General features: G+C 39.7%; 2 protein-coding genes across 3 annotated transcripts in view; both read right to left on the bottom strand.

Annotated features, from left to right (window-relative positions):
• Window positions 1-3477, bottom strand: part of LOC149775756 (complement component 1 Q subcomponent-binding protein, mitochondrial-like) — a 20217-nt gene extending 16740 nt beyond the window's left edge. The window contains exons 1-2 of one of the 2 annotated variants that reach the window (XM_089944302.1): window positions 3149-3477; window positions 547-576 (exon numbers count right to left, since the gene is read on the bottom strand). The gene's annotated coding sequence lies outside the window, so the exon portion shown is untranslated. The remainder of the gene's footprint in view (window positions 1-546; window positions 577-3148) is intronic. The other variant, XM_089944300.1, reaches the window with a different exon arrangement.
• Window positions 3478-39525: 36048 nt separating this feature from the next.
• LOC149775755 (uncharacterized) lies at window positions 39526-71026 on the bottom strand. Its single transcript, XM_089943373.1, has 9 exons — window positions 70872-71026; window positions 66102-66174; window positions 59862-60068; window positions 54266-54460; window positions 53451-53600; window positions 47458-47840; window positions 45920-46016; window positions 43476-43561; window positions 39526-39777 (listed from the first exon to the last, which is right to left on the bottom strand). The coding sequence occupies exons 1-9, from the start codon at window positions 70962-70964 to the stop codon at window positions 39712-39714; spliced, it is 1350 nt and encodes a 449-aa protein (XP_089799499.1). The 5' UTR covers window positions 70965-71026; the 3' UTR covers window positions 39526-39711.
• Window positions 71027-72089: the final 1063 nt, after the last annotated feature.

Below are 72089 nucleotides of genomic sequence, written 5' to 3'. Positions count from 1 at the left end.
TGAAAAATTTTCATTTAAATTACTGGCCCAAAATATGGCTAGTTACTATCAGCAGGGGTTAGGAAGTTCAAAGGGTCTCTCATCAGAACTATTTACATGCATATTTGAGTTACAGAATGCTCATTGTTAATTACCACAAGATAAATATACAGATGGAGTGCTGAATTTCTGCAAGTAAACTGCATTGTGATTAAATTGCAGACATCATATATTTGTTTTAGGACATTATCTCCTTATCAAAAAGTTTCTCAAATTGGTTTTAGCTTCCAGTATAACCTAATCATCAGAGATATGGTAGACCAAACTAATATTTTCTCATGGTATTAGTTACAATGTTGCATTAAGATTCGGTGAGCCTGGGGCATGTCCACATATGCCTCAAATCTAGGTGTCACAAACAATTTTAAAAGGTCAGTTGTTTGTTATTAGAAATTATGATCAAAAAGGGGTTAACAGTGATCAAGACTTGGGGAACATGTGGCCAAAATATTGTGGAAAACCACAAAACCGGGCTCAAGGTGCAACACTGCAGTTATAGAACCTAACCTTTATATGCACATTTCTCCTTGTAGTGATCTGCAAACAAAACAAAAAAAAAAATGGAAGGTAATTGGCTAAGATGTGAAAATCTTGTGGGTTAATACATGTTTAAGTTCCTTTCATAATTAAATAAATAATTGTATTTTCCCAAGATGAACTGATGATTTCACATCACTAAGAAGTGTGACAAAGGGGGTGGGATTGGCAGGCTATAAACTCACTCAGCATTGTCAATCACACAATTTATATATACATAACAAAGTAAATAACAAAATGGAAACAAGAGGCTGAATTGGGCCCAAGATAATTCTTCTAGTTAACGTCTACCAAATGCATTATCAGAGTCAGGGCTTGAAATTGATGCCATTTACAATTATGCAAGCTTAAAAATGAATGAACAAGGAGTTTCTTGGTTTACATGCATCTGGATGCAGAAAATCATGTACGTGCAAGTCCTTCACATGCACTCAATCACAGGTCAAGCTAGACTTGAATTCTAGGGAGAAGTGGAAGAAAAACAAGATACACTATATATATATATATATATATATATATGCATGTATTTTCATTCTCTTATTTTAATTATGCCCTCTATCTGTATGACTATCTGTAATTAACATTGGTTTTAAGCAACATTTTATTTTCAAGCAGAAAGTTGTATGTACATTATAAACACATTTTGTAGGTGTATAAAATTTTCATATTCATGTGCAGTGTATACTGGCCATATGACTTTAAAAGCACTGTAAAAACTAATAAACTGTATTAACTTTTCCCGGAATTGAAGCGGCTGCTGCTGGAGGTCACAAGGCAGCATGTGTGCCATCTCAAAACTCAAAGAAACACTCGAAGATATAGTGGAAGAACATCCAAATCTTGGGCAAAAACTATATTGACCCAGTAAAGCCTGAATCCACCAGTGAATCAGAAGTTAAATGGGTTGCATGTCATGTCAGACAAAGTCAATATTTTCTGCAGATCATTAAGTGTGATGATTTCGGCTGATGTCGCCCACAACACACTTCATGGAAAAATCACTTTCCTGAACGTTTCCTGTCTGGACCTGTGATAGTGACACATTCTGCAGCTGGTCTAATCATTCCTGATCCAGAATCTGTAATGGATCTGATGCACGCATATTTCAGTTCACTTACCATATATACTCGCGCATAAGCTGAATAATTTAGGAAAACAAAGGACAGAAAGAAAAGGAGGGGGGTCAGCTTATCTGCGGGCCAATGTGTTAACTTGAATTGTTTTGGGGTGGGGTAGGCATTGAGCTTCTTTTAATATTGAGGTTTTGGCTTAAGTTTTATTGTGTTTTTTACCTTAAGGCTGTGAATTTGACATGCTTTAAAGTTCTCCCTGGTAAACTCAACTGGCCCGCAAATTATGAAGTCTGTATTTACCTTTATTTAACTTCGTGTTGGAGAAATAAGAAAATATGCACATGCAAAATAATAACAAAATGAATTATAGTACTTTATAACAGTTTAATAATTGTTGGGTTACCGTTAATAATTTTTTACATGCCTATGTCTTAGGACACGGAGAAAATTATTTTTTCGTGTCTTAAGATTCACAGCCATTACAGTAGTCAACAAAAAGACCTAAGAACTGTCAAGCGTACACATTGGCCCGTGGACAAGCTGAACCCCCCCTTTTTCCAGGCCTTTATTTTTTCCTAAATAATTTGGCTTATACACAAGTATATACGGTAAACCCCTTTGGACCATCATCACCATCCCGGATACCATTTACAGGGACTCCGTTGCAAGTATTTTTCTTTTTCATGCCATGATGCAGGGACTTAAATATTGCACTGGCCCTATTTTTTAATGTTTTTAATCTATATAAAATATATATATTTTAATTTACTTTATAAAATATTGTCGCCAGCAATTTGTGTCAGTCAGTAACAAACAGACCACTTTCAAAATTCTTTTACATTTGTTGCCAAATGTGCAACCTAGCAAAAGCTCTGCATTTATCTATAGTAAACCACTGTTTAACTCAATTTTTGCTTTGAACCACAGGAAACTACTGGCAAACTTTCAGGCATTCCACAATGGCTGAGCTAAGACTCAAACCCATACAGACAGATGGGAGTGATTTGTAAAGGCAAGTGCTTTTACCATTCGGTCACCTTGGGTCCCGCTAAAGTTGTTATACTTTAAAAAAAAAAAAGGTCAAGTTTTTATTAATTTAATTTTCAAATACTTATGAGTGTTTTTAAATATTATATTTACTGATTAATTTTTAATTTTAATAACACTATCACCATTCACTGGGTTTCTAAATTGTCGCGGAAACGGCGTTCTCTTTTGGGCGCATGTTGTTAGAGGTCACATTAGAATACCCAATAAATGACACCGTGATAAATTCCCAGTGATGAAGTATGATACAAATAAAAATGTACGTATACTGACACCTTTTCTGGTAAGTTCTCGAAATATAATGCGTAACAGACTGTACCGTCCTTACATTGTTATATAGTCTCTGCCGGTATGAAAAGCACACCACCACCCTTTTCAAAAGGAGTCATTAAAGAAAAATGGAAAGAAAAAAAAGAGCAAAACAAAACAACAACCCTGTGTAAAGTATATACCATCTGTATGAAGCGCACAACACCCGCTGCGATTTGTGATCCTGGTAGCACTGACAATCATTGGCTCCGTAATCTTGCACGTAGATGCTAGGCACCAGTAATTCCGAGCAAGACCTCGTGTTGCTGATGACACTGGCGTGCTAACCTTCCAAACTGGGATGACAGTCGGTTTCACTGAAGTCTGCACAAATTTTCTCATAACACAAAAAAACTGATTTCTTAGCACGTTTGCCATTGTTACTTTTGATAAACGATCTGAATGAAGAAAAGTTCGCACAACCTCTCCTTGAAAATCTCCAGCAACCGGAAAGCGTGTGTAGAAACAGAGTGCGCATGCTGAGTAATAATTTTGAATTTTGAACAAAGTAAAGAGACCGACCCGGACCGGATTACTTTAAAAAATAAAATAAAATAGATGATAAGTTTGGATTTCGACGACTCATCAACACACACACACACACACACACACACACAGATATATATATATATATATATATATATATATATATATATATATATATATATATATATATATATATATATATATATATATATGTTGCTCAAATGAATATGTATATGATTTTACAGCAATTGCTCAAATGCATTTATATAATTCTGAAAATCTCAACTGGATCTGAATATATGCTTGTTTATACAACAGTTTATTGGGTGAATAACATATACAGGTCATCGAGAAGTAGTTAATTCAGAACATTAAGATGGTTTTTCAGCTATAAGTCAACTGGACAGACAGGAAAGTAGTGAAGGGGGATACATTACGTACAATGGAAATTAGCATTACAGACCCCCTTGGGAACATATACGTACAATGGAAATTTAACATGGCGAAAAATCGTGGGAACATATACGTACAAGGGGAATTAACATGAGAATAAATCGTGGGATACTATACGTACAAGGGGAATTAACATGGGAATAAATCGTGGGATACTATACGTACAAGGGGAATTTAACATGGGAATAAATCGTGGGTCACTTTACGTACAAGGGGAATTTAACATGGGATTTTTTTTAAAATTTTTAAAAAAGGGGTAGGCAATTCAAAGGCTATCTCTTTTCGAGAAATATGGGGGCCCTGAAAAGGGCCTTTTGGTTTTTTCTTCTTCTTCTTTTAACTTCTTAACTTCTTCCACCATCCTCTTATTTTGTCCATCATTCCTTTCTTCTTTTTCTTTTCTGTTTCCGGCAACCAGTCCGGGTGGCCCATGGCCCGGAACTTCTCTTGGATTTTTCATCCAGTTTGTGTTCAGTTTTTCTAATTCATCCCTTTTTTTTCTATTTTCTTCTTCTTTTCTTTCCTTTGACCACTTTTCTTTGATCTTCTTGACCTCTTCGGTCAGCACATTCCTCATTAGTTCTTCAGCTTTCTTAAGTTTTTCTAACCCCCACTTCGCGAAACACCAATCTGTCCATTCTACAATGTCTTCTAGAAAGCACCTTGCACTCGTCACATGATCTATCGCTTCTTTTAACTTACCCACTTTGACATACGGTGGGTTAATTAAACCTCTGATTCTCTTCTCCTCATCCTCTATCATTTCTTTTACAATATTTACGGATAAGTGGAGGCTGGTTACTTGTCTTGAGACGAAGTCTTTTGTCACTGCATACCTCCATTCCTGTTCAACCCTTTCTACTACACTCAATCCATCTACCATCCAATACCAACTTCCCATAAGATCGTTGTATAAAGCTGAAGCTGCTGGCATCTTCTTGTTTGCTTATTCCGTAGAATGGGTTCCAATGGCCAACACTGTTAGTTTTATACTCAAAGCGCGAACGTGAAGGAAAACATCCCCTAAAAACATAAAATTGATCTTACCTAGATCATGACCCAACAACGCGCGGACGTGAAGGAAAACATCCCCTACTTTCTCATTTCATATAATAAAACCCTAACTATACTCTTCACATACGCTAAGAAACCCATAATCTACTATTCACACAAACATACCTGAGCTCTTACAAACACAAACACACAAACACACAAACGCATACCCTCACACTATCTTAAAAAAGAGTTAGTGTTTATATACACACTACTCTACCTACACACATTGGCAAATTGATCGTTATTTCTTTTCTAGAGTATTGGGTAGCCCTGAAAAGGGCTGTTTTTTGAACTCCTGATGCACCTATCTAATGGTTGCACCGTCCTGGCCTGGCGCCACACACGCATCTTCTTCCCCAGTCTTCTTTCACCTTTCTTCTGGGGAGCGCAGAGGGAGGATGATTCGCTTCAACACCCCAATCCTCTGTTTCGGGAATATTGAACGACATCCTCTCTTCTCTTTTCTTTTCCTCTTCTTCCCTCTCTCTTCTCTCCTCCTCTTCCTTCTTTACTCTTGCTTCTTCTACTATAGCCTCCGCTGATAGTTCGTTTACTATGCGCCTGGCATATTCCAGGTGCATCTGGAGTTCTAACAGTTTCACTATTCTGCTATTCATTCTTGTGTTGATCAATCAACAAGGGTAGCTTGACTGTCCAGCGAGTTTCAATTTATACTGAAAGCGCGGACGTGATGGAAAACATCCCCTAAAAACATAAAATTCATCTTACCTAGATCATGACCAAAAAAAAACAACAACAACGCGCGGACCTAAAAGAAACACTCACTCACTTTTTTATGCTACCCATCACTATTATAAATTTTTTTATAAATCACTTCAATAGACTATCCACATACTCAAAGCAATCCAATCTAACCCCAAATATACACCTCAAACACTAATAAAAGATATCATTTTAATCTACTATCCATACCAACTTACTTAACCACTTACTAACACAAACACACAAATACATACACTTCCACTATTACTAAAGAGTTAGTGTTTATTTTCACACTACTCTACCTACACACATTGGCAAATTGATCTTTATTTCTTTTCTAGAGTATTGGGTAGCCCTGAAAAGGGCTGTTTTTTTGTTTGCTATGGCATTCTTTTTTAGTTTCTAAGAATGCGATGTCCTCTGAGGATAGACTTTCTGCCGATAGGTCTGCTTCTTCGGAAAGAGAAGAAGAACTCTTTGGTGTCGATACGGCAATCGACAAAGCCTCTGTCAGGTTCAGGTTGCTGCTGCTGCTGCTGTTGCTGTTGTTGCTGCTGTCTCTGAAGTCTGTACTTCTCTGTCCATTCTTCTTTCTCCCTGTTCATTTCTTCTCTGAAGAGCTCTTCTACCAGGTCTTCAGTGACTTTTAACATTCTCACATTCTCTATTTCTTCTGGCTTCGGTATCAGACTGTGTCTGACCCTATGCAAATTCACGTAGGCTTCGTTGAGCTTAGCTAGTTTGGAGCACATCTTCGTAGGAGGATGAGTCGACAATGGATGGTTAGACTGGAAACAACCCCAGTTCTTAAAGTCAAAGCGCGGACGTGAAGGAAAACATCCCCCACACGGTTTTCGAGCCGCAACGTTTAGTGAGTGTCATGAGAGGGATAGTAAGAAATCAAAGAGCATCAATCCAACATTCTTCTAGCTAAACAAAAGACAAAGACATTTTTTCAAAACACAACATTTTTTATTCAAAAATCACTTAACACTAAACAACAACATTTCTAACATTTTTTAACAATAATCCAACACTATAACATCAAACAATTTTTTTTCAAAACACAAACATTTTTTTCTCAATAGACAATCTACTTTGAACAGGGCTGACAACGTTGTGAATGAAATTGTGATTTCCACTGTTGGAAATCATTAGGCCATTGATGGACACTACGTTTCCTAGCTTGAGACAAAAGATAAGCATAATGGTCACAAAACCATCGATCTACTTTCACATCGTTTCTAGCAGAAGGACGAGGATCAAAATGAGTCACTAAATGTTCTAAGGAATAGCCCAGGCTGCGATGATGCAGAAAATACACACAGTACTGTCCACACACCAAGGAATCTGTTCCTTGTAATTTCACGTTATTGGATCGGGTGGTTTGAGCATTTCTTCTCATAAAGTCGATGATATCGTCTTCCAAAGGGGGCAATCCGTACGAATCGAAATATTCCACACATCCTTCTTGAGGAAAGTAGACGGCTACCCAGTGGGTTCCTGGGAGATGACTGTCGTCCGTGTTGATCACGTAAGCTTGATGGTCTTTAGGTTTGCGATGAGGGAGTTCATCTTTAGCACAGACGACAGGATTCCAAGAAGCTGTATAAGAACTGTGGTTCAAAAGGTAATAAAGTTCCCAGGTATCCATTGATTTGTGTGTGTTTTTTTCTTCTTCTTCACAGGTAATAATAAGTCGTCAATTCGATCCTGACTTTTTGCTTGAAAATGTCTGACGAATAAACGGTTATTCGTTTTGTTTCCTCACTCTGATTCAGGAGAGCTTCGATACGATGGATCTCTTGAGTGGTTAATGGTGGACAAGAATGTTCACGCAAGTCTTTATACCACTGGTGCAACACGTCTTTGTTCGAAATGAGACTCCAAGCTTCATCCAGATACTCGTCCAATTTTTCTTCTTGACTCAACATCAGGCATTTATCGTGTTGAATTTGACTGGGATGATCGTTTTGACATCCATAGCAATTTTTCTTGATCAATTCCGTCATTTTGTCGACCAAGTGTTTGGCAAAACAGGAGACTAAATGGGCTTCTTGTTCTGGCCATCTTGACTTCATCATGATCACTTCTTCTTTTTCCACGGTCTCCTTACATTCCATGTCTAAAGTTTCTCCACTAGGTAAAGAGGGATAACAGTCTTCCATGACTTCTAATAGTCTAGAATGACTTCTCTCAAACTGTTGATTTCTATCGTATTATCAAATTCTGCATACAGGATGACGTTCAACGTTACATCATCATCACCGATTCTGTTTCCAAACTGAATTTCCACACGAATCTGGCCGGATTTTATAGGGTGGAAATGTCCCTCGTCGCTGCCTTGGTCTGGAGTGAAATCGAAAGCCCACAAAGCATAGCCTCCGTCATAATCTTCGTACGTAATGCCGTGACTGGTGTTGGTTCCTAACTGTCCCGTGGCTTCGTACAGGGACAAGTACGATCTCAAGTAATTCTTCTTCTCAAAGTCGGGTTCGAAAGGTCGGGTACACAAGGTCTTGCCATCGCGACTGACTTCGATTTTCTTCACGTTGAAGTGATGAAAGTTGAAAGGATTTTTAGCGATAGCTCCGTTGAAGGCTTCATTCGAGACCATGCCAACGATCAAACGTTTGGGTAGCTGTCCTTGGAACAGATGATCTTCGATCATGGATTGCTGTCCCTTGGGAATGGTGAACGTTTTCACTTCCACGCGTCGTATGGGATACTTGGCGGTCGTTCTGCTTAACGTCTGACTGATGTCGTTACCTACTTTAGGTAACACTTCGACACGGCGTACGTAGAGTCTGGCTTCTTCGATTTTGGTTTTGTAACCGTCACTGTCAGCTATTAAATGGAAAGCGGTACTGCTCCGATTCAGTCTCAGGCGGACATCCACCCCGTTCAGCAAATATTTTTCTTGCAACCACATGTCCAAATGCAAACGATCCATCAGTTCTAAACTTTGGTTGACACCCATGATTCTCTTTCTTCGTTCTACAAATCCCTCATTGGTGGTTGTTTTTGATTTGGGGTCAGCTTCAAGAGTTGTTTTATCAAATTCGCCCGCTTCGTCAGGTTCCCATAGCACGCAAGCATTGAGATAAGTATCTTTGGCATCTATTATGTACGTCAAGAGATTTTCCAGGTACGCTCGGTAAGGGTAAGTATCCATGCTGCTGCTGACCAGTTTGTTATTCAAGTACAAGTCCACTGAGCTGAACAAAGAATGCATGAAATTGTTGACGGGAGCTACTGGCTCAGTGTCTATATCATTTCCACCCTTATCTTGAACTTTGACTTTCAAGTACAAGTAACTGCTGTTCAAATCGATGTAATCTTCGGGCTGTCCTTTGATTTCAAACTCGATGGGAGCGGAATCGGCCAATGAGGAGACGGGATGAAATTCCACCCAATGGGATTCTTGCATCGTCATCATGGTGAGTGGCATGGCAAACAGATCCAGTTCCGTCTTGGAACAGGCGCAAGACTCTCGGTGCATCATTTTGTTTTTGTTGCTGTGTCTCAATAATCGAAAACGTCTAAGTCTCGAACGGTTCTTCTTTTCTTGGCCTTTCTAGCTTGAAGTCTGGTGAAAGCGTGTTTTCTTCTTCGTCGTCTCTTTCTGCCTTGTCCTTGCTGAATGCCTGATTCGGTAGCGTGCAGGGCATTTATAGGTGTGTCTCGTCGGCCTAAAATGTCTTTGCCCGTTTGCAGCAAGACATTTTTGCCTGCCCTCATGAAGGCTTCTTTAGGGTTTTGTTTGTCGATGATGACATTTTGGAGAAATTCTTTGCCTTGCGTCAGTGCCGCATCTTTCAAGGCGTGCAATCCGCGTGTCACCATCGGTTTCAACACCGGGGCCACCGAACGAAAGGCCGATTTTAACATATCTCCTAAACCGTGTCCTCGCTGTCGAACAACCCCTCGGTACACTGGATACATGACTTACTTACGAGTCGTGAGAAAACCGTTTTCGAAAATGGAGTTTCACCGTGACTTTTCCTTTGGTGAATGGAATATTTTGTCCCAAATCTCCTTTTATAGCAATGTTGACCGTGTCCAAATACGACTTGCTGACCGGTAAATAGCGAGGATGGACAAATTCGCGGTGAACGTGGTAAGTGTTTCCACCTTCCTGGTCACTGGTTGTGGTACTATCCACTTTGAAAGGAATGACACGCAGTAACGGTACGGAGGTGTGTCCCACCACGTTATACTCCACCACATCGGAGTACACGAACATCAAATTCAGTCCTTGGTTCAGTTCTACCGGTTTTCCAAAAGCTTTGTAAAAATCCATATTATTGTTGATCTTGGGGCTCATATTGTTTGCGACCAATGTTGAATGTCCACCAAAAATTTCAAACAAACTACCATTGAACCTGAAGGACACCAGTTGAGTATCCTGAAATTTCATCAGTAAGCGACGAGCCACTTTATGGCACTCCAGGGTGACACTTTTTTTTATTCTGTTCAGGGCTTTGGCAAAGGCGAACTCGAACCTGTCCGCAATAGTGTCCACCAAATGTTGGCCACTAAAATAAAACCCTGCCGGAATTTTGAAGGTGTAGATTTTGAAGGGTGGATTGCTGGCTTGTTTTGTGTCCCCTGAAAACCCGATGTCAGTCATGGCTTCTTGTAATTGTTGGTTCAGGATTTCGACCTCAAAAGTGTTTTGCTTTTCGGTGATGTTTTGGATTTGTGTAGGGTGAATCATTTCTACTAAAGCCACTTCCCAATGGGCTTCGTGATCTAAGGGGATGGCCTGAGGTAATTTAGCCGTGTAACAGCACAACGTGTTATTGGGAAACACCTCCATGGAACTGTCACTGGGTAAGGTTAAGTAAAATTGGTTTTGGTGACTCATAATTCCAGAGTTCTGTGGTTGTCCGAGGGGATATTACTGGACGTCAGAGGCGTGTCTCCGCCCAAAATGGGGTTCTGGTTGTGGTTGTTGGAGTGGTGACTGGCACTGGCACTGGACACAACGTTTCCATTCGAGGAGAATTTCAGGGAGGGATTAGGAAGCAGGTAACCGATGCAACTGCTCAATAAAATGGTCCACAATTGTTTGTCTCCTTGTTGCAAACTCAAATTGGCAATGGCTGCCCCGATGACACAATACACCACGAAGATTTGGCAGAAAAAGACGATTTGCGTTTTAGGCACACGTTCTCCACACCACACCCACAAGGGTTGTTTTTGTAAATCTTGCACAGAAGAACTAGGGGAAGAAGGAGTGGTCGACGTAGCTGCGTCTGCTGAGTGAAAGGGCATGATGGTCACTTCTTCTTTTTATAGTCGATGACTTGCGAAGCGTCGATCCAAGAATCGAAACTGGGTGGATATCCTTTCCAACGTACTTTGACTTCTTTGACACGTCGTTTGCCCACTTTACGGGTTCTGCGTTCGAGAATGCTTTCGATGTCGTACACGTCGTCTTCTTTTTTGGTGACACGTTGTAACTCGGGCAAATAAAACGTTCCTTTGAGCACTTCTCCGTTCATGTCTTCCAATTTATAGACGGCAGGATGACGGCCATGCACTCGTCCAGTGACGCGAAACAGTTCGGTCGTCCAGTTAGGTAAGTAACCTTTGTCGAAAGTGCGTTTGGTTTTGCCAATGCGTACCCAATCTCCTACGGTCAACTCTCCACTTTTCTTGGGGACAGCCCTCGTCGGGGACGTACCGAACAGGCGCTCGAACACCAGCACTTCGTTGTCGGGAGTCACGTCTTGCGGGGCACGTCCGATGCTTCGATGGTAAGATTGGTTGTACGCTTGCACCAGGTGCGGTAAGATGTCGATGTACTTCAGAGGGTGGTGATGCGTAAAATATTTCCACATGCGTTCTTTCAAAGTGCGTTGAAAACGTTCCGCGATGCTGGCTTTGGTTTCGGGATTCTCGGTGGTAAAAAAATGAATGTCACGTTTTTTTAATTCTTTTTGGAAAGCTTGGTTCAGAAATTCGATGCCTTTGTCCGTTTGCCATCGAAGAGGGTGACGACCGCTTTGTTTCATTACCCGTTGCAGGGCTCGCACTAACTCGCTGCTCGATTTGGAAGTCAAGGGTACGACCCAAGCAAATTTGGAAAAGACGTCGATGACACAAAACAAATATTTGTAACCACGATTATAGCTGGCCAAATGAGAGACATCGGCTAAATCGGCTTGCCATTGATGATCGATGCCTTCCACTCGGGTGCGACTTCTGGCAAACTTGCGTCGAATGGGTTTGTGTAAAGTGTAGGTAGCTTGTTCTTGTAACCATCGTTGCACTTGAGGTAAACGGAGACTTTTCAGTTGCGTTTTGGCAGCACGATACAATTTTTGAACTCCTGCGTAACCTGCAGGATGGGAGGGATCGTAGTAAATGCTGGCTAAGACTTTTTCCATTTTTTTATTTTGTGTTGGCGTGTTAATAAGACACCCACTCTTGGAGGATGCTACTCTTTTTCTCTTGGGGTACTTTCTTGGATTGCAATGCTTTGCGTGTGCGGCCGGCAATAGGTGTCGAAGAGGAGAAGGATGTCTGAGCGGGGGATATCGGTTCTTGTTTCACTTCTGTCTTCACTTCTGTCTTCACTTTCTTTTTCTCTTGTGAGGAAGAAGGGGTGGCCATCATCTTTTTAATCCATCCAATTCTGGAGGTAGGTGGTGTTGTTAACTTGCGTACTTTTTCTGGTGGAGTTTGAAACCCTTCCTCTTCTTCTCCTTTTTCTGTCTTGGTCACGGGTACTGGTGGTACTGGTGCTGGTACTGGTGATGGTGCTGGACTTTTCATCAAGGTCTTAAAATCTTTCAGAGTGGGTAAAGCTGTTTCGTCTAAAGCTTTCTGGTGAAAGAGTTGCAGTCGTTGCAAGAGTTGACCGTACTTTTGCGATTTTTCTGTTTCGGACAAATCTTGGCGATCCATCAAGGACTGCAATTCGTGTTGTAACTGGGACATCTCGCTCAAATTGGGATTGGGAGGTAAATGCGGGGTGCGTTGTTCTTGCCACCGATGGTATTCCATCCATCGTTTGTAAGGCACTAAAGCTAGTTTTCGTCCTTCCATGGGGTTGTCAGGGGTCGATTCTGAGATCTTGGGACTTTCGAAGGCCTTTTTATCTTGCTCCCATCAGTCCTCCCAACATGGTTCCCAAGACTCCTTTCAGTATGGGGCCTAACAAGAGAGGCAAAATGCCTCCACGTTGGACCAACATCTTCTTTTTTTGACGAATGGGAATTTTCTTTTGAACCATTTGGCGAAGAACGTGACGATGTTTGCCTAAGCATTGTTTCTGGTGTTTGGACAAAGGGATCGTGCCTTTCAAAACGTTCAAACAACATTCGCACACGGTATCGATGACCTCTTTGGAGGCCGTTTGAATGAGTTTTTTTCGTAGGGGTGGAGAAGCTTTGGACAGGACAGATAACAGGTCCCCATGTTTGGCTAAACGTGGTGGCAGTCCTTTCCTTTTCTTTCCTTGGGGTTTTCTGGAGGGTGACATCTTTGAGTCTTTAGGAGCACCAAAAGAACACTGATACCCTACTTGGTCACATGCCTTTTTTATACTGGAACGCGTCGCCACTGATTGTCTTTACGGCGTATCAACTTCATGACAGGCATGGCACGTCGTGCAGGGGTACGTAACGGACTAAATCGAGTCAGTTCTTGCTTGGACAAATCCAGTAAACTTTGTAACATGCCCGATCTTTTATGGACTTTGATTTTGGGAGAAGGTAATTTGTGAGCAGCAGCCACTGCCGCTAAATTGGAAGGTCCTGCCACTGGGGAAGTTCTTTTGGGGGTCATCAACGGAGAAGTTCTTGGTGTGATCAACGTCTCCAAGTACTCTTCAGTTCCTGGTGACATCAACGGAGAAGTGGATAAACGTGAGGCTGTCGGAGACACAGTCACCGCTGTGGCAGGTCGTGGTTTGCGAGTGTAAGGTTGCGTCCTGGCCGCAGTGCCTCTCTTGCGACTAGTTTTCTTCTGTGGACTTTTCTTTTTCTGGGGACTTTTTCTCTGTTTCTTTTTCTGGGGGCTTCTTTTCTTTTTCCGGGGTGGTGTCTGGTAAGAGGAGGGTCCCGCCACTGGAGAAGTTCTTCTCTTTGGGGACCTGGTCTTTTTCTTTTTCTTCTTGGGGCTTCGTTGGACTTTTGTCTTGGGGATAACTTTGGGGGCATTAGGATCCCATCTTAAGAGTGAGCGAATGATGACCCCTCCTAGAGTACCGCTCCCTCCAGGTTTCAAAATGATTTGTTTTTTGGTTTGAGTGTCGATGCGGGGATCGGCCAGTTGGACCAAAGCGACTTTGTTTCGATCGAAAAAGCGTTTGGTTTGATGAGGAATCTGAATGATTCCTTGGAGTAATTGACGTGCCGTCACCGTGAACCATCGTAAGACTTCTTTGAGACTAGCTTCTAAGACACGAGCTCGTGTTTGTGGATCTTTTTCTCGACTGATGCCATACAAGGCACGAATCAATTTGACGGGAAGATGCGACTGAAGGGACGTCATGTTCACACTGTGTGAGACAGACGAAAAAGGGTCTGAGGTTTTTATAGATTTTTTTATGGGGAGTGAAATGAAGTCGAGGACGGAGACGTGTACAGGACAGGCCCTCCGTCTTGGCACCAGTGGTGAAACAAGTGGGTACGAAATCGCAAATCCTCGGGAGTGGTAGGTTTCAAATCGACGAGTAAATAGGCGTGTGGCGTTTGAGTGGCATCGTCGTACGCCTGAGTCAGCCAAGGCGTTCCTAACTGTTTGGCTAAGACTTGCACTTGCGATTTATCTCGAGGGCTTTTAAACAAGACCACGTAATGTGCATTGAGACTGATGGTGCGATGGGCTTTACTTTGTTGAAACAAATTTTGGGTGATGTAAATGACACTGGCATTACGGTGATGCCCTTTGCGCGTGAACCACAATTTAATTTCTTCTTCGTCTTCTCCTAACATGTCGTCGAAAATGACCAAATGGGTTTGACGGGAGTCAGAGACGATGCCGTCGTCTTCTTTAGGAATGCCTTCCACAAACACGATGGAATCGCCTTGACTTTCTCGCAAGAGGCTGTACGCCGATTGCCACTCTTTGTAACACCACACGATCCGTTGAGGGGGTCGATCGATCAAATGATGTTTATGTTCGATCAAACGTTTGACGAATTCGGTTTTGCCTGAACCGCTAGGTCCAGCAATGAGCATGTTAAAGGGATGGCGAAGATACAAAGCCTCCCAACTGGCACGATCTAAGTGTTCGTCGATGACTTTGACAGTAGAGGAAGAGGGAGCAGAGACAGCAGAGGTAGTCATGGTGTGAGAAATGTCACTTGTGACACGAAAAACAAACAAGACAAGAGTTTATATACTTTTTCAGAACACGTTTATTGAATGTTTTTTTTTCAAACATGAATACGAAAGACAAAAATACATAAAAGCCAAAGGCTTAAGTACAAGGATAAAAGGCACATGATAACTATGAACGTGGAATAAACACAAGTGTCTGTACAACAACATGTTTTGGGTAATGTTCTAACCAGTTCTATAGTAGGGGGTAAGGTCACACAAGTGTCCTCCCGAAAGGGTCTTTCAGGCCTGTCCACGACAGTCCTGTCCTGGGTGACGGGTTCTTCTGGCACCGTCACTAACACGGGTTGAAAAGTAACTTTTTTCCTTGAACAACTCTCGTGCATACTGGGCCACTTCTTGGGTCCAAGCCTCAAAACCCCATTCTTTCCAGGCACGGACATCTGTCCAATGGGGATGTAAGTCACAAGCTACACACACATCGTCATACACGTCTTGGGTAGCTAAAAGTTGACGAATCTTTTTTTCCTGTTGAGGTCGAGAAGTATCCAGATGAAACCGCAAGGCTTTGAGCAAAAGGAGTTTTTCGTGACCATTTAAGGCCATGGAGGTGGTAAGTACTGATCGTAAAGAGTCCACAAAGAATCGGCTGGTAAACGAAATCCTAGAAAACAAGTCACTAAGACACACACCACTTGTCGTCCCAAATTGAATGGATACAGTTCTTGTAATAATCGATGGTAATGATCCACGGTTTGAATATGGTCATTGAGTTCCTTCCACGGAATCTGTTGGATGACATGTGACATAAGTCGTGGCATGGCAGCCTGTTTTTATAGTCTCTTTGTTTCGGAAACAATACACGTACTTTCTAGCCAGAGATCTTCGTTCTCCAGTAGGGAATCTAAATCTTGCATACTGTAACCGAAACTTCAGAGTTCGTTTAGAAGTCTCCTCTTCCTCTAAGTAGATTCCACGTAAAATATGTTGATAATCCTTTACCTCGTCTTCCTCAATGTATTGCTGTAGGTGAATCTCGAAGTAACCAAAATCATGAACATTTCGATCATTCACTAACTCAAAGTGTTGAACAAGGTCTGACCACTGAAATAATTTCTGACGAATCAGTTCTCTTATACCCTTCAGGTACCAGTGGTTAAAGATCTGGTGACGTAACGGATGCAATTGTTCTTTACGTTTCACTTGTATTTTGACCAGCTCTCGGTAAATCCTTTCTCTCAACTCCACAGGCAAAGCACGAATGTTCTCTAGCAAAGTATCCATGAATAGGTCATACTAAATCCTCTTTGGTCTGACACAAGAAATGTACTGTTTGCACAAACATGGTTTTAATTCATTGTCGAATCTAAATCGTTTCACCACTAATCTACACATTACAATTCGTTCAGAAGTTTCCTCTTTTACCAAGTTGACATTGCGTGAAAGATGTTGGTAATTCGTTAACTCTTCCTCTGGAATTCGATGCAGTACGTTTACAATGTAGTAGATAGAATCGTCAATACCAAACCATTCCTTTTTATAACCAGGAGGTCGTTGATCAATGTCTGTCCAATGGAACAGTTTCAACTCAATCAGTCCTTGTATAGCATTCAGGTACCAGTGGTTCAAACACCGGTGACGTAACGGATGCAATTGTTCTTTACGTTTCACTTGTATTTTAACTAGTTCTCGGTAAATGCGTTCTCTCAACTCCACAGGCAAAGCACAAATGTTCTCTTGTAAAGTATCCATGAACAGATTATTATGGTAAGAAGTTACTTCAATGTCTCGGTCCCACTAAGGGTAAGTAATGACAATTCGGTGACCATCGAGCATGTTCTACGTAGGCCGAATCTTGCGGTTCCCAGTGGTGAAGTGACACACCGCAACTGAAGCACTTGACTTTATCTCCTTCACCCAAGTAGAAAAATCCGGCTCTGGCTAATTCTTCGGGGGTCGGTCCTCCCAGATACTTTGGCCATTTTCCTTTGAACGATTGAAGACGATTTTCAAAGTCGCAGTATTCCGACAAACGCACAGGGAACGAATATTCGTCTTTCACAGGTTCGTTTCGATGAGGGTTAAGTGACATAGGTAGGAGTTTGCTCAGGGCTGGATGACATCCGTAAGGGGGTAGACGTGAAGGTGGACATTCCCCTTTAAAACGAAACCCAGTAAAATGTCCAAGAGGACGAGCGGCATCACTTTCGCATCCCACAGGTTTGACACGCACAGCATCGCTTTCCATGATAGGGGTAGGGACACTAAAGTTCCCATGATGCTTTACGGCATCGCTCAGGTCACAACGTACAGCATCGTACACATCGCAAGGCTCACAATCGCACTCGTCTGCAAACTCCGTTACGCAATTACAATGGTAACCACATGGACAATCGCTGTTTCCTTCCGGACATTTTCCGTCGCAATGCCTGGGTCTTATCCATTCAGTATTAGTCACACTAGAGGAAGATACAACTTTTTTACAATCCCCAAACTGGAACGATGTCTCTTTCAAAGTATTCATCTTGTTCGCTCGGTCTTGGTAGTCCCAATGAACTATCGATCTTGCCTAGGGTTCCTTTTTATATACAGACCAATACCAACGTGACCGTACGGTAAGGTGAAATGATTGGGAAGTCGCACTCGCTTCTGGTACACGATTTGATAGACTTTTTCCAAGGGTCGACTGACGATGTGGTGAGTGGGTAAACGTACAATCTTGTTCGGTTGATAGGTGGTCACTTTAAAGTTTCCATCCTCTCCCGATTGCAAGGCTTCTTTCAATACCCCAAAGTTGACCACTCGACTGGTACGATAATTCAGAGTCAGTCCTTTCACTTTGCACGTCGTGTGCACTTCTCCTTGTGGGTCCCGGTATTCGTAGCCGTAATTTTTGGGACCACCACTGACGAAACTTAGAATCTTGTCGTCGGGATGCTCGTCTGTCCAGGCTCCTAAACGGTCTCCTTCGATGTTAGGGTGATGTTGAATCGGGTGATGGATGTAAATGCAACTGTCCGTGTCAAAGTACAGGACGCGTTCTTCTAACAGTTCTAAAGCTTCGTACAATTTTAAGCGAGCATGGGCTGTCACGTAAGCCGCAATGATGACATTTCCAAAAGGGTCGTCTTGTACAAAGTCCAGATCTTCTTCGTAATTGACCAAGATCAAATTCTCTCGAACGACGTCCACGTGTTTCATGTATTTGGTTTTGTCGTGAATCATCTGGAAGTAGCGGGAAGGTTCTGTCAAATATTCCGTCTTGGGTAAACACGGTCGTTGTGCCATTTTACCCCACAAGCAATTTAACATCACTTTGGCAAACGATCGCCTGCCTTCGTTTTTTTCGATGTGGTCTAAAGTGATGCCTTCTTGTTCGTAGTATTTCTCTTTGAATTTTATTTGGTCTTCGGGAGTGTGACACCAGGAAGGATAGCCGCTGGCTTCTTGCTTCAGTTTCAAAAAGGCATCCACGTAGTCTGCGAAAATGCCTTTCTGAGTAGGGTCACCCTTGTGGTATTGTTGTGTCTTGGGAAAGTGGCAAATTTCGTACACTTCTAACAGTTGGTATCCCATGTCCAGAGCTTTGAACAATTCTACGCTGACCCAGGTTCCCGTCAAGGCCCGTTCTTCCTGGGTGTGCTGACAAGGTTGGTCTTGGTTGCACGTTTCGGCACAAGTACGGCACAAGGGAAACATCAGTTTGCCTTGACAATGGTGAGGTAAGACGGGATGGTATAGGTTCGTGGGAGGCAAAACTTTACACTTGATCAAGCCTTCGTATTGTCGAATGTTTTTCAGGTCGATGTGTTCCGTGAACAATTGCGGGTGCCCTACAGGAAAGCGACAATATTTGCACACGTAGGGATACAGCGAACACACGTCCAAGTATTTGATTTCTTCTCCTTTCTCTTCGTCGGCTTGGTACAGCAAACAGGTGGCATTGGTCCTTCCTCCGTACAAACTATCCCTCGGGTTCAGCGGGTCCATGAACTGGTAACTTTCCACGAGGCGTTTAAACTCGGGATCGGTTTTCATACGGTGATCGTACTCGTGTTCCCACATTTCCACCACTTGGTATCCTTCCTGTTCTAACTTTAGGCGCCGCTGACAAGTGTCCTGGTACAAGTCTTCCATGGTTCGTTGCAAAAACTGATTTTTAGTGCCACGGTCAGGGTAACAGACGGGACATCCGTGAAATAAGCAACCGTTAAACTCGTACACGATCTTGGGGTTTTCCAAGTCCCAGCCATCGACCGAATACGTTCCGATGGTCTTTTCGCCCCCTCCGTTGCGGGCATGTTGAATCCACTTGTCTTCCTTGTCGCACAAGTAATGTAACCAACGTAGGGCTTTGACCGAGTATTGACGTTTGACAAAGTGGGTCGTTTGAGGACTGATGACAGCCACGGTGTTTTCAGGCATGAATCGTTGTCGATACACTAAGGAACACGCTTTGGCAATGGTGCAAGCTTCTTTCAAAGGATCGACCCCTCCGTGTTCCATGAACAGTTCTCGAAATTTTCCACAGCAACGCCGTAAAATGTCCACGTCGGAACGACAATACTTTAGCATTTCTTCCTGAAAGTCGAAAGGGTCCGAGGCGTGAATCTGGCACCAAGCGTAGAAAGCTTCTCGTTGTTCGGTACGCATGTTGTCGGGGTCGTAATAGTGAGCCTCAGGCAAATGAGGTAGAACGGCATGTTGATTGGCTTCCGTATTGAAAAAGTGTGGAAAGTACCCTTTAGCCATTTCTGTCATTCCAAACGTTTTAGGCATTCGACTCAAAGGCATGGCCAAGTAACTCATCGAATCTTTAAACTGTACTTGTCCCACTTGCATGAAAATGATTTTGGCTCCGTTCAAAGTCACTTTAGGACGCTCGGTGCTTTGTTCCGTATAGTACCTCAAAAGAAACTGTCCATCGTATCCGGAAAAATTGTGAGCCATCACCGTGGCATGACGATGACAATCTCCGTAACGTTCGATGTCCTCTTGGCTCCACGTCTTGTCGACGGGGTCTAAGACCCATTGGGCAAAATCGGCTAACGTGTTTGGTCCCCGAAAGATTTTTTCACGTCCTCCAGGAATCTTGCTGCAGTGAGGGCAATGACTGAAGATAGGTTCTTGAATGCACTTCTCGCACGCTCGATGAGCCACGCAGAAATTAGGAATGTGAATGCCAGTCTCTTGCATGCATTCGAAATCGAAAAAGATGAAATTGCCTTTCTTCTTGTGACCGTCCTCTTTCTCTGTTTGGGGTTGGTATTTTTGCACGTAGCATTGGTGTTCCAAGTCCACGATGTGGTGACAAATGTGACATTTTTTCTTTCCTGAACATACGTGTGCCTTGGTATTATTGGTACGTATGACTTGTTGACACGTAGAGCACAATCTCAGGAGTTGACAAGCGCATTTTTTCTGTGAACCTTGCGTCTTCAAATGTTGTTGGTAACAGGTAGGGCTGACAAACGTGCGCAGACAAGTTGAACAAGGCACTGGTTCTTCGCTCAGACAGGGTGAAGAGGCCAAACATCCTGTGCATTTCGATCCACAATGCTTGTGTTGCTCTCGATTGTTATAACCATGGTCACATTTCTCACAGTAATAACCGTATCCCAGGAATCCGGGGATACTGGTAATGGTATCAAAATGGTCATCGTGATGATAAACATGAATGTATTTTCCGTCCTTAAAATCTTGGCCTCGAAACAATAGAGGCCCGCGCATTTCTTGAGGGTGCACTTTCAAGGTGTATCGTGGAGCTAGGACATCTTGCAATTTTTGCATCTCAGGAATGCCACAGGGTGTGTCTTTGGACAGTCCGGCTTGTTGTAACAGGAGTTCTGCTTCGTTTCGTTGTTTGGCTCGGTCGGAACGTTGAATAGTGTTCCAGGTTCTTTTCCATTCTACCGTGTCGTTCTTGTTGGCATAGGTTCGTCCCACCACGATGGCACGGGCTAAACACATCTGGTCATGAGGGTTGTTAATTCGGACGAGACTCTTTTTGGTGTTGCGAAGGTCGTCCACCAATAACATCTTTTTGCGTCCAGTCCCTTGAGGAGGAGAGACGTGGGTCATGTCCAGTGTGGCTTTACCATCGGTGATGTCAAACTGATCATTAGATTGTTGTACGTGTTGAATCTTGTCCATGACTTTGGAAGCAGTCAATTCTGCAGGGGTGCTAAACTCGAAACAAACAGGGGATTTCAAACCGTCGTGTTGTATGGAAAGTCTCAAGCGATCGTCTTCTTTGGGTTGACATTGTCGCTTGAGTGCAGTGAGCAGAGAATCCCACACCTCAGTGATGAACACTTCTGCTTTCTCTAACGGCACTTCAGCCTTGAAATCTTTAAACTTCACTGTGTATTTGTAAGCCGTGGTTCTAAATTTTCTAGAGGAGCGCTTTTCCGTCTCTCGAATGGAATAGTACTTTTCAGGGTTGACTAAGGGTGGTGAACTTGGTTTAGAGGGTTCGGATTCTGGTTCACTCATGTCCTCTTCAAAATCACTGGCATGAATTTGTGCCAAGATTTCAGCCCTGGTACGAGGCGATAGATCACGTTTCTGCCTCTTACTTTCTTCTTCTTCTTTCTTCTCGAATGAATGGGATCGTTTCATCTTGAAAGCAAAAAGTCAAATGACTCAAGTTCAAACACCATGAGCTACTTTATAGTCATAGCAGACCAGCGTATATAAAAGGGTGTGTGTCTTGTCCTTTCACTATTCATTTCACTCTCAAGCCGAGCACAACGATGGAAGAGACTAACCAGATGGAACGTTTCGTCAGAGCTTTGCGAGGGGTCATTAGAAAATTCTCTTCAGACCAGCCTACGGACTACTCTCCTTCCTTTAGAGATAAAAGTCAAGATACTTGCTATATCTGTCAGAAGAAAGGGCATTGGTCTTCAGAGTGTCCAGACCGTCAAAAAAGAAAAAAACAGGGGATAAAAAAGACAAAAGTCAAGATACCTGTTATTATTGTAAAGAAAAAGGACATTGGTCTCCAGATTGCCCAAAAAAGAAACAAGAGGAGTCAGAAGAAAAGAGGAATTCTTCAGAAGAAGAGAGGGATTCTTCAGAGGAAGAGAGGGATTCTTCTGAGGAAGAAAGAAGACAGGTGAAGAAAAAGAAACAGGAGAAAAAAAGAAGAAGGGAAGAAAGCGAGGAGGAAGAAGAGGAAAAGAGTGTGACGGTGAAGAAATTCAAAAAACAGAGAGACTAAACAAGGAGAAAAGAAGAAATCAATGAACTTTTCATTAAAGTGTTATGTTGTGAATTGTGAATTGGATTGTAACAATGGATAAAAGAATAAATTAATGATAAAAGGTAAGTGTCTTTGAGCTTTGATTTTAAAATAAGAACGTACACTCACGCACTCATACACAGACACGTACTATAAGGGTAAAATGGGTGGGGTTTTTATTGAGTTATTGGCAAATTGAAATTGCATTTCTTTTCGAGAAATGTGGGTGGCCCTGAAAAGGGCCTTTTTCTTCATGGTGAAGGGGTGAGTTTAAGCAATCAACTTTAACTGCCTTATGCCTTTGCCACGGCCAAGGCCTACTTCTGGACTGCGTAATGTTGATGATGATAATGATTGGGTTGAAATCACTAAGGGTGGTACGGTAGGCTTAGTCACAGGGTTGACGTGTTTAGCTCGGGAAGGTCGTATTCTCTTCGGTCGTGATAAAGAAGTCTGATACATTTGTTTCAGACTTCTTAACTCCGCTAAAATGTCTAACAGTACCGTGACCGTTTGATTCTCACCCTCTATTTTCTTTGCTGTAACTTCTTCTTGCTGTTGCTGCTGTTGTTTTTTTCTTACCTCTTCTTCTTGTTGCTGTTGCTGTAGGAGAAAAGCCTGTTCTGCTTCCTTTTGTCGTTGTATAAATTTCTCCAATTCTTCTTTCTGTCTCTGTCTAAAATTCTCCACTTGCGGTAATGAAGAAGGTAACGAAGGTTCCGGAACAAATTCTTGCGAGGAGAGAAAATCCACAAAATCCCAATTCACCTCTTCTGAAAGTAAGTCCGGGTTCCCTTGGGCAGTCTCCCCTGTTGGTGCAGCCCAATGGATCGTTTTCTGAGTTTCCGTCATGTTGAGTCACTGTCGCATAGATTGACTGCACACAAGCGCTAGCGAATCTATATTGACTACGTGACGTCACAGACTGCTCTCTTCGGATTGGATGCGGGCTGACTGAATTCTGTAACGCGTGTTCGGATTGGTGAATGAACTCAATCCGTTTCAATCCTTTCTGTCCCTATAAATAAGCGCAGTTCACTGCATTGATTCACCTATTCTCGGAGCCTCAACATGTGGACAGACGTTGAATCTTCAACCCTTGTGTCAACAATGATGTTCAGGACGGACATGCTCATGTATGTCCGATCCAAGTGGACCGTTGTCCACAGGACCAACAGCAGCCTGTGGATAAGAAGAGTCTATATAGAGAGACAAGGTTGCCTCAAGCGGACTCTGATGTATGGCCCTGCTGTAAGACGAAGTTTGAGGACAAGAAGATGTCGCAAATGCCCTTTATGTTAAGGGCATATTAACATAAACCAAAGGCCCTTTTCAGGGCCAGCCATATATCTCGAAAAGAGATAGCCTTTGAATTGCCTACCCCTTTTTTTAAAATTTAAAAAAAAAATCCCATGTTAAATTCCCCTTGTACGTAAAGTGACCCACGATTTATTCCCATGTTAAATTCCCCTTGTACGTATAGTATCCCACGATTTATTCCCATGTTAATTCCCCTTGTACGTATAGTATCCCACGATTTATTCCCATGTTAATTCCCCTTGTACGTATATGTTCCCACGATTTTTCGCCATGTTAAATTTCCATTGTACGTATATGTTCCCAAGGGGGTCTGTAATGCTAATTTCCATTGTACGTAATGTATCCCCCTTCACTACTCAGGAAAATTAGATTTTAGAGGATGTCATATAATATTTTGTATTGTTTTATATATCTCAAAATGTATTAATAAGCGACGCCAACTGAGGTAATACATTGTGAAAATTATAGTGAAGTTATGTAAATATCATGACAATATTTCATTTCTTACAAAAGTTATTTGTCCAACATAACCACTGGCTCTTAATTCTAACAAGAATTGCAAATTAATAATATCAGTTATCAGTTCCAAGAATAAACCATATTCCTTCACCTTTTGCTTTAGAACGAATTAATACCCTTTATCTTCCCAAGATATGTACTTAATTTTTTTCATTGTCTCTTTATTACTAATTTGATATTGATCAATGATAAATAAAAATGTTATAACTTTTTAGTTTCTTATATGAGAGAGAGAGAGAGAGAGAGAGAGAGAGAGAGAGAGAGAGAGAGAAAGAGAGGGTGGGAGTATATTAGATTATTACAAATGTCGTTGTTCCACTGTGTACTCCACGCAACCCTCATCCCATTATTATTTCTACGTCATTACTGTCACTTACCCGATTAGAAGTAATCGAAACACTTTGGTCTCAAATACTTTGAAGATAATTCTTGCTTTGATGTATAGAAGTAAAATTAGCCTATTATTTCAATTTGTATTAGTTACAAAAATGTTTGAGGTAAAAGAAAGAATATACAGGCTCGAAGGACACTCCTCACCCATCCCCCAAACAAGTAATGAAATATAAAATTAAGCCTTGAATCCAATTACGCTAATTGTTTATTTTCAATTTTAATGATGAAGCAAGAAAATAAGGAAACTTTAACTTCTGATAAATGTCAAGAAATGCTTGTCCTGTACAATTATTGGGAATCCAAACTCAAGCACGCACCCTTAGACTTGACATCTCTCTCTCTCTCTCGGATACTCTTCACTTACTCAAATATCGATGGAAATACGGGTATGATACACCAAATTTGTGTATAGCTACGGCTCTCTGATGTTGTATAGAGAGACATACATGATAATACAATCCCTTCATAACAGATGCAGCAGATACGGCATTATGACGCAAAGGAGAGATTCTTGGAAATAAATCAATTTCTTCGTGATCACCATCTCTTCATTTAATGTTATGATAGCCACATAAAAGAGGAAATTGCGTCACCATGTGAAAGAAACAGAAACAAAAAATCTCAACGAGAACTTCTGGATAAACAATCATTTCGAATCATTGAACAACATGGTACAAAACGACATTGACTGGAAACCACGGCATACTTGTAAGCTGGTTCAGCTATTATTCCAAGCAGTAGACCTCCGGTTCGTATATTTCAGATGTGTGTACTGCATGGTGAAGGCAATTACCGTTTGCACCGAAATTATACCGCATATTGCGTCAAAAGCTTAACAAAACGTTGCAAAACTGAGAAGAAACGCAAAGAAGTTTCCATAAATTCCTGAAGAATTAAAAAAAAAGAAAAACATGACAGAAATAGCTTCAACAAACGAAAAATTCTGTTTCAAATGGTGCTAAGAACATTGCTTGAGAGCCAAACCAGCTGGAAAGACCGAGAAGTGAATAATAATAATAATAATAATAATGAAGACTTTGTATAGCGCGTAATCTTTAGAAGCTCTAAGCGCATTACAACATTAGACAACACCTATAAGATAAAAAAAACAACATATGTAATGATATGATTACAAAAACAAACTCCATGAAATTAGAAAACATAAAAAACATGCTGAGAATATTTAAGGTAGGAATCATTAGGTCTTTAAGTTTGTTCTTGCAGTCGAAATAAGTGAGTTTTGAGAGCTCTCTAGAATGGGATCACTGTGTCTTTGTGTCTAAGTTCAGTGGGCAATTCATTCCACGTTGCTGGGCCCTGGTATGCAAAAGAACGCTGTCTGTGAAGTTCTATGTTACCCACTGTTATGCGTTGGGGTGAGGTGCTCCCAATATTTATTTGAATTACTATGGAATTCCCACCCTGTCTCGTTTTTGTAGGAAGTGAAATTAGTGATAGAGAGAGGTAACGCTCCGAGCCCCCAGTCAGCAATACCAGCAATTAAATTATTAAGAACACAAAGGTGAAATTCAAAGAATAACAATTTAATACAAATTAAACGATATTAATTTCTCAACCAGTCTTCTTCCTCTCGACCATGTAACAACCTTGTTCATCACGTGATTATAGTGTGAGATGGCTTTCCAATGTATTTGGTTTCTACTCATCTGTGTTCACTCCGCCAATTCCTTTCCTCCTTCCGGTGTTCTCCGTACTCCGATTCTTCCTATCCTCTTCCTCTTTTGTCTCCTTTTCTCCTCCTCGTTCTCTCTGTCTTTCTCCAGCAACTAGGCTTGTTCTCGGCCTACTGCCTTGTTCTATCCTGTCTCTCTGAGACTCGGGACTTGACTATCCGGTAGTTCTGTCTCCAAAGGCTTCCTACGAAAAACACAAGGACGTTAGCATTTGTGTTAGCCATCTCGCCTCACACTACATCAACAATCAGTCAATCATCAGATCAAGGCTATCTACATCTTTGGTCACGCATTCGTGCACATAGAAAAACCCACACGTTCTTATAGAAACAACGTTGCAATAAGAGCGGTATCCTACTTATCATACAGAAATCACTAAATTGCGTCACATCAATATATATATATATATATATATATATATATATATATATATATATATATATATATATATATATATATATATATATATATATATATTCTTAATCTCATTATTCTCAACAATATCACAACAATCCGACGCATTTCTGTACATTACACTCCCACAAGTGTACAGAAATATTCAAATATCCATATTATTTAAATTTACACGCTGCAACCATTTCCAAAGTTACAATTAAATTCAACAATTGCAAAATCTAGAATATCACATAAATAAATACACTAGTTTACCACGAAGTAACTAAATAGCGAATTACAGTATTAATTCTGACCAGCGAGCAATCTCCATAATCATAGCTCATTTCTCAAGTACGCATGTAAATTAAACAATACAAAGGCAATTCTACGTACTAACGATTCTAGTAAGTAAATATACATACTGCACATAATTACAATTACAATGCCGTAACAATCTGCAACAATCGAGCAAATAACTCACTGACCTTTACGAAGCTTTCTGTCCTTGAATGTACCAAGGTTTTTCCCGCCAAATCACGAGTGGCTCCAGGAGTTATTGCTACAACTTGTCCGCACGATGCTTCACAATGACTAATTCGTTCCCAGCCCAAATGACTGTTAAGTTCTGGTTCGAATTGATGGCCCCACCCTTCCTCAGTTCCGATTGGATATCAATTCTACCCCAGTCGGTCCAGATTAACAGACGAGCTTCAGGCCATCTGTCAAAGCAGGGAGATTTACAACAGCATCGAGTGTCCCTTGTTCTTAGAACAAAGCTTCCAACGTCTACATGTCAGTTTTGACACCTAACGATGAGAACTCTTGTATAAACACGAATCGCCACGGCAGTGCAGGGTTGACATACTCATGGCGCTAACCCATTCCTTTGTTCCTGACTTACGTAATCGCGGGCAGGCAAACGTGACACTGTCCATATGACTTTGTTTTCATAGTGGGAATAATGAGTATACGATTGTCAGAAGAGGAGCGTAAGTATCTTGTTGGTGTGTACACATGGGTTAGGTCGGATAGGTATGTTGGACTAGAGTCCGACAGTGAAACGTAGCACAGAAAACACATTTTGTGTTTGATTCTGGATCGAATGGATAGCCAGTATAGGGTACAGAGCAACGGGGAGGTGTGATCAGATCGTGGTACTCTAAGTATGATCCAAGCAGCTGTGTTTTAAACTTTTTGATGTTTCCGGAGCAGATATTAAGATGAACCAGACAGAACTGAGTTACAATAGTCCAGTCTTGAAAGTACTAATGAACACACAAGTGTTTTAGTGGCATCAACTGAAAGATATTTGTGAATGTAGCTGATGCGTCTTGGCTCAAGATATGCAGCCTTGCATATGTTCATGACATGTTGGTGTAATGTGAGAGTACTGTCTAGAGTAACACCTAGGTTTCGTACTGATTGTGTGAATTTAATGTTGGTGTTGCTGATATTATTTATTGTTTGAGGTAAAGGATGTGAATGAGAAAGTTTTTATGTTGTGATCAGAATGGCCTCAGTTTTATCATCATTCATCTGCAGTTTGTTACATGTCATCCATGATTTCACATCAGAAATGCACCTCTCTACACCTTGGATGGTAGCATGAACTTAAGTTGGGTGGCTAGATTTGTATAGTTGTGTGTCATCAGCGTACAATTGGTGAGACACTGGATGATGATCTATGACACTTGAGAGCGGCTGAGTGTATAGAATGAAGAGAACAGGTCCAAGAACAGACCCCCTGTGGAACACCACAACAAAGATCAACTGGACTTGAGTGTATTCCATTTGCACACTCTATTTGTGCCATGTTGACCAAGTAGGACTTGAACCACAAAAAGTCAGTATCATGAATGCCAAATACATGCTGGAGACGGTGAAGTAATATATCATGGTCTATTGTGTCAAATGCTGCAGACAAGTCAAGGAGGGTGGGGACTGTAATCTTTCCGCTATCCAAAGCAGAGGAAATGTCATTAACTACTTTTAGAAGAGTAGTTTCAGTACTGTGGCAAGGGCGATATGCAGATTGTACATTGCTAAAAAGACTGTTTGAATTCAGATGAGATACAAGCTGGGATAGAACAACCTTTTATTTATTTTTATATGAATGGGAGATTAGAAACTGGGCGGTAGTTCTTTAAATCGTTATGGTCTAGTGTTGGTTTCTTCAGCAGAGGCTTTACACTGGCAGTTTTGAAAAATGATGAGAATTCCCCGGATGAGAGAGAGGTATTAATAACATCAGTTAGTGAAGGCAATAGGCCTACTGGATCTAAGCACTCAAGCAGCAGTGATGTTGGAGTTGGATCAAGTTCACGTGACTTTGGTGCACTCTTCATCAGGATAAAACCAAAAACAGTTTGAATGAACTGCGAGGAGAGTGACCTTCACTATAAAAATTTAACGTGTCTTTGTTTTTTAATGTATATTTATTCTGTAAACTGTTCCTTAATTTGATTTTCTTGTTTTCTGCAATGCTGAACTTCAATATTTAAAAGGGGGGGGGGGGGTTTACTGTCATGTGTAATTATATGTATATAAGACATTTTATTAATTTTTTCTTCTCAGTCAAGAGTCAGTCAGTATTGTCATAGCTTCTCCTTAAATAGTTTATAATTATTCATTGACTATGATTCATGATTTATTTTATTTATAAGTCTGTAAGAAAGGCAGCGTATTTGTGTGCGTTTTGCGCGAGGCTCCACCTTGACATGTAACTATTGTTTGTTTGTATGCGTTTTTCTGTTTGGGGTGGGGGTGGGGAGTTTTTAATCATATGTAAAGATAAGTCATGGCAGATGTATCTTGTTAAAAATATTGTTATCTCTGGTTTTTACGTCAAATAAAATTGAAACATAGAACTTTGGCTGTCTTCTTCTCAACAGATGATCCCATCCATAGATTGAGATGGTAGATACAAGGATTTAGTTCCCTTTGAACGTTTTTGCAGTATTATACAACTAGATAAGAAGGCAAAACTGGAAACAAGTATCATTTGTATTAAACATAGATTTCAAACTCTAAATTGCTTCTAACTGGTCTGTGGATATGGTACAATTTGCTGATGTCCATCATTTGACGAATTGTTTTCACGATCTCAAAAGCTTTTTGCAGAATGAATTAGTACACATGATTTAAATTTTGTTACTAAATTCCAACGGGACGGAGCACGCATGTTTGAAAATTCTTAAAATTTTATATCAGATCTATTAAAGCAGCAAATATTATATGTTGTCATTTACTGTTTAAATAACCTCTCCTTCCTAAACATGCCGGCGAGGCATGGATTTGCTTCGGAACATTTTAGACACTTAAATTAAGATGTAAGAATGACAAAAACAGAAAAACAATAACATTTATATACAAAAATGATTTATATAGCAATGATCAGCACAATCGAATTTTGTGTGGAAAAAAATCACAATTATGAAAAAGAAATGCACACCTAGTTACTAAAACGTATTAGTATTAGTAACCCCAACTTCCTGGACGTTGAGGCTGCGACACCGCTGCTAGTTACTACAATGAACTCAAATATACTAAAATACACACAAATATACTCCACTATAGTCAGATAAAGTTACTTATTTCAATTATCTGTTGTTGTATATGAATTTTAAGACTGATAGAGTGACTTAAATACAATATTTTGTCATTGAGGGCATATTAATTAGGTGAAATTATTTTGAGAACGATGTTCAAATAGAACCTTATGTTTGCCAGTGATAATTGTATCATGCGTGTAATGGATGCTTGAATGAGTATGAAAAAAGAACTGTACATATCGTAACAAAACTTTACAACTGCAAATCGGCGTAAAATTAAGTCTCATTTCAAAATTTCTTCACGTATTATATGATAAGTTTCACTATTCGTTCACTTGAAACATATTTTCACAAATTCGTATTATAATTAGTTTTAAATGTAGTTTGCGGTAAATACATAGACTACTAGATTCACCTATACAAATAAATAGAATAATGTAATGAATCCCGATCAACGGGTAAATGTAAATATGAAATTAAATGCGATTAAAGGTGTTGTTCGTCCTTCAAGTTCAAAGAAGACCACGTCATTACTAACTGCTTTGGTTTATGAGAACATGAGAATGGCTGTTCAGGCCGATTAATGCTCTGAACTGTATATGGCACACTTAGGAGATGATGCTTGGGTTTGCATGACCAATATAGATTAGGTTGCAGTTCTTTGAGTTCCGCTGCTTGAGCTTCGGCACTGCATTTGCAATTCTCTTCGGTTCAAAGTCTATAGCCCCAGTATGGATGAGATTCTACCAGTTGAAGTGATATTTATTTCAATTTAATTGTTGGTCAGTTTTATTTTATTTAAATTTTTTATTACATGATATTGTAATGTAAATTTATTCACTAGAGATGATACTTTTTCCAGAAAATAGTTTGACCTTGACTATTCGTTTTATAAACACCAGGTGTTGATCTAGACCCTGACCTTGATTCAAAATTAGTAGCAACCACGTAAACAAGATCTAATTTTATTGTAAAATGACTGGTTTTCGTCAGGTCCACAATGGGTGGACGTGATCTTTAACAAGTACCTAATTTCTGATTTCTTCTAGAACATTATCACGTGACTAATTTTTGTGTTTTAGAGTACGATTTAACTTTTGTTTTGGAGAGAGATTCTCAGCTGATGCTGGGCTGTTACGCTGGAAGTTGTATGTTATGCTGTTTGGAATTACTTCAAATTACTTGGATTGGATATATCAAATTATTTGGATTCAAAAGGATTAATTCTTTATTTTTCTGGAAAATACACGTGCTCATGTGAAATTGTTGAACAAGGACAGTTTTAAACAAAATTGTATTCAGCTATCCAAAACCAGAGTGATAATTTTTGTTTCTACAAGGAACTGTAGACTTCAACACTAAAGATACAGCAAACATCAATGTCTTCCATCTTGGATTCTTCATCGGGACTCGAATTTGAAATCATTAGAACATTTTGCTATTAGGACTTCAACAATTTTATTCGTGGATTATTCTTAGATTATTCTGGACTTAATTCTTAAAACCCTAAGTTCATATTTTTTTTCTTCATTTTCACAGAATTTTTCCAGGAAAATAATTTTATTTTTTTCATAGTTTGTTGTTTTCACCCTTTCTTGTGTTACTGTTTATTCGAGTCTAAACACGTGACATAAGAGTGTGATCTTCAAGACTCAAGATCAATGTTGAAGTGTTTCAGGGATGACATAAGCAAAATCTTTGAAGCGTTTCTTCTGGCTAACCTGAAATTGGTTTCTTTCCTCCAGCTCGCTGTTGAAGATATTCTTGGGTAGTCTGTCGTCTGACATCCTGATGACATGACCTGCCCATCACAGCTACGATTTTATTAGCAGTGTGTGGATGCTTGGAATGATTGCCTGTGTGAGAACCCCAGTATCTGGGGCCTCTCCTGTCATCTTATGCGCGTAAGTTTCCTCAGGCAGACCACTTGAAAATGATCAATTTTATTGGCATAGCGTCTGTACACTGTCCAGATTGTTCACGCACTAGACAGAATCTGCATGAACGATAGTTTTGTAGATCTGATGTTTTGTTTGCAGATCGATCCCTCTGTGCTGACACACATTTGCACGCAATCTGCCAAATGCAATATTTTGGCAATAGGTTCATCATTCATGTGAACTGCACCTGACAGATTGCTACAGAGTTTGCTAAACTTGTTCACTACCATCATGATTTGGCTGGGTGCATTGAAGCTGACGATATTTGCACTTCTATTTTCCTGACAGTGACAATGGAAGTCTAATTTGCAGAGTCTGTCATTCACAGATTTTTGAGCTTGCTAACATTGTTATTTGATGGCAAACCCAACACCGCTTAACGTAGTTCTTAAGTTAGGCCACTCAAGAAGGTGTAAATATCACAAGTTATTTCAAATCAAGAAACCACGATATACCGTTTAAAAGCACTCACGAGTTAGCAAATTATATTTTTTATATATAAATATCTACCGTTCTTAAGAAATCTAACATTTTATATACATTGAAAATGTCAAAAGTTGTTTGATACTACTTAGAAGGTATTAAAACGGGAATGACTAAAAGACGGTTATTATTGACAACATCTTTACATGACGTCTGCCACTTATTAAATAACTTTATTTTAAAATCGGAAGGTTGGAGAGAGAAATTCGTTTGGCAGCGCGGCCATATTTTCATTACCTTTGATACAAGCAGGACTCGGTAGTCAACATAAAATCATATGATGAGATCTATAGTTTGGTTTTCTTAATACAAATGTTTCTCAGAATTTTTTAAATTCCACCTTCCTATTCTGAAGAGAATGAAGTCTTGGCATCCGTCCGTCTACGGGAGACGATGGCGTAGCTCCAAAGTAAGCTTTTGTCTATCCTTCTTTCTAGCTCTCTTTTCAGCTTGTTTTATTCTTCTCTCTTCCTCTGCGTTTTGAACTCCCTGCCTGACAGCTAGGCGCCAGCTGGAACGGTTGTTTACACAGCTCTCCCAGTCGTTGACATTGATGTGTGCCGTCTTCATATCCTTCTTGCAAACATCTTTGTAGCGCAGATGTGGTCGTCCAGTTCGTCGTGCACCTTCTGCTAACTCCCCATATAACAGGTCCTTGGGAATGCGACCTGGGTCCATTCTTTTGACATGGCCAAGCCAGCGAAGGCGCCTCTCGCTGAGAATGGAGAACATGCTGTTCATGTTGGCGCGTTTTAGAACCTCTGTGTTGGGTACTTTGTCCTGCCACTGGATGTGCAGATTGCGCCGCAGACATCTCAGGTGGAAGCTGTTGAGTTTCCTCTCGTGTTTTGCATAGGTGGTCCATGTTTCGCTGCTGTAGAGAAGTGAGCTGAGTACGCAGGCTTGGTAGACACACAGTTTGGTCTTCTCTGTGAGGTTGGGGTTGTTCCAGACTCTCTGGTTAAGTCTGGCCATCACTGCTGCTGCCTTGGCAATCCTGCCGTTCACCTCAGAATCAATGGAGAGTGAGCTGGAGATGTTAGACCCGAGGTATGTGAAGTTCTCGACAACTTCCAAGTTGTACCCATCGATGTTGACAGAGGGAGGGGAGTCTGCGTCCTGCGCTATGACGTTCGTTTTCTTCAAACTGATGGTCAGTCCAAATTCCTTACAAGCATGGGAGAGGCGGAATACCAGCTGCTGCAGTCCATCTTCCGTGTGTGATGTCAAGGCTGCATCGTCGGCGAAGAGCAATTCACGGATGAGTACCTCTGTGACTTTAGTCTTAGCACGGAGACGGGCGATGTTGAACAGCTTGCCGTCAGCCCTGGTATGGATGTACACTCCCTCGCTGCAGTGCTTGAATGCGTACTGGAGAAGCATGGAGAAGAAGATAGCAAAGAGCGTCGGCGCAAGGATACAGCCTTGTTTGACTCCGCTGATGACTGGGAATGCTTCAGATGTTGCGCCATTGAAGCACACTGTGCTGTGCATGTTCTCGTGGAACGACATTTCTCGTGGAACGACATGATGACAGCAAGCAGACGTGGGGGGCAGCCGATCTTCTGCAGGAGTCTGAAGAGTCCACTCCGACTAACCAGGTCAAACGCCTTCGTCAGATCTATGAAGGCAATGTAGAGGGGCATCTGCTGCTCGCGACACCTCTCCTGCAGCTGACGTAGTGGGTAGACGCGAGAGGCTAGGATTTGCAAGCGCGCCAAGGCAACACGGGCGAAAGCCTTTCCAACGATGCTGAGAAGGGAGATGCCCCGATAGTTTTTGCAGTCGCTACGGTCTCCTTTGTTTGTGTACAAAGTGACGATGTTGGCGTCACGCATGTCCTGTGCGATGTATCCCTGTTCCCAGCAAAGGCAGAGGAGTGTGTGTAGGGGCTGGAGCAGTGCTGGTTTTCCGCTCTTGAGAACTTCAGGCGGAATGCCGTCGCTTCCAGGAGCCTTTCCACAGGCAAGGCAATCGATGGCTTTTCCGAGCTCTTCCAGGTTGGGCTGTGTGTCTAGCTCCTCCATGACAGGCAGGTCTGGAATGGCGTCCAGGGCAGTTCCAGTGACATTGTTTTGGGTTGCATATTGCTCGAGATAGTGCTCAACCCATCGCTGCAGTTGTTTCCCCTGGTCTGTGATGACTTCGCCCGTCTTGGACTTGTAGCTGTGGGGGCCTGTCGCCTTTTTGATACCCTCGTACATTCCTCTTGTACCCCCGGTGTCAGCAGCTGTCTGTATACTGTTGCAAAGGTTCAGCCAGTAGCTGTTGCAACAGCGGCGTGCAGTCTTCTGGGCGTTGTTCCTTGCAATCCTGAGGGCTTGTAGTGTTCTGGGGCTAGGTGCAGCCTTGTATGCCAGGAGGGCTTTCCTCTTTGCCTCAGTCACGGGCTCCATCTCCTCCCAGTTTGCATCATACCAGTCGACATTCTTTCGCTCCCTCTTCCCGTTAGCTGTGATGGCTGAATTGTACACAGAGTCACGGATATGGGACCACTTGGAGTCAATGTTGTCATCAGGTGTCACTTTGGTGAGGGCTTCCTTCAGTTTGCTGATGAACTGCTGTGTTTTCTCTGGGTTGCTTGCACAGCAGGTGTTGATGCGTGGGTGACCCTTCTTCTTGGTGTGGTACAGCTTCTTGGGTAATATTCGCACCTTGCTGGCCACGAGGGAATGGTCAGTGTCACAATCGGCACTGTGGTAGCTGCGGGTGAGGAGGACACTGAACGTGGGTGTCTCCACGACACCTGGTGGATCTCCTTGCATTTGAAGAAAGTGTTGGTCACACATAGGCTGTGGGAGCAGCACATCTCCAGCAGTCGCTGACCATTCTCGTTGATCTTGCCCCTTCCGTAAAAGCCGAGACAGGTGGACCAGGCCTCATGGTCAGCTCCCACTCTAGCATTGAAGTCTCCTAGTAAGTAAAGGCTTTCATTGTGTGGGATACTGGATATTGCCTGATCCAGAGCCTTATAAAACTTGTCTTTCTCCTCGTAGGTGGAGCAGAGGGTTGGGGCGTACACGCTGAAGATGTTGACTGGGCCTAAGGATGTTGACAGCCGGATGGCCAAGGATTCTCTCAGTACCTGATGATGGAGGTTCAATGAAGGCGATTAGCGTATTCTTTATGGCAAAGCCTACACCATGCTGCCTAGGTTCATCCGAGGGCTTCCCCTGCCAAAAGAACGTGTAATTGGCTTCCCTGATGGTGCCGCTGTCAGCCAGTCGGGTCTCCTGGAGGCAGACAATGTCAATGTTCAGTCGGGAGAGTTCTCTGTCAATGACGGCAGTCTTCCGTGCATCGTCGATCTGCTGTAGGTCAGCGGTCAATCCAGGACACATGGTCCTGATGTTCCAGGTTGCAAAACGAAGAGTTGGAGTCTTCTTATTTCTTCTTTTAGTCTTTCCTGGTGCGGAGTTTTGTGGCCCACTTGTCGAGATGGTTCTCTAAGCTCCACGCACCCAGTGAAGCAGGCAGGCCATGGCGGGCAGCACCTTACTGACTGGGGGCTGCCCAGCTTGAGGCGGGCGGTAGCTGTCCAGTGAGACCTGATGATCTCTCCCACCGTCAGAAGTAACCTCTGGCGCCAAGCTCTACGCCAATCGAGCTTTGACTTAGAACCGGTAAAATGCTACTTCTCGTTTTGTGCTGATGCCGTACGACGACGCTGGAGTGTCCTCTCCATTGGAGCTATGAAGCCTGGGCAGGGTGGTATGGAGAATCAGCTGTTGTCCATGCAGCAGATCCCCCCTCTCCACGCAGCTGGTGTGCCCAAGGGAACGACGAATGCCGATACAGCTTGGCACCAACGGCGTCGCAGGAGTTGCCGGAATGACATTGAAGTCAATGTCAGACCGCCTTAGGGACTCCATCTCCGGATTTTCTGTCGGGGTTTACTCCCTTAACCTTTCCCATGAGTGGGTATAGCCACAAGGCAGCAGAGGTTTGGAATCGGAGTTTTCCTTCTCCTAGATGAGCTACCATCCAAGGTTTACGAGTCCCATCTACCCGAAGCAACTGGTTTTAAGGCCTTCACCCCTTCTCCTGTTAGTAGAAAAGATGGTCTGCCGGGCTTCAAATCTAAGCCACTCGCGAAGGCCAGGAGCTGGATTTTAGTTGACAGAGGCAGTCAGAGACGCAAGCCACATGGGGCATTTTTTGGAGGATTGGGGCGTTTGTCTCCCACTCCCACCCCGGGCAATGTCAACCTTAGACCACAAAGAATGAAGAATGAGAATGAAGTACAGATTTAAAATTGGGAAAATAATTGAATTTTGAATATTATACATATCTGAGATCGGCTTAAGAAATCGACGCGCAATCTGGTAAACATTTTACATTCTGATTATCACGAATAAAGATTGTATCAACCATTTTGCCATCTTTTAAACCAACGCTAAACATATTTGTCTAGTTTCCATGTTATCAAAGGGGTTCTTGATGCAACATATTAAAAGTTAAAAGAGGAAGGACTGATCCCTGATTATTTTCCTTCATGCAGAGTAACTAGGACTCTGCTGTCTTTTTGAAGCCACTGTGCTATTGCAGGGATGAAAGCCTTTTCGATTTTTGAGACATCAATATTTGCATTGTCATGGTATGGTGAAAAACCCAAAGTTGGAATGGAGTTCATTTTAGTTTAAAACAGTATATTGTGCACCGAGTTTAGTTACTTTAATTCACTCACTTCTATTCCATGCTAAAAATACTTAAAATTATTCTCACTATGCCTTCAAAAAAACAAAAACAGCCTTCATGACAGATGAATAGAAGAGTGTACAACCGAAATTACCCACATGTGATGAATTAGTCACTATTATCAACAGTTTGTTGTCGGTTAAATGTCAGTTGTTCAGCAGAGAATATGTTATAAATGGCTGCCAGTATCTCTTGCAAAAGAAGGATTTTTTTTTTTGATGCACTACAGGACATATAGGTTTTCTGTAAGAGGCGATTGTTTAGGATTATATAAGACATGACTCTCTGGTACATGGATACGTACACATTGTAAACAATGACAGGATCCCCTGTGGTCTGGAGTCTGTCTACCCATCCATCCATCCATCATCTACACTTTCGTTTCCGGAGAAAAGTCCAATACCTTTTAAGACGTCCCTATGAAATTTTGTTTATTTGGTTGACTAACAGCATATATATGCAATTTACTATTCATAATCCTCAGTCATAGTCAATTCAATATGGCTATGAAATTTGCTACACGTTATTAGATTAAAGCCGTTTGTTCACAATTCTTCACTTTCAGTATTGATGTTTTCCTTCAATTTGCTATTCACCCATCGGTCCATCTTATTTAGTTGTTTCAAGGGCAAAAGTCTTGAATGTTTATCACATTCCCCGAATACATTGTAAATATAAATGCCTATTATTGAAACTGAGAAATCTTTCCGTTTCCCGTCATTTTGAAATATCCCAATACTATTGCAATTTTACAAACTTCATAAAGGCATTTAATTTACACACACAAAATGGTGTGTGTGCATGTCTGAATGTCAGCAGAGGACATTTTTGTGCTTCAGGTATAAAAGTTTGGACTATAAATAATTTTGGCTCCTTTCTCGCTTTTGCAAACATGAAATGAGGGAATTGAAGTCTTGCATATTGATTTTGAGGTAAATGGTTGAAGTGTGTAAGATTAGTTAATGTGGATGCAAGGATATATCAGAGCATGGATATTTGAATATTTGTGTACTTTGTACGAGTTGTAAATAAATGCATCTGATTGTTGTGATATTGTTTAGTATAATGGGATTAGGAATATGTACTGATGTGACAATTATAAGTAATTGATACCGTGCTTTTATAATGACAGTTTTACCATACAGGGACGTACGAGTATTTCGATGTGAATGAATTCGTGACCGAAGAAATTGAATAGCCGTTATCTGATGATAGGCTGGGTGTAGTGAGATGAGAGGGCTAAGGAAAATATTGTATCATCCTTGTGTTTTCACAGGAAGCTTTTGGAGGACAGAACTTCCGGTTTATTTAAGTCCCAAGTCTCTAAGAGGGGAAACGGAAGTGCAACTAGCAGAGCAGTCGGAGTCGACAAGTCCAGTAAGAATAGAGAATTGAGGAGGAGGAGGAAAAAGGAGTTGAGAAGGAATTTGGAGGAAGTCAGGAGGAAGAGAAGAAATTGGAGGAATAGGAGAGAAGAATACACAGATGAGTGGAATACAAGGACAAGTGGAAATCTATCTCACACTACTAATCAAATGATGCAATAGGCTATCACAGGGTCGAGCGGAAGGAGAGTACTTGGGAAATTTTAATCATTTGATTATTGAATTGTCATTAAATTGTTATTCAGTGAATTTCACTTTTTTATTTTATATTCAATCATTTAACCATCGGCATTGCTGACTGGCTCAAAGCTTTACATCTATCTTTCACTAATTTAACTTCCAACCAAAATTTAGCCTGGGTGGGACTTCTATAATAATTTAAATAAAATATTGGGAGCACACCACCATCAACCATAATAACACACCTACTACACTGGCGGCATAACAATCCGTCATGCTACAGTGACCATTACCAAAATCAATGCCATGAGCATGAGAACATAAAGGCCCACAATGACGATCAAGGGATATCTCATACGACGAACTATACCTCAACTGCAATACAACACCCAAACTGTTAAATTTGAAGAGTGTCCAATTGTAGTGTTAAGTTTTCGTCACTAATGGCTGTTTACAGTAATTAGTTAAATATGGCTCTTGTGGACATTAACTATTGCGATAATCCATGTATTAATCCATGCTTAAAGGCAACATGGCAAAAGACTGAATCCAAACGGCAGGAACTTAGCGTTTGAAGATGACAGTAATGTTAGGATTTTGCACGAATTGCTTGCACATTATGTGCAGACGGGTTCATTTTAGAGAGAGGAAATCTTGGAAAGACAAATACAATAATCCCGTGAATGAATACAAAGGTGGAGACTACTCAACATTTTAATTCAAAAATATACTTAAAAAATCATTAACAAAATAAAATATCTCTGGTAATTTAACCAAAATGACAGAGCATCTGGATTGCCGCTGAAACGCAAACCATGCATTAAAGACACTATATAATGAACAGCTCTCGACTTGTAGTGCTGTATTATGGCTCAAGCTGAATATTAGCTCAAAGAGAGGAACCTGACATCATCCAAAGCTTCATCTGGTATACAAGGATAGACGGCAAACTGTAAAGGAAGAAATCATCACGCTAATTAAACCGACTTCAATGGACAAGGCAGCAAACGAACTTGATACTGCATACAACGATGAACAATCAAGTCTACAGCAACAATGGCTAAACAGTTTCTAAATTGTATATTTATATCCAGAAAGAGAAGGAAATAGTCTATGTTCTGTTGTTGTTGTGGGCTTGAAGCCATTTTCATCACATCATAGTTGACACATGGCTGCCAGTATAACTAGAGGAATAACCCAGGAAAAAAACCTGGAATAACCACCGACCCACAGGAAGCTACTGGCTAACTAAGTCGCATACCCATATAGACCGAAACCGAGACTCTATATGCCAATGACTGTTGATGGTAAGCGTTTTAGCTCACTCGACCACCTGTGGTCCATCCATATTCTGTAAATGGATTAATTACAATAAGAATATTGGCAATATTTCTAAATGTTGGCAAATTATGTTTGTAGCCTTTCACATTGTTGTTGCAACAACAATTTATCTAATAAACAGCAACGTCAAGTGTCGAGTTTTTGTATTTATTTTGATAAGAATGGAATCTACATGATACACGAGAAATATTTACTTCTTTATGGGTCATTTTTTTCTTGCTTCATTGTACTCAGTATACGCATATTACCAGTCTAGTTTTGTCAGCAACAAGTACGAGAGCAGAATGGTGGAGTCTTTTATGCTATTATTGGAATAAATGTACAGATATGCAATCCTTACTTTGTATTTCTGTTTTCGTGAGTGATATACAGTGTACAATACTGATATACATTGTTAGTTAAATATGACTAGAACAAACAATTTGCGAAACGTTCAAAACGTCATAATTTTTTTTTGAAATCCAAAAGATTCAGATTTAGTGCTGAATTAAACCCTTAAACATGGATTTGTAAAAGTGAGTTTACTCATCTGTAGCAGCAGTGACATCACTGGTTTGAACAGATGAACATTATTGGTTTGAACAGATGAACACTATTGGTTTGAACATATGAACATTATTGGTTTGAACAGATGAACACTATTGGCTGAACAGACGAAAACTATTGGCTGAAGAGACGAACATTATTGGTGGAACAGACGAACATTATTGGTGGAACAGAGGAGCACTATTGGCAGAACAGATGAACACTATTGGTCGAACAGATAAACACTTGGTCGAACAGATGAACACTATTGGTCGAACAGATGAACACTTGGTCGAACAGATGAACATTATTGGTTGAACAGATGAGAATTATTTTTGGAAGAGAATATCACACTGGACATAAGAACATTGATCAGATGAACACTATTGATTGAACAGCTGAACATTGTAAACATATAAACCTTATTGATTTGAACAGATGAACAATTTGAACAGATTAAAACTATTGGTTTGGACAGATGAACAGTATTGGTTTAAACAGATGAACATTTAGAACAGACTAACACTATTGGCTTGAAGAGAAGATCACACTGGTTTGAACGTACAAACATTTATATGAACAGATGAACACTATTGGTTTGAATATATGAACATTATTGATTTTAGTAGCTGAACAGCCTTGGTTTAAACTTATGAACACTATTGGTTTGAACAGATGAACATTTTGAACAGATGAACATTATTGGTCTGAATAGATGAACATTATTAGTCTGAACAGATGAACATTATTAGTCTGAACAGATGAACATTATTGGTCTGAACAGATTAACATTATTAGTCTGAACAGATGAACATTATTGGTCTGAAGAAATGAACACTTGGTCTGAACACATGAATGTTATTGGTCTGAGCAGATGAGCACTATTGGTTTGAACAGATGAACACTTCTGGTCTGAACAAATGAGCACTATTGATTCGAACAGATGAATATTATTGATTCGAACAGATGAATATTATTGGTTTGAACAGATGAACACCATGGTGTGAAGATGCCTATGCATATCGAGTACAATTATATGCGTTGTCGGAACTTTGCTTTTAAATCTTTTTCACTTGGCATTTTCTGGTGAAGTTTTAGAAACTATCAAAAGTAATTGCTTGTTTTAGCGTCAGTTTCTGACACATTTTTACACCATTTGCAATTACAATAATATTATCCTAGGTACTCATTTAGTTAAAATAATTACAATGTATAATTTCTGTCATGTTCATTTTAGCACATTAACCCCTGGATGTTTTTGTCATTTTCGCCTGAAAATCGAGTAAGAAACTCATTTTGAAAGCTATTTCTGAATAGATCCGAAAACACCAAATCCCCGGTGATCTTTCAATAACATACTGCCTAGTTGTGTTAGAAACATCGTTTTTCATTGGCTATTTGACTCGTGCATGAGCAGAAGGGTAAAAGTTGGAGTTCTTTTTTTGTGCTAAACGGAGCCATTATTTTTGTATCGAGACCACTCTTTATTCCAAATGCCCATCTTATCCTACTTTTTGCAAAGGTTCATCTGTCTCTTTGCAGTTCATACCGGTTTGCCTTAGATCTGAGACCAAAAAGACTAAAATCCGGACACAAAATCGGATTCCAACCACGGGCAAATTTTGGGTAGAAAAAAGTCGGGTCCAAAAAATGAGCTTTTTAAAATCTATATTTTGTAATGCAACTAGATATTCCAGATTATTTGGCATCATTGTAGAGCTACATCTGTCTACCTTTCTATAATACCACCCACTTTAGTGTATCATGCATGACCATGACTCTACAGAGCTCGGCAGTAGGCTACTACCTCCTGCCCCGTTAAGTCGTCGCTAGGGGTTAATGTGTTAAGTATTGTGTCCACAATACATGGTATATTGAGCAACAAGGGTAAATACACCATAAATCTCGGAATTACCTATATCTTGCATCCAGCCATCCGATGACCTAATTAAGTTACAAACCTGAGATTCATGTTTAAATCAAAATTAGTTGAGAAAATATAGATTACTATGACAATTTTATCCCCATACTTTGGAGTGAAAGGCTAGGGATAATGGTATCTTGTCTGTTGAGATGCCCACTTGTGTTACTGCATGCGTGCCTGCACAAGTAATGTAGCACAATTCCCCCTGCAACTGTTTAAGGCAGGCTAACTTTGTCATGACTGGGCTGTTCTACAGATGCGCAAGGTTTTGGAATTTGGATCGATCGCCTGGTTGTGGAGCCAAGAGAGGGAAAACGTTTTGGATCCATCGCTTCGTTGCGAAGACAGGGGAGGGGAATACGTGTGCATACATGTACATGTTTAACCAATAAGAAAATTGTAGATAATGATGCCTTGCTGCAGACTTGTAGTGACTTTGTGATGGTATGGTACGAATTTGCTTTCTGGATCCAAATTCAGTTCCCATTTGTATGTACATGTACTTGTAGCATCGTCTGTGCACATCACTTTAGTGCCAGGCCATCCAATAATATGGTCAGTTATCAACTGTAACAAGCACTGTCAAAGGCTGATTTATAGTTTTATGCAAAAAAACAATACCTTCTAGCTTCATTTTAACAACAAAGATGTGTTTTGCGACAAAGCTTTCAGAAACAAGTCAAAGAACCAAGCTGGTATACAAAATTTAACCCAACATACGTGTCATTCAATCTCTGCACTCAACACATTTGGATTTGAATACACACCTACCTTTTTCTAAACTACCCACCTACCTCAACCCAAATATCCAACCCCCCTCCCCCCCATCTCTCCATCTATCTAATTCAAAAATGTTACCTCATCGATATCTCCATTGAAGAAGTGACCATCTAGGCCAGACGGACGCCCTATGATCAGACCAGTCTGTCTCTCCAATATTCTGCCTGAAATTAAAAGATTGAGATATAAATATCTTCAATAACGTATTGCTGTGTGCATATTCCTTTAAATACTTGTCTGTAAAATAGTGTGCATTTGAAACAATTTTACTAGGATACTTTAATACAATTTAATGACACTAGCTGTTGTCTGTCCTTGGTGCTAGTGATGTCTGTGATACTGACTGCCATCTGTCCATGGTGCTAGTGATATTTGTGATACTGACTACCATCTGCCCATGGTACTGGTGATATTTGTGATACTGGCGTCCGCCATATGCCCATGGTGATATTTTTGATACTGAATACAATTTATGACACTACCTGCCATCTGTCCGTGGTGCTAGTGATATATGTGATATTGGCTGCCATCTGTCCATGGTGCTAGTGATATTTGTGATACCGGCTGCCATCTGTCCATGGTGATATTTGTGATACTGACTGCCATCTGCCCATTGTGCTGGTGATATTTGTGATACTTGCTGCTATCTGTCCACGGTGCTAGAGATATTTGTGATACTGGCTGTCATCTGTCTATGGTGCTGTTGATATTTGTGATGCTGACTACCATCTGCCCATTGTGCTGGTGATATTTGTGATACGGCTGCCATCTGTCCATGTTGCTAGTGAGATTTGTGGGTCAAAATGCATCCTGAATATGATGCTCACTCCTATACCTACGATTTCTTAGTATACATGACTACTACGACTTTAACATTTTAGAAATGCATGTAAAGTTTAAAGTTACTTAGTCAATTGGCAGGTACCAAATAAATCAAAAGCACTAACCAACGGTACAAATTATCAAACCTGTTTTTGTGGTAGAATGTGCGAATTTATGTGAACTACACTGAAAATCATTAGCACCATGGGCCAAACATTTCACTCTTGTTTATACTCTGCTTGAGAGGTGGCATTGACCAAATGGCGTGTCCCTTTCGTGTTGTAGGGGAAGATGTGTCACATTCTGATTATTTGCCAATTTTTTTTTTTTTTGCTGAAATGAAAACCTGTATTACATACCGAGATTTTAAGTGTAAGGTACAACTCCCCCATAATTAACATTGTTTTTACATGATACAAGTTTTTATTAAAAGCCCTTTCTGATGTGTCAACCAACCAGTGACTTTACCCATCTTTAGTAAGCACCAGTCTGAGTGTTCCATTAAATGTACAGACATTTACCGACCCTAGTATTACTAAGCTTTTTGCCACTCCCGAGACTGAATGATCAGACTTGGTAAATTGATTTGCATCATCCGTTATTTCTGGTCCTATTTGGATCCTACTTTGCTGTCCAATATCAAGATGTCGATATTTATAGCGAAGAGTACGCTTATAAACAATGTGTGTGATCTTGCTTCCGACTGACTGACCTCTAGACACCATGTTTTTCATATGAATTTGTTAAACCTTGTAAATAGGTTTATATGATCAAAATTTCAGACAAGTACGTGTATAGTATACATGAGATTTTCGCATATTAATAAGGTGATCAAGCACTTTTCTGGCTAAGTTTGCAAGCCTCTAGTGACTCTGATTCAATTTGGTTATTATTGTTGTTGGTATTAATGCCATTTTCAGCACAAGATAACCTATACATGGCGGTGTTGTAAAACTATAAATTGTATTTGATTCAATTTAGAAAACGCTTCAGGACAGGCATCACTAACCTACTGGACAAGTTTTATGAAGAGTAAAATCTACGCAAAATTGTTAGTTAAATCTATGCAAAATTCCTAGTTAATCTTGCATCTATGTTACTGCCCTTATTACCACTCTGGAGACTGAATTATTTCAATACAAATATGTTCAGATTTGTATGTTTTTAGGTTCTATAACAAGTGATATCTGCACATTAATGAGATCTCGAGTTTGATTGATCGGATTTTGTTACCTTTCTATGGACTATTTCTCGTTTGCTTTTGATAAAACTTGGTAAATTGGTTTATATCGTCAAAATCTTGATGGAGTTATTTATGTGATCTGTACATATCAAGTATGCCTTTATCTCTGGAACCATTTTCATGAGACTTTATTAAAATTAGTAAAGTAAATTTGTTTCAGTGTAGAGAGATGGTTTACATATGGTTGACTTATGACAACATTACATAAACGTTCTAGTTGTAATCAAGTTGAGCAATATCGTACCCTACTGGGCCTATTATTATTATTATTATTATTATTATTATTATTATCGTAAGTCAGGTCTATGTGGAGTGGAAAAAAAGCACCTTTCAAATGTTTGAGGAATCGGTCTGTATTAAAGTGGTTCAGGCGCGTTTCATTTGCAGAGAAACTGGTGTAGAAGATAAATAATGGTCTTCACAGTGGAATAAAATTTGTCATGTGTCTGAATCATACCCTCAACTTTGTGGGAATCCGATTTGCCTTGCCACTGAACTCCGAAAACTGACGTCTGTTCCCCATCGTAGATATACCAAACCTTGGACCATCCATGCTGAAAATAGACCAATCATAGCAATATCTAGTTATGCATGTTCTATTTTTTTTTATAACCGGTTTGAGGGTGGGTAAGGTAATCAAGTCTTAAGAAATAGTTATTATGTAGCAAGTCCTGGATACTGCCAACTTGGTACCCTTCCAATTGAAATCCGAAATGAAAATCATAAGCAAATGAAAATTACAGTCGCTAGACAGTAAAACATGAACTTGCACACATCGATGCCAATGTAAATGCCCATTACGATCTACGTTCAGTGATGATGAAGACAAATGGGGGGGGGGGGTCACAGTAGTGTCTTATACAATGCATTAATGCTAATTAGGAAATATTACGGTATTAGCTAGGCGGTCAGTACATCATATCGTGCAAACTGAGACAGTGTGACCTAGTTTTGGTATGTTAGTATAGTTGTAATCAGGATGCACACATTTACCAAGTGCATGACTGTATAAGCAACTGTGACCGAAAACTGACCTAGACATAAAAGGTGTGCTCATGTTAACAACCAAATATGACGAGTACAATGCAGTGAGTTTCAACAGCATCTCCCATGCGTATTCGTGCCGATGAACTTAAAACAGCTTAGACAACTCGACTAAATACTTGCTAGAAAATAAATCATTTGAGACATTAATCATCACAGATTTATCCACGTTTGGTTTTTACCTTCTACTGAAGCTGTCTGGTTGTTGTTGCTGTAGGGTTTAATGCCATCTTTCAGCACAAGATAGGCTATACATGGCGGCCAATATAAATGGTGGAGGAAGAAGCCGGGAAAACCCCGGAAAGAACCACCGACCCACGAGAAGCTACTGGCAAGCTATCTCATGTACCCACATTGGGAAGCTGACTGGCATAAATAAATCGTACTTACGGAACCGCATAAACTAGTGGAATCCTTTTGCAAACCAAATTTATGCCATTTAAATGTTTCTGGCTAAGCAAAAATGTTAAAAATTTATGTATTGTACTTGTCCTAAAAAAAGTCTTTTGTACAAAATATAACAATTTGTACTTTTCGAGGTCCAATTGAACAACTTTTTTAAAATAAGGTTATCTACGACACGTGTATTCGACTTGAATTTATCATAAACAAGTTCCTAGTGTCAGAAAACTAAGAACTCGATGGCTTAGAATATTTGTCCTATCAAGGATTTGTATAGTAATTAAATCATGGTATCTGACCAATATCTAATTGAAATATGGTTTTGTCGAGTTTTTGCTAAAAAAAAAAAAAGGCACAAACTTTAAAAGACTTAGACAAGTGTATGAATCAACCTTTAATAGCCTTAAAATAGATGACTTATTTATAATAAAATCTTCTTTATATTTGGGTAATACGATTCCAGTGTTTGAGGTACATTACTGATAAATGATGCCATGGAACTGTAGCATATCGATGTAAAGATGTAATAAAAGTGTAATCCATACTCACAGTGGTTTTAGTGGTGCATTGTTTATCTCTCATATTTGTCCGAAGGCTGTACAAGGCATTGTCACCACTCACAGATATTTCTATCGATGCATCACACAGTGCAGCATCTGTACAGGGCCAGCCAGTTTCGAGGTAATTGGTCACTATTGTCTGAGAGGCTTTCCCAACCTTACCTAGTCGGACGTAAAACGAGATGGCTTTGGTCGCTGTTCCATGATTATTTGCCAGGGTCAACAAATTCATGTAGGCACTGCCATTGAAGTGCCCATAAGAGCCGGTTTTGCTTGGGCCTCCACTGTGTTTGATTTGCACATGACGGGATTCTATGTCGTGTCTGGAAAGTTCCGGCTCCTCAAAATGAACCAGAAGCACTGGTTTGCATACTAAAAAGCAAAAGAAAACTTTTTCTAAAGTACAACATCATCAACAATAAAATATCCAGAAAGTTGAAGTGACCCATTTTCTAATTAATATTCATGGTAGCTATTCAGACTGTCCAATCTGTTTTAGGTTATTTTTGTTATTTATTTTATTGAACATCAAATCTAAATGTTCATTTTAAAATAGTAATGGAACGTAATTGATTTTTTCAACTGAATATTTTTGTCACGGATCTACAAATACTCTTAGAGAGTTTGACAATTGTATTTTTGAGCAACTAAATCATTGTTCTAAAACAATAAGCAGATACAAGATATCTATTTCTACCGCACAGATACAATTATTATTATTATTATTACTATTATTATTATTATTATTATTATTATTATTATTATTATAATGAATTCTTTATTATTCCCATAATCCGTCGACCGATGGGTCGGTAAACACCATCCCAAAGTCACCTTACAAAATATTTCTGGTTATCAATTAACCTAGGGACAATAGTAGTTCTGCAACGTAAGACACATCACCCGATTTTTTTTGTTCTGGAGGGTGCACTAAAACAAAACCAATGTGTGCTATGTCTTACACTGTAGGACTACGGACAATAGATATTACACAAAAAACGGAAAAGACACGTGCACATACACTAGACCTACATGCAAGACCTCGACACTGATATTTATGTTGTGGGTGTCACTACATTGTAGGACTAGTGTATGTGCAACTTGATTTGTTGTGGTTGAGGCTATGAAGTGATCCCATATCATGTAATGGAGCACAAAAAAAACTAAAGTCAGAGAAACAAATAGTGTAGAAATCTACTACATAAGTATAATCATGTTGTGAAAGAAGTTTAACAAGTTTGGTCACTGTTAGGTCATAAAAGGTTTGAATTTTGAAGTGGTGGGTTGAAGGATCAATTTAGTGTACATAATAGTTTTATGAAATGGGATACCAAGCCAAAATGGTTCCCTGGATAAGAGGCAATATTGGTAGCCCTTAGAAGACCTTTTCAAGCAAACGTTCCCGTTTTTCTTCTGCTTCTTTACATTTCTCCGCAGTCCTTTTTCCTCTCAGGTAATTTCGGGCAAATGGTAGCTGTGTAGCGTAGAAATGTAGTTAGCTGCTTCTACTAGCTGCTGGACTGGGTAGTTCTTGTTGTTGCTGTTGCTGTTGTTGTAGGGTTTAACGCCATTTTTCAGCACACGATACGTCATACATGGCGGCCAGTATTAATGGTGGAGGAAGAACCCGGGAAAACCCTGGAAAGAACCACCGACCCACGAGAAGCTACTGGCAAGCTTTCTCACATACCCACTTTAGCCGAATCCGAGGACTCGAACTCACGCAGACAGAGGTTAAGATGGCAGTGATCCGTAACGGAGAGCGCTTTAGACCACTCGGCCACTCTGGGCCCTGTAGTTCTTGTAGGCCTCTTGATAGAATTGTAAGGATTCTGACACCATTGTGCCACTCGCTGTTCATATATTTTTGCTTTTATTTATGTTATGTGTTTCATGCGCGCGTTGCACGCTTATTTGTGTCTGACTGAGGCAGGGGAGGAGTGACCAGAAAGGTAGGCGACCATCTGCAGGCAGTAGTCCACTTATTCCAGGGTACTGGTCTAAATGGATGTACTTGCACAAATTTTGAGTTTGGTTCTTGTGTTCGAAATTGTTCTAAAGATGAGCTAGGTTGGATTTGATGGAAAACTCTGTGCTGCTTTAGTGTTAGTATGGTCTGTATCATAGAAGTAGGCCGCAGTATTACCTTGACCGTCTTTCACGTTAGGGCTAGGTAGAAAGCAGAGATTATTATTTTTGTTCATTTTTAAGGATATATTTGGGATTTAAGAAGACGGGAACCTTTGCTGAGTATTAAGGTCCCTAAGGATGATCAAAAGCACTCGTCTGTCTATGTTATTAATCTGGTTTTAGAGAGACTTGTATGGGTTATGAATGTTTTACAGGTTATTTTTGAGCTACAGGGACACCATTGCCGAGTACTCTGGTCCCCAGGACAAGTCAAGTCTGCTAGTGGAAATTTATTTTTAAGTGAGGTCGGGTTGTTTATTTTATGTTTTTAGGGTGTTTTATATTTTTTCTTTTAGCTTGGATGTGTCTAGGAATTTAATGTGTTTTGGTAGATCAAATTTATGTTGGGGTCGTTATTTTTAAGGAAAAATGGGTAAGTGGTAGGGGATCCAATTTTGTTTTGTGGGGGGTCTTTTTAAAATTCCATTCTAGCTACCTGATATTTTGAGCAGCTACTGAATATATGTGGCAGGTCTTCAATGGTTTTGCAGTGATAGTAATTGATATTAGCAGGCTTGGGTCCTTGATGTTTGCCAAAACTTCATGCTAATTTTGTTTTTCCGGTTACGATGCGCTTGATAATTTTTTGGTCCAGGCTGTTCACTTTGGGTGTTATGATGGACCTATTGGTTTCTTATATAATAGTTGCGAATAATGGCTTCTTGGTGGAATTTCAAAGTTGCCTATAAACTGTATTTACTTTTAATGTGCAGAATTTCTGACTCAATCCGTGCCATATTTTTACTACGATTTGTTTATGTTTCCAAATAAGGTCTCAGTGTCCTTATATGGCACACAAACAAACGAGGCAGAGAACGGAAGTAACCATTATTTGAACTAATACAGCGGACGATCTAAACGAAAATATCTGAAAAGAAAGGTAAACGAGATTTTGCAACTATTTCTACAATGATTTGCGATACTTCCAGTATTAAATATGAGGACTACTCAATTTATTTCATTATATGCAAGGAACTTGTTCAAACTGTTGATATTAGGCTAAAAAAGAGAGCACCGGGTGTGAATCACACCCAGCTTGCTCCATGATACATATGTTCATGTTAGTACCCCGTCCAAGAGGTCGGAGTAGGGGTACTAATATTAGCACTAGGTTTAGGTCCATTTCTGAAAACGCTGGTCCTCTCTTTTGTTTAACTTAGCAGCATATTTGTCATTGTTCTTATGCGCTTCAAATATTTGGTTAAAAAAATGGAAGGATTTTGCATGTTGAATCTGCAAGATAAATATAATATTTAGGTAAGATAAGCAAGAGATTACATAAAGTATTAAATTGTTCACTTTCTAAAAATATTTTTGGGACAAATGGACAATATTTGGATAGCAAGGGTCAAAAAGTTTAGTAAAAGAGTACCAACACTTTGAAATAAATATTGCAGTCCTAGAAAAAAATAATGTTCAATACTTTCGTTCTGACTCTTACAGAAAGTGCATTTGTCGTCATCTAATATGTTAATTCTTTTCAAAAAGTTATTAGTGATAACTATTCAATGAATGAATTTAAAATTAAGAGATCAACTTTGTATCCTTAGTACAAAGTTTCGCCGCTATAAATCTTAGACCACTCTTCCTTACATGTATTTTTATTTAATAATTGCATCCACGTTTCTTGTTTAGCAGTGTTGCCTCTTTACTTTTAAAAAAAAATCTTTGTAAACAAACTTCAGTTTTGTTTTTACAAGGGCATTATTTTACCGTCCTGCTTATCAAACATGTTGTGAACCAAAGTTTTTTTAATTTCATCTTTCCAGGATTTTTGAATTTTGGATAGTAAAAAGTTTTTCAAAAAATTGTCGCATCTGGTTTTTTGTTTTATAATTTCAAAAGGTATTAAAGTACCGCGATCATTAACTAAATCATTAAGAATTTCAATGCCGGCATCTTTCCAGGATTTGTATTGATTGTCTTATGTTACGAGTTTGGGCTCGAATAAACAGAAGAAAGAGTGAAAACAACAATCTTTGAAAAATATAATTTATTTCCCTAAAAATATTCTGTAAAAATAAAAAAATATGAACTTGCGGTTTTAAGAATCAAATCCAAAAATATTTCAAGAATAATCCACGAATAGAATTTTAGGAGTTCTAATAATAAAATGTTCCAACGATTTCAAGTTTGAGTCCCAACGAAGAATCCAAGATGGAAGACAATGACGTGTGCTGTAACATGTAGTGATGAACACTACAGTTCTTGTAGAAACAATAAATATCATTCCGGTTTTGGAAATCTGAATAAATTTTTATAAAAGCTATCTTTGTTCAGGACTTTAACATGAGCATAAGTATTTTCCAGGAAAAAAAAGAATTAACCCTTTTGAATCCCATTATTTGAAATAACTCCAAACGGCACAACAGGCACTTTCCAGTGTAATAGCCCAACTGTGTTTACTTGTCTAATACGATGGTTTAAAACTTCAATTTTACGCCATGGATAAGGGTCACGTGGTCATGTTTACATATAAAAAAAAATCACATAGCCCGTGTATGTCCTTGACAAGACCCACAGTGTATGTCCTTGATAAGACCCAATCATTTTACTCTAAGAAATAAAATAAATTTTTTTTTATACTTTTAATCACATAGTCACATCATGACATCGACAACAACCAATCATTTTAAAATAAAAATAGAACTTATTTACGCGGTTGCTACTAATTTTGAAGCAAAGTCAGGATCTGAAATGTAGACCAAAGAAACTTGAAAACAGGTCCATTTCTTTTGTGTGAATTTGAATTTATTAGAGGAAAGACATCAGGGTAAGTAAAGTCTAACAAATGCATTACAGCTTTACTTCGTAGAAAAGTATCGTTATTGGTTGCCAGCTGTGTGATATTCCTGAAAATTTGACTTTCGTTACACTTAGGCGACATCAAAGCACTCAACACAGCGCCGTTAGTTAGGCGGCAAAACCAATCCCCACCTGAACAAAAATATCGGGTGATGTGTCTTATGTTGTAGGACTAAATGAAAAGCATGCACACTGAATCCAGTTTCTAAAGTTATTAACACGTACAATAAAAAGTTAACACGCCGAGGGTAACCCATCCTAGCTAAAAATGAATATTCGTTAATATGGAATGTTTAACATTGAATTAAACATATTCCTATTCGAGCTAAAGGCAAAAATTAACCTAAACCATTAAAATGTGAATGCAGGTCAGTGAACTTTCGTTGCTATGTTGTGGTACTAGGCCAAGTTCTCCGTCTTCTTTCTTACATTGCTGGTAGCGAAGACTATCATTGCTTGACACTTTTCGGAATGAAGTTTTCAGCCTCCTTTCAGGTCGGACAATCGGCCGCTCCCTAGTAATTTAAAAATGTCCATTGACCTTTGAATGCGAATGGTATGGAAAATCCCTCTTCTTTTGACCTATGACATTGAATCCTTCCGAAAACTCACTTTTTAGTATTAATCCCTGTCAGAACAGAACACCTGTGTTATTCATTGATTATTGACATTTTTTAAATTGTTGACGCATGCGTGGAAGGCAGTATCACCTAGGGGCAAGAGAAACTCGCGAAGATCGTCTAGCGATGATTATATCACTAGGAAGTGATTAATGCTTGGGACAGCTGCGGTTAAGTCGTGCTGCTACTCTTACCTTTAGTTGAGAATGCCTTACACGCATACGTCAGAAATTTAAAAAGGTAATTACATTTTTTATAGGGTCATTTTAAAGGAATGTGAATGATTTGGACTTTGTTAAGTATAAGAAAAGAACTTTCACGAACATGATTTAAGCGAAGCAGATGAACTCGGAGGTTCATAACTCACCTACTGGTCGATTATATTGAAAACCCTTGATTTTTTCACATCGACAGGTTTTATCGTCAAAGTGCGTTCCATACGGACAGTCTAATATGACAGCTGGGTCGCCCAATTTAAACTTTTCTGGATGGCCCTTGACTGGTGTGATTTCGCATTCTAAAGAGTTGTAAAAAAAATACCACAAAATGAAGTAAAATAAAAAGAAAAATAGAATAGTGCTGGAACTGGCGACGTACAATTGTTATTACATAATTTCATCCGATATTATTACTGGTTCTGCATTTTTCACCTTATTACTATTCCCGGAAACAAATCTAGTTGAAACATCAAATTTTGATGAAATCCATCGTTAGATACATTGCACATCACCTCAGCCAACATACATGCGAAAAGAATCTCCACATTAATATTTCATGAAAACCACCTATTTCCGTGACTTTCGACCTTTTGAAGCATGCTTTTCATATTTCTTATTGAAATTTGTATATCTCATTGCCATTACGCATTTGTGAAATACTTGAAGGATTTCTGTTTTTAATACTCTCTAAAACATACCGTACTCGAGCATTAGTTTTCAGCCACAACTCTGTCTCTGGAGTATTCCAATAGATTGTCAGGAACCAACTACAATTTTTGGGCCAGGCAAGTATTATGGAAACAAAACAATAGTTAAAAAACAATGAGGGGGTGTATTTGTCTGAAAAATAGTTATTTTACTGATGCTTAATTTTAAGAGAATTAATGGATTACTTTCTAGCATTACAAAGAGTAAAATAAATTTCAGGTTTCTATTATGAAGAAGAGAAGAACAATGTACATACCTTTCAGCTGTGGGGTTTGCCCACAATCCACGTGTGCACAGATATGATTCTTGTCTGCTACGCACTTGCTGCCACCAAATCTCTGACCTGGTGGGCAGCATTTAGGGTGTGAAACACCCCTATGACATTCCCAGAATCCACCACAATGACCCTCCATTGCGTAGGTATTTCCTGCACGTAATGTCCGACAGGGATCTGAAAATCACGCATAAGATTTTTGATAAACGGATTTAACCAGGAAAATGGACTGGGTGCACTCGTACGATTAAAACAAGGATAAATGAACTTGAGTACACAATACAATCACATCTGTAGATTTACAATAACATCAGAACTTACAATAAATTCATATTAATTTCATTTCCTTACATATAGCCAGATGTAGCCACATCCAGTTTAGATATCTTCGTCCATTCAACCTATTTCATTATATATATTCCTGACCGCTCCAGTGGTTAGAGCGTCCGCCTCGGAAGCGGGAGGTCGTGGGTTCGATCCCCGGGCCGAGTCATACCAAAGACTTAAACAAATGGTACTAACAACTGCCTCAAGGGGACCCGAGTGGCCGAGTGGTCTAAAGCGCTCTCCGTTACGGATCACTGCTATCTTACCTCTGTCTGCGTAGGTTCGAGTCTCGGATTCGGCAAATGTGGGTATGTGAGAAAGCTTGCCGGTAGCTTCTCGAGGGTCGGTGGTTCTTTCTGGAGTTTTCCCGGGTTCTTCCTCCACCATTAATACTGGCTGCCATGTATAGTCTATCGTGTGCTGAAAAATGGCGTTAAACCCCCACAACAACAACAACAACTGCCTCGCTAGGCGCTCAGTATTAAGAGGTTAATGTTAGGACTGGTCGTCCTGGTGTCAGGATAATGTGACTGGGTGGGACATCATGCTACATGTCTGCGGCACGATGTCCCAGTGCTAGACATCATTATAAACTGTCACACTGCCGACATCGTAGCGATATGACTGAAAAATTATTAAAGTTACGATAAAAATCCCAATCATCCCCCCCCAAAGGCTACGTCTGTAAACCAGCCCGATGGTCTGTTAAAGGTGGATCTGATTGGTCAAGTAGGTGCAACTTAGTTGCAACACGTATCAGTGTGAAAGCAAATAGGATAGTTACTCGCTGTAAAACCGCTCAAATAAACGAGTTCTTGCTGCAAGAGTGTGATAACAGATCGCATTAATTCATCGAATTTTATTTTATCATTCCTACTTTCGTTCAGTTCTTTGCTCATGAGAATTGATTATATTATAAATTTACAGCATTCAAAAGTCGATTTTCGTACTTTGATGCATTATCAGGAAATCCCCTTATTTGATCTGGTACAATGCTCCGTCACCAAAAACGTTGGGTCAGTTGCAGAGCTATAACTATCACAATACTAATCTCGTGCAGCAACGAGTCATGGGCTAATTGTGCCTCCTTGGATACGTATAGGCGACCAGTCAAACTTTACCTGTCAGGTACGTGTCCATTAGTCAACCTGGCCAATATGCGGTAAGGTACTTAATATAAATAACGTAGGTAGTAAAGAATGCACTGTAGGTGGCGGTAACCTTTTTGTTTAAAGGATTTTGTGCTAATTAAGAAGATCTGAACATGAATTGCACCTACTTGATTAACTTTATACACATCAAAGTCGCTGAGACATTAAATATAGGTCACATACTTACTGTGTAATCAATGTGAAGTGCTTACCAACGTCTAACCCTTCGCCAAGGTTTACAATTCTATTCATACAGCAGTTCACAACCTTGTATGACTACGACTTAATGCAAAACTTCGCCTGCCAATGACGAAATATAGGCTACAGTCAGCTTCAATTATAAGGACGTGATAACCGAGATGTGCTTTGTGGTTTTGTGTGTTTAAGGCCATTTTTCATCATACGATTAGCATACATGATCTGATGGACGAAGAACCCTTGAAAAGCCCCGGGAATAACCATCGATCCACCGGAAGCTACTTGCAACCTTTTTCACTTACTCACGATGGGCGAGCCAGACATTGGAACCCACGCAGAGGTTAGAGATCGGTGATCTAGAAAGGCGAGCGCCTTCGGCCACCCGAGGTCCCTGTTAACCGAGAAGTACACCGTCTATAATTTCACCATTCTAGTTTGAACAGTGCTGAAAAATGAACCCACTCAAATATTCATGCGCGAGTCGGGTACAATACCACCCGTCTCTGCGATTTATTCACACGAGAAATGTTAGTCTCCAGTGATGGATATAATATTCCCAATAGTTTTATGGAACAAAAAGGTGGTAACTGTTCTGCAAAACTGTCAGGATCAGACTGGGATGCTTGAAGGAAGATGTACTGAGGAATGTGTAATAGTTTTGTATGGGCACACCAAAGAATACAGTCAATAATGTTGTTGTTGTAGGGTTTAACGCCATTTTTTGAGCACACGATAGGCTGTACATGCCGGCCAGTATTAATGGTGGAGGAAGAACCCGGGAAAACCCCGGAAAGAACCACCGACCCACGAGAAGCTACTGGCGGTCAATAATGTAGTATCGAACTTAATTTAGCTGCGAGAAGTTTGGTCGTTTCTGCCCATGGACAATTTTCCTACGGCTTTGTCGGCATTTTTTTGAACGTTGAAACGTTGCTGTAAGTTATGAAATATATTAGATTAACTCTTCTGGTTTTCTTGTTAAGAAAGGTCTACTGGAGGCATATATATATATATACTAGGTCGTGTTTTTTTTAGTTTTGTCATTATTTTAAAACCTCGGCAATTCCACTGTATTGTGGTGCCAGACAAGAAAAGTAGATAGAATTATGGGCTTTCGGTGATCTTTCATTTACGCCGTATCCTGGGAATTCACTAGTTTCCAGCTTTCTAGACTTCTAAAAACTACTTAAGAACTTGATAGGTTCGTTAGTTCCATCCGGAAGTCTAGTAAAGCATTTAAGATGCTCTTTTGATTGGCTTTTAGCGTGCATTACAATTGGAGTCAAGAGGTTCGATGTTCTATTTTGGACCAGTTCTATCGTTTCGAGCCGATTGTTAAATTTCTTATTTCCTCTAAAGTTACAGTACCCAAAAGAGCCAGTGGTCTGCTGTTCTGCTTGGGGGTTGGGTTGGTTTCCTACTTGCTACACTATCAAACGGAGAGCTCGTGCAATCCGTTTCTCCCTCCTTTTGTGAGGTTTTTGATGCGTCTAGACCGAAACTTTGGTTTCACACTGGCCAAGTAACATCTGTCATAATAATGTGTCACCAGACCGCAAGGCCAAGCGAATTTATGGTATGGTCCTTTGCCTATCGTGTGTCGTCCGTCCGGTGTCTGGCAACAGTTGCGATTTTCAGCTTATCGGAATCCTCGCGACCAATTTCAAACAAACTTTGTCCAGAGCATTCTGGCATAAAGACATTTAAAGTTTGCAAAACAATTATACCAAGCCTCTATCAAAAATAATTAGTTTGGTGGGTTTTAACCCCATTTTCAGCACATGACAGGCTATACCTGGTGGCCATTATATTCGGTGGAGGACGAACCCGGGAATAATCCAGGAAGCAACATCGACCAACGGTAAGCTACTGGCAAGATTTCTCGCATACCCATGCTGGTCGAGGCAAGACTCAAATTCGCGTGGTCAGAAGTGAGATGTGCGAATGCTCTTTAAAGGCGAACGACTTTCGCCACTCGGCCAGCCGTGGCCCAGATGGCATTATGAATTATAGACGTTTCAAATTCATAGAAATGATACTGATCCGCATTCAAATACAGCCACCATTACAAAAACATAAAAACCTTTAAAACTTCACAAAACTGTCAACAGAATATGGCAGATAGCAGAATTATGGCACAAAAATCTTTAATTTGTACAAATGACCGGAGTGAACCGCCATCAATATATGGATGCAGTTATTAAATGTAAAATATAAAAAAACTTTATTTAATAAAGTACTAAACATAATTTGATCAAATTTGACAGAAAACAATAAACGAAGGTTTCTAATTTGTAAAAATGTCTGAGATCTGACATCAAAAATGTACACAACTTTATGCCCAAAATATGCTGAACAGACTTTGACCAACTCCGACACAAATCATCCTGGAATAGGGACATTTCAAGAGTGCAACATCAGAAAACTCGATTCACCCTTGCCACCAGCATCACAGGGCGATGCCCTTTGTAAAGTTCTGGGCAGAACACAGTACACAGCTCATTAATTACAACGACAACGTTTAAACGTCTAGAGCCGTAAGTGAAATCATGTCTCGATTAACTTGGCTCTAAAGCTTGGCGTGACTAGCCAACTGATCAGATAGTGCCATTTTCATCACCCGCCTATGCTGAGGCCGACGTAGTATGATGCTTCGGATTGGCAACAATCGGCTTCAGTAGCTTCTCGTGGGTCGGTGGTTCTTTCCAGGGTTTTCCCGGGTTCTTCCTCCACCGTTAATACTGGCCGCCATGTATAGCCTATCGTGTGCTGAAAAATGGCATTAAACCACTGCAACAAAAACAACAACATTTACACGGGACGCAACCCACGTCAAGCATTCTGCCTCATTAGTTAACCCTTACCACACGCTGAAGGGCGTATCTGGCCTATTCTATATCCCCAAGCCCTTAGGAGTCAAAAACACGGCAAGATCGGACATATGTGTACTCAGATGCTGATGCTGGGTGTTGTAAAATAACTTTCTCTACCTCTCAGAGGTTTTAAACATTTGATTGGAAGAAATTCATAACTCTTGCATTCCGAGTGAGTCGTAATCGAAACTGAATGGAGGTGCTAGTTTTCAAATGTCATAGAGGATGAACGCTTAAAGCAAAATGTACAAACCTCTTGAGGTCTACTTGTCATTGTTTAGGGCGAAACTGTTACATCTGAGGAAGTATTCTAGTGAAGCAATTTTCAACTATATTAATGCATCCTGCAACCTTATTTAAATTTGATTATTTTATTAAAATGGTCATTTCGCAGAAGAATTACTTGGAAGCAATATGTACAAAATCACTACGTATTCATGAACTGTTGGGAAAATACCTAGCCATGCTTTAGAAAAGTTTTACCTTGGTTCAGTGTCGGAGGTCCTCATTTGAATAATATAAACATTTTGAAGAGAAAAAAAAAAAACATTACAATAATGCTTTACAAGTATAGACGACCATGACTATTCACAAATGATAACTGGAATTTAAAATTACGTTCAATTGTTTATTGTACCTGCGGTCACGCTGAACTTTGAGAACCTATGACCGGACGTTTTGCTTCGAGTCTTTTGACACAACTGAATCGGCAATTTACATTAATGGAAGTGCAGGTAGTCCAAAGTAATGCGCTGGCCTCGTCATTCAAAACTTGCGATTCCAGCCAATAATAGTGTCCAGTCCTTTCCAACACTAAATGTATTCGCCCGTGCTGTACTTTATGTGCTATTGATAGTTCGAGTCTCCTTAACATTTTACTCAATATTTTCAGCGGAAGAGTTTCATCTTCCCATGAGTCGATAACAATAAACACCTTAACATATTTAAACACTATATTAAATATGGAATAAACTATTTGTATACATACATATATACCCTAATGTATCTAGTTTGACTGTTAGAACTAACCTTCACACTCTGAGTCCTTGGGAAAGACGCAGGTAAGGACCTTTTGGGACCAGAATAGTCCGAATCTGCAGAAATGTATTTTGGAGTCCACCCTGTTGTCAGCGATCTTGTAGCATTGGTAAAACATGTTGCAGACCCCAGGGAAATGATCGTAACCTCGACCGTCCGAAATCAGACCATCCCGACATTCTTCTGGGTAGTGGACAACTAAAGTTTTAAAAATGAAAATTATATAAATCTGGTTTTGGTGTCCGTTCTTTGACAAAGATTGATTAATTATATAGCGAGTTAGATGGAAAATGAAATCATATGTAGAGGTAATGTAGATCTAAACCGCTAATCTTTAACTTCATCTGTGAAATAGCTCTCTCTCTCTCTCTCATAATTTAACTTGGATTCCACTCAGTTCTCACCTCTGATTGGTCAGTCATTGAACATTATTATCCAATCGGACGTTATCAATCTGACTCTAGTCTGAGCAGGATATTTATATTACCACCTGAATGTACACTCAGAATCAATGTTTGATACGAGTAGTAAAGCACATTACTTGCACAAAGGAGATGTGAACATTGCAAATCTAGTTGGGTGAAAAATGTTGGACACAGAGTAAAAGTTATGAAAACACAGCAGTATTTATACCTGGTCGTTTCTGAAACACTTGTAAAAGTTTTAAACCGACGGTATGTTTAGGAAATCCTCTTTCTTAACACGCTAGGTTGTGATTTCTGAACAAGCGGGGATCGAATTTTCGAAATGCATGTAAAATGTAAACACACAACGGTATAAAGCAAGATGACTCGTTTTAAATTAATTACGAATTAATTCCTTTGATTACATCTACAACGTCAGTACGTAATTATGCAAATGTTTCGCAACAAATACTGTTCTGGTCTATGGGAAGGTCTAATAAACTGAAGATGTACATAAAAAAGCTATCGGAGCGACTGGCAGTCTGGCGAGTTGGCTAATTGTCAGATTGCTGCTCTCGCATTCGAGCGAGAATTTTTAACAGAGGTTCGTCCTAACTAGGATGTAGATGTTGTCTTAAAGGAAGTTTTGAAGGTTACGGGTGAATATTGAACTCACCTTTGAAGCCGTCCACATGGGTGATTTACAGCGTATATTTAATATTCCGAGTCTTTAAAAACTTAAAAAGAAAGGAAAATGTGTGTGCATACGTGTGATTGTTTTCATTTGCATGACCTGTAGATCTAAACCATATATTGTATGTGTGTTGTAACCGGCAATGATTCTATACCTGCTGCAAAATTTGTGACTGAGGTGGCTTCTTTGTGGACACGGAAGAGTCTAGTCTCAGAATGAGACTTGAAACTTTTTATGGAACAAAAGCCAAAATAAACGGGAATAAATCCACACTGAAGCATAAAAATTTCAGGACAAGTTTAGTCAACCCCAGGAAAGGGTAGTTTTACTAACTTTGAGGCTTCATCCATCCAAAGTGAAATTGCGAACAAATCGTGCAAATGCTTAAGCCTAAGAAAAGAGGAAAAGGAAGCATTCAAGTCGCTAAAAATAGAACTGACATAATCAGATTAGCTGGTCTGCGATCGGCGTGATGACCTGAGTAGACTTGAGGAAACAGACGGCTTACTGACGTCAGGTTCTACCACAAATTGAACCACGACGCAACACTTGAATATCCTAAAATAGTTTAGCAGGGCATGAATGAAAACTTTCAAGCGGGATCGGTAGACCAGAGGACCAAGAAATATTTTGTCATTGAAAATCAAAGAGCATGGAGATTCTATCACATATCCAAAATACACTAACCAGGAAACCAAATTAGGATTGTTATCTCTGGTAACGGTCACCCAGCCAATTTAAGAATATTTAGACTACTTCTGGTTCCCACGTCCATATACTATTCTCCTACCTTCAGGACGCAACGAACTACCTAGTTAAAAGTAAAACCAGTGGAAAGTGACCACCTAACAGTTCTTGTTTCACTGGACGCAACATCCCTCTATATCAATATTACACATAAAGAAGTCGGGAAAACACGAGCTGTGAAAATGCCACCCACATCATTTCTGGTCAGTCTCCTGGAGCTAGTTCACAAAATCAGTAAATTTAAATTAAATGGCAAGAACTATCTCGGATAATCGAAACCGTCATGTAGTCTAAGATCCCCCCCCCCCCCGCATGCAAATGTCTGTAGGGCCGATTAGAAATCAAACTTCTATAGCTAGACGAATGCATCGTACTGATCAAATCTGAGCCTAAATTCGGAACACTGATCATTTAGTTTTAGACCAATACTAAATTGTCAAGAACACAGTCCACATTGGACATTTATTCCAAACCAACAGACAAACGTCCAGTACCTTTTTCCATGCAGCTGCCACCCAAGGCACTGCACCCAAAGCATCCCCCTTAGCATCACTTTGAATCAGGAGAATTTCGCTCAGACGACACAACTTTCGATGAAAGATGAAGAGAACCAGCCCAACATCCGAAAAGTTAAGGCTTCAACGCAGATATAATAGGAAATGTATACAAAAAGCCAAGCAAACAAACTGTGCTGACCTCTTAAACATATAATGGAAAAGAAAACGTGGAGCGAACACTTCCTCCTCACATTCTACCCAGAAAGCACCAACAAGTAGACCTCATCATTCACAAATGCTGGTCAACCGCTGAAACTGTTTGTAGGAATGCTGTGCTAGTCGGGGAAAATTTAAGGCCAGTCTAGGATACAAAAAATAGATGGGAAGTCTTACAGATACATGAAGAAAACGAACATTTTCCAGCACAATCACAGGTGAAAAATGTGGTATTCACAACAATGCTATACTTTGCTATACAAATAAATCTGTTTAGCCTATCATGTGCAAGATGTATTCAGAACCCAATATGTTTGTCTAATGCAGAAATTGTATATTACAATGAATGTCCATAAACCAAACTGGCAAACCAATAAATTAGATTTGCCCGCAACTTAGAATGAAGCCCAGAAATGTAGAATCTAGCGAATCGTTTTAGATTCTCCGCAAAATGTTAGGTTCGGTATTAAAAAGGCAAGTGTAGATGGCGCATATATCTAGTTGCTGACATACGGGATCAATTAGAGACCTTTGTTGTAGCCGTTACTACCGTAAGAGTACTTTATCAGAATGTATCTTAAAACGTATCAATATTCAACCTTGCTCGTTTTATTTATTATTTTATTTATCGTCTCACTGATACATACATGCACATTCTCACGGACACACACACACACACGTACTGGTTTAAAGATTTTTTTAATGTAATTCAGTAGCACACCTATTTTGAAGTCTTGTGTACGTACTATTCGTGAATCGTAAAGCAATACAAATACAGTCTTTACGCAAGTTTTGCCATCTTCCTCCTTTTTTAAATTTATTTACAATGTCTTAATTGTATCCAACCTCGAAATGTTTACACCCAGCACTTGATTTGAGAGATTATTTGTATCTACCCCTACTGCGTGTTCTCCATGGTATAGTTGATTTAGGGACCAGCTTCTCACTGCTAAAAGAGAACTATTCATAAGCTGATCTATGAGGCTGCTAAGAAGAGTTTCATAAACACAGTTCACACAGCAAAATCAGCATACTATAGTACTAAGATCACTGAAGTTGCAGCTGCAAAGAGTTCTTCGAGATTACGAACGGACCTGTTTTGCAAAGTTCATCCGCAACAAATTCAGTCTATTTGAGATGGGGTTGACAACACAATTTCAATTAATTCACCATAACCTAGTAGTTGCGATACTGAATATCAACGGCCACCTTTAACGGCATTTGATCCTATCGCTATGGATGAGACATATAATGATTTCAATTTGATCCTGTTCCGACATCAATGTTGCTCGAGTGCTAAGATTCAATACTCCCTCAATAACCGATGTTATCAATACTTCCCTCTCATTCGGGGAATTTCCATCACTTTTTAAAAACTGCCAGCGTAAAGCATATGTTAAAGAAACTGACATTGGACCATAACAATCTAAAGAACTACCGTTCAGTTTCCAATCTCATTTATTTAAAAAAAATCTTAGAAAATGTTGTTCTAGCTTGTAGAAAGATTAGTCCTCACCCTCCTTGATTCGTGTGCGGCATTTGACACAATAGACTGATATACTTCACCGTCTCTAGCGTGTATTTTGTATTTAAGATAGAAACATACTATAGTTCAAGTTCTACTTAGTCAACAGGACACAAATCGTGCCCGTAAATGGAAAGCATTTCAGCTCAGGTGATATATGTTTTGGTGTTCCACAAGGCTTTGTTCTCGACCCCTTTCTCTTCACTCGGCCATCCTCGAGTGTCATAGATCGACATCCGGAGTCTCATTAATTGCTCGCTGATGACACTCAAATATACAAATATATCTGCCCAGCTGAAGCTGCAACAACTATCCAAGGCGTAGAGAGGCACGTTTCCAATGTGAAGTCAATAACAATATGTAAGAAGCTGCAGATGAATGATTATAAAGATAAAGCCATCCTGATCACCACACAAAGACCTTCTCATTCATGTACTTTCGCTCAAACAAGTATCAGCAATACCAACATTAAATGTACACAGTCAGTACGAAACCTACGTGTCATTCTCGACAGTGCTCTCTCGTTACACCAACATGTAATGAACGTGCATGGCTGCATATCTAGTGCCAAGACGCATCAGCTAAATTCGCAGTTTTCTTTCGGTTGATCCACTAAACCACTTGCATGTTCCTTAGTACTTTCAAGACTGGGCTGTTGTAATTCAATTCAGTCTGGTTCGTCTAAGTATCTTCTACAGGAACTTTAGTTCAAAACACGGCTGCTCGAATCATCCTTAGATTATGAAGAACCGAGCAAACCTCCCCTGGCTACTTGTTCAATCCAGAATCAAACAAAATCTGTTCGCTATGTTCATTCGTTGACTGGCTCCAGTCCAATAAACTTGTGACCTCACCCATGTATACACCCCTATCTTGAACCACACGCTTCTCTCCCGACACTTTCATTCTCATTGTTTACGCGGTTAAAACCAAGTTACGAGGTACGGACAACGTATTTTGCCTACCAGGGACCATCTACGTGGAATGAATTGCCCAAAGGTTTTAGACACAAAGACACTACGATCTCGTTCACGAGTGCCCTTAAAACGCCTATATTTCTACTACAAAACTTGATAATGTTTATTTCCTTGACTATTGTCAGCACGTTTTTGTTTTGTAATTTCATGGTGTTTATTTTTGTCCTTGTACATGTTTTTGTGTTATTTAATATTGCAAAGCGTTTAGAGCTTCTCAGGATTAGGCGCTGTACGAAGTCCACCTTATTATTATTATTATTATTATTATTATTATTATTATTATTAAAATCATGTTGCCAAAAATACATGGTGTACTAATCAAGAAGGACACACATTTTAATTACCACACAGAAAAAATATTTGGACTAAAATGACACTGAGAAGGAAATGTTGGCTCCTTTCCTAAGTAAAGATTTTATTGAATTTTTTATTGCTATTTACATACAAAATATTTTCTCAGAATTTTAAACTAGTTCTATATAGCCATTATTGTGCTAACCTACCATTAAATCATATGCGTACGTCCTTGCAGTGACAGGGAATACAACTAAAAACACCTACGTCCCTGGAGAGAAGTTTGCAAAGTTTTCAAATACTTCATTTTTGGATGAAAGCAGTTCCTGAAAGTAGTTTGTTATCCCAAAATGGCTAAATAAAGTGATCGGTTTTGAAAAACACTGCAACTTGTTGAAGTTTAGGGACCAGAAAATAATGATTTAGATTCAAAAGGCTGTACAAATGTGCATGCTTTTGCTTGGTTATACGCCATATTTGGATGCATTGCAGTGCAAGAGATTTCTACTTCAGTAGAAGAGAGCTATATTTGAGAGGTTCTTTCGTTTTCGTGTCAGCGAAAGCAACCAAGATATGAAGATATAAGCGTTTCATCATAACGACAACTCCCTTAATAATGCAAGCACATCCCAGATGAGACTTCGCATTTCACGGAATTGTCTTTAAATCTTTGTTACTTTACAAGATGTCGTAGCCAGGAAATAATGTTCAAGCGAAATATCGCAAAATGTAAAGCATGAAAAGCAGAGGCAAAAACAAAGAGATTAGGAAGAAAGAAAAGCAACTGACGGAATTACATTTACAAGTTCTGTGCACTTACCATCAGGTCCTGGCATCCACAGTGATTATTTTACACATCTATGTTCTGTGTACCTACCTTCATGTACTGGTATTGATATGGAAACACTTAAGAGCGCAAGAACTAATGTTGAACACAAAAAGTATCCCATCTGCAAAAGAAATTTGGAACGTTTCACTGTTCTGATCAATATGAAAATATAGAATCTGGCGATTGCCAGTAATTAGACAATGCTTCATTTAAATTATACAAGATAATGTACTATAGCGATGACAGTATAAGCTGAATCATTTGACGTGCTGGTCATTCTAATAATTTCTCTAAAATTGCTTAAAATTGTATAATTGACATACTTTTCTACTTCTGCTGTTTATTCTCTTAAAATATTTGACGTGTTCACAAAATACTGGCAGCTGGCCAATAGCCTAAACATTCCTTCTGTATTTGACCATGCCTACCACGAGATTCACGGTGCGACCAGACCTAGACACCATATCGACAAAATAGCATTACATTAAGGTGTCACGAATCAATTTTATGAAAGATACTGTACTGCTTTCGCTCCATATTTGATTTCTGAACATAGAGAGACTGTCTAGTCCCCTTGCTTTATCACATTTCTGCACAAAAAATGTATGCATGGAGTTGAAGAATAATATTGTCATTAGAAAAAGTGCCGACATTGACTACACCTTCCGGATTAATTGAAAGAATTTTTAAACGTCTCAGTTTCAGACGCAGGATTACTGTCAACTGTACCCTTTTGTTTAACGAGGAAATTCAATACCTTTGTAAATGATACAAAAACAGTTACTGTATTCTTTTATTGTATCTCTACACTCCCACCAAGGTGTTGATCGACGTAATAAAGTTCACGTTAAATTTCTACAAGCATACAAGAAGCAGCAACGAGTGTTCAAGATTCCTTCAAGTTCCCACTTGGAAAAAATGCATTGTGGATGGTGTTCAAGTCAGCTGTAGAAATCCTGTCACTATTAAAGTTCTCTACACGTACGTTAACAACTGTATCGATTTTCACAGTACACACAATTGCTGTACATAAACTATGCATAGTTACATAGCGAGTGAGTGATTTGGATTTTTAATGTAGCTTTAACAATTTTTCAGTCATATCGCTACTATGTCTGCAATGTGGCAGTTTATAATGACGTCTAGCACTGGGGCATCATGCCGCAGATATGTAGCATGATGTCCCACCAAGTCACATTATCCTGACACCAGTCCTACCAGTCCTAACACTAACCTCTTAACGCTGAGCGCCAAGCGAGGCAGCTATTAGTACCATTTTTTAAAAAAACAGTCTTTGGTATGACTTGGCCGGGGATTGAACCCACGACCTCCCCCATCCGAGGCGGACGCTCTAACCACTAGGCCACAGGAGCGGTCTAGATACACTTCCAATATGCTGTGCAATGAATATGCTACAATTAGCTCAGATTAGCGTTTATTGTTTACCCTGCACTGAATGTGTAAAATCTCGCACCAGATTTTAAAGAAGTCAATTCGATTCTTGATATACCAAAGTGTATGCCTTCCAAATTGGATTCAAGTAGGCAAGACAAGAAACAACAGAGAATCTTCGAGTAAAAGTGTTCATTAAATTGTCAATATGGTTCTTAAGCAGTTCACGTGAGAAACTTTTGAGATGTCGTTATGGTGATACAAGTTATGAGCAACAATGCATAGACGGTACAAGAAATCGGTGCTGAATCGTCGAATTGTCATATTTCGACTTGTGCTAGTTGCCCGAAGTTCTCTGGTTTACGTGTACATTTCTGGTTATTAGGCCTCAGTTTGGACAACAAGGGGGCGTTTAAATTTAAACGAATGTATAGCTTGGTATCAAAATTTAGGGATGAGTGATAGGTTTTGATCGCTGAAACGCTTTAAATAACCAAAGATGTCAAAAACAACGACTTGTGCGGACATTCCGACGCTTATAATAGATTTAACATAAAACGTGGAAATTGCACATTCTTCGATGACGAAATATGACAAAATGGCGGACCTACTGAAGCATGACAAGAGTACAATTGCAACGGTATACTCAAATGCCAAAGTTACCGCCCCCCCCCCCCGCAACACACTGACACCCATGGAAGAAATCTCGGCATTCGACATTTGAAAAGAACGAGTTTTCCGCGTTGTTAAAAGTGCACAAAGCATTGTACCCGTTTTAAACTCGTTTAATTCAGTTTGGAATATTTTTGCTCTAAAAGTAAACATCTGGCGATGTGATTCGTTGCCACATCTCAGGAATGCTCTTGCGCAAGTTGTGACCATATTCTGAAAAAATTATCGCAGAGCGGAAATGTGGACCCTACGACGGCCATGTTGATATAGAATATTTCTTTGATAACAAAAGTGGACCACAGAGGTAACGTACTTGCTCTCTTACAGGGTATATGCAGTCTGTTGTGAGGAATCAGTAGAACAAACAACAGACCCAGACCTGCCGGCGCATAAGGTAACTGCAGATGAGGGTCTATTTTGTTTGCATTAAGACCAGACCCATAAGCGAGTTTACGAGGATGTATAGCAAATGTAAAAGTACTTCGAAAGATCATTCTAAATTATGACGACACGCTATTAAGAAATTGTCGTTCATAGCGTACGAACGGAAAATGTTTCATTACACGAAATAATAAAATCTGGTTGCAAGTCTGGGGGAAAGGGGTTAATGACGGGCTGTAGAAACGTTGACATGCAAAATTAGTAACACTGTACAATATTGGATATAGTTATTCTTTTATCTGAAATAAAATAAATCGCCAATAAATTTTGCAGAAATTTTACGGTTGGGTCAGTATACTAACTTTAGCCATAAATCTGCCAAGCCTAAAACTATAAATTTTGTAATGAGTTCTAACTGTTAGTGGTACCTATACCGAATTACTGAAATTACTAATAGGTTAATATGTGTGCGCGTGTGTATGTGATTCGGATTTTTAACGTAGCCATATCGCTACGATGTCTGCAGTATGACAGTTTATAGTGATGTCAAGCACTGGGGCATCATGCCGCAGTTATGTAGCATGATGTCCCACCCAGTTACATTATCCTGACACCAGGTCGACCAGTCCTAACACTAACATCTTAATGCTGAGCGCCAATCGAGGCGGCTGTTAGTACCATTTTTATAAGTCTTTGGTATGACTCAGCCGGGGATCGAACCCACGAACCACCCGCTTCTGAGGCGGAAACTTTAACCACTAGACCACTGAAGCGGTCAAAAATAGGTGATATTTAAAAAATTTGCCGTATTTTGCTTGCTTTTACTTCAACCAAATTTCAACAACTACAAGCTATTCAACTACAATTTTAAACTGACCCCATATAACATATAGTTGCTAGGTAGAGTTTACTCGTCCTTACCTCTAGTGGCCACACTTAGTATTGTTTGAATTAGTGTCCACCATTGTGTGTCGTGCCAACGTCTACATTATGAGGGATAAGAACAATATTTTTGAGGCCACTAAGTAAACATGTATCAACAAAAACACAATAAGCTGGGACTGCATATATCTTACTAAATTCCGTATACAAGTTTGGCCAAGCCCTTTCTCAAATTTTGGGATTTTGATTTTATACATTAACAAAATTGTTATTTTTACCGAGTTTATTCCATTACAATTTGAAGAAATGACGCCTCTTAAGGTAATTTCAAGCGATGATAGAATTGTCAAGAAATGTCTAGAGATTCAAGTTACTCGTTATGAATAACCGTACACTGATGCATGTGAACAAGTGAAAAGGGACACGTTTTCATGGAGAATTTGTTCGGTTTCTTTTGATTTTTTTAATTAAATTTCGAGTCGATTTAGCAAAATGTAGATTAAAACTCCATTGTTCCTTAGATTGATAAGTGTTTCCTTTTAAAGAATACAAAGCCTCGGTATTCAAATGAGCACCCATATTTACACGCGTATAGTCCATCATACGTGTGCAAGTAACGTACGATTTGCACATTTTGCTATACTTTAATAAAGAAAAAGGTCTAATACTTAAACGAGTTACTTTGTTTCGCAGAGTCAGCTGCCACTGAAAACTGTTCTCACGAATCTAAAAAAATATGTACCCATTATACCATCTATTAGGGCGATCGACTTCAAACGAGTACAACACTCGTATTGAATTGGCACCTTAATCATGTAGTTTTAAAGTTGAAATTGTTCACCATAATATCAAGGACCATACTGTACGAATACAAGATTAATATTGCATGAAAATATATGTACACGTGTTCTTCGGTGCATTATTAGTGATTGTTTCAAGCCAGCTTAGATATGTTTTAGACTTTGTAATTTTTAGTAAAGATTAAGAAACTAACAAATAAAACATTGGTTGTGTCGTGTCTATTGTCAGTATTAAATACACCTTTTAAAAGCTATTTCTAATTACAGACATGCAATATAGAATAGTTACAGTAAATACGACGAATCGCATTATTCTCATCCATTGGTTTATACTGTCAGTTAGAATTACAATATATCGTTTGCCTTGTGCCCATTTAAGTCGTATGGCCAAGTACATTGCGTACAGGCCAAAATGCGTTCATAAACTTAAAACTATTCTTTGTTTTATATTGAAGAGGTTATCTTAATCGAGTTAGGGAAACTAGCGAAACACACTCCACGAAGCAACTAATAATCACGCGGCGCAGGTTAGTTTTCTCATGATTAATACATTTTATTAATTGCGCTAATTTCTTTAAAGTAATTACTTCTCGAAGTTTTTTTTGGGTCAAAGGTTATGAGCAGAAAATGAAGGATGAGAGAGAGAGAGAGAGAGAGAGAGAGAGAGAGAGAGAGAGAGAGAGAGCGGTACCTTTGTGGTTTGATTTCTTATCGTAGTGGGTAAATTTATTGTAAGTTGGAATCCAGTGCAATATGTTTCCAAGTATCTTCCACACGGCCCCATGCACTGCCGTCCACGTGAATGTAACTGGATTTAAGGCAGTAGAGAGCACGTGATTTAAAATGTTTTTACAAATGGTCGACGTGCTGCGCGTGCAGCATGTACGACAAATCGCATTTCTTCCATTGGTTGGTACTAAATGACGACGATCCTCATCGTTACTTTGTATGTTTCACAACGAACTGATTATTATAATCAATTTTCTCCTCTGTGTGAGGAAAAATCGTTAAACTTTTGCATTTGCCTATAATTTATGAATTATTAGCAAGATGAGTCTTTTTTATATAAAAAATTTACGTTTGGCTTTAATCATTCGATTGGTACATACAATACAACATATACAGAACTTCGAAACTCTATATATCTCGCTTAATTTTAATTATATTGAGCAAGAACATAAAAATTGCTAGCTATGCCAGACGCAACATGCTGAGTTTACAGACTGAGTGGGCTAAACATATGGTATACTGCCCCCTCCCCCGCCCAACCAAAGAAGAACAAAAGAAAGTCGTCGTTTTCAGATCAAGTAAAGGAAATGAAGAAGTCTATCGTTTTAAATAGACGAACTAAACAAAATGTACAACATACGAAAAGTGCTTTTTATGCTCAAGTGCCAAATAATATCGTAAAATTTGTTGAAGGTCCAAGATCTGTCAAAACTTGTAACCGTGCTAAAAAGGGACATGATATCGTTGAACATCAATTTCATGACAACATGAGAAATAATAGCAATTCACCCTTGTTCTCATGCCTGTTTCTTGTCTTGTAAGTGAAATTATGTATAAAAAAAGCAGAAACATTGTGAGACCTCATTTACCTTGTTTGAGTACAGCACATATAGTTGTAATTATGAAACATGCTAATTAAAGATTCTAAAGGGAAATATGTATTTCATTTATAACATCGAACAGTACAATGCTTTGTTGTTGTTGTTGTTGTGGGATTTAACTCCATTTTTCAGCACACGATAGGCTATACATGGCGGCCAGTATTAATGGTGGAGAATCCGGGAAAACCCCCGGAAGAACCACCAACCCACGAGAAGCTACTGGCAAGCTTTATCACATATCCATATTGGCAGAATCCTAGACTCGAACCCATGCAGACAGAGGTGAGATGGCAGTGACG

This window comes from Sinohyriopsis cumingii, chromosome 19 (genome assembly GCF_028554795.1).
Source record: "Sinohyriopsis cumingii isolate HCF-2022 chromosome 19, ASM2855479v2, whole genome shotgun sequence".
In the NCBI taxonomy this organism is placed as follows: domain Eukaryota; kingdom Metazoa; phylum Mollusca; class Bivalvia; order Unionida; family Unionidae; genus Sinohyriopsis; species Sinohyriopsis cumingii.
Note: the sequence above shows the minus strand (reverse complement) of the source record. Positions and strands in the feature narration are given on the sequence as shown.

What these genes read in the sequence shown, in the direction of transcription:
- LOC149775755 (XM_089943373.1), bottom strand. Translation starts at nt 70,964, where the DNA reads ATGGGGCCGTGTGGAAGATACTTGGAAACATATTGCACTGGATTCCAA. An exon ending in GCAAACCCCACAGCTGAAAG is followed by an intron (nt 53,601 to 54,265) that starts GTATGTACATTG and finishes ACAACTCTTTAG; the next exon opens with AATGCGAAATCACACCAGTC. An exon ending in TCAATATAATCGACCAGTAG is followed by an intron (nt 47,841 to 53,450) that starts GTGAGTTATGAA and finishes TTTGCTTTTTAG; the next exon opens with TATGCAAACCAGTGCTTCTG.